The following is a 70,000-nucleotide window of genomic DNA, read 5'->3' on the forward strand; positions in this document are numbered from 1 at the left end:
TATGTACCCTCTCGCTGGCTGAGCAAACAGAGGACTCGCTTGAGCTTGAGCCTTTAAAATTGGCTGCACCGTGTTGCTAAGCTCAACGCAGAGGTTTGGCCTTACTGCTGTTTGCATGCCTGTTTTTATGGTTACCCTCTTCCTCAAGCTGCTACTGTAAATAAGAATGTGTTTTTAATGGCCTGGTTAGATTAAATGTAAAATGAACAAATAAAAGAACATAATGTGCTGCATTTGCAAGCTTCAAGAGGTCAACAACGCCTCCGGTCTGTGCATTTCACACCAAAACAACCTATTTATTTGGCTCAGTGCTACTATTACCACCTCCTCCTCTGTCCCCCCTACTCGGGTCTCCAAACGATAATTTATCGTAATTCTCACAGAATGGTCCCTGAGCTTGAATGGTCCCCGCATCCTGAAATTAAGTCACATTTAGAGGAATAAATGTTTGGCTAGGTTTTTCAGGCCTGTTGCCATTAGGCCATACAATGAGGCTCGCTGATGTGCACTATTTATATTTTCTAAAGGGGAAAAAAATAAAATAATTGCAGTCATTTCTTGGTTTCTCACCTACAATCTTCTTCAGGCCTCTCCCCTGAAATAGAAGGGTGCTGAACGAGCGCCAACGGTGCCACTGCTGTTGATCAACGGCACACCTGAACACCCTGAGACCTCTGCGGCAGGAGGAAAGGGGGCCAAGAGGAAGGAAGGAGGGAGCGAAACAGAGGAATATGCAATCACGGATATTTGAAACGGATATATGCGCAATGTAAAAGTAGCAGTTCAATGGCTGCGGAGGGTTTCATCAGGCTGTCGAGACCGGTCTGCGCTGAAAAGTTAAAGGCTTCTTTGTAAATGTCAAATCCGGCCTCTTTGCTGCAGAAAACGTTAATACGGAATATTTCCGGGTTTTTTTTTCCGGTTCCAACAGCACGGCTAACAGCAGGTTGTTAATGGAATACATTGTTTTTCTGTTGTCTTTTATGGTCTGAAAAGTATCGAACATGATTGCGTCTAATCCCACGACTTTGTTTTCCCCTTTCATTTATTACAATCTTATTCCCCTTTCATAAGATTTATTTATCTTGTAGGCTCCTGAAGATCAAGCTCGTCGTCGGGCCCTGATGCTACTGTAAACAACAGCCTCAAGGACACTTCACCCTCTTCCTCCAGTCCGCTTCCTCAGGAAAAATGGGCTTCCATTGTTGGGTGGGGTTAAGGGGTGGGGGGGGGGGTCTTTTGGGAGCAAGTTGGGTGAGACTTAGCAAATGGAGCTCAAGTAGGCTCCCGCTTCTCTGCAATGAATGGCTCCAGCGGTTCAGCGAGCGGAGCTCTTAATGCTTTGCCAGCAGCCGCTAAAAGCTCGAGCGGGCTGACGAGGGCTTGAGCGGTGCTGTGAAGAAACGGGCGAAAATCAGAAAAAAAAAGGGAAAAAAGAGAAGCAACCCACCCCACCCCCCCAAAAAAGCTGAAAGGGAAAAGGAGAACGAAGACGAAGCATGTAAAACAAAAAAGAGAGCAATGAAAGCCTGTCATTTGGGAAACTGTAGGAAGAAGCTTACACTGTAATCTTATAGATATTTGCGGCCCCTGAATGAGCCACCTTGGCTCCGTGCGTGGAGAGTGCACTCAGAATTCAGCCGTACTACATTAACTGGGCACTGATGTGTTTTTTTTTTTCCCCTTTTTCTTTTTTTCCCTCCCTCTCTCTGTTTTTTCCTCTGTAATACTGTTCATGCTCACAGCCTGCCATTACTGAAAATTACAACTTATATAATCTACCAACCTGGTCTCTACATACTTGGGTCAGGATAATTGGGTACAGAGCCATTATCATACTCCGAAGGACAAGTAGCCTATACAGGCTTCCTTCTGTGCTCCGTTCTCTCTCTCTCTTTTTTTCTTTTTTCATTCTTCTTTTTCCAATTTTCGAGCACTCAAAGTCCATATTGGAGAAAAAAAGAACACTAAATGAATTTTGGCAAATGAGACTTTACCTGATGCCGCGCTTTTGATGATGTTCATCAGAATTACTGTGGATGGAATGAGCCCAGACTATTCTAGCTTTACTCAAAAAGCTTTTCCTTTTATTCACTTCTTCGTGTTCGCCGCGGTCTCCGGAGCTCATCCAGGCCAGAGGAAACGGCCCTGCAGGCCGCGGTGCGACCGAAGTGGCGTCAGACTGTTTTTCATCATAGAAGCGTAAAGAAAGGCGATGGTCACTGGAAATATCGGCTTATTTAAATGGGATTTTTGCTACTGACGTTCCACCAAAGTACATTTGAGAGCGCATTATTTTTCCTCACCTTTCCTGAATTTATCATTGCAGAAACATGGAGCTCATTTTCCTGACAAGCATTTTCATTGCACAATTAATAGCAGTAAAAATGATAATGATCGATCTTTATTTACATAGGACTTTTGACTGTATGTACTTAGAAAGGTGGTTGTTCAGGGTTTTTAGTAGAAGTAATGGTTTTATTTAGAACCAAGAGTTTTATATAGAACCATATACAACACATTCTCCATCATTCTGAAGAGCCTTTTCACTATATGCAAAGAAAATGGTTCTATAGAGAACTTATAGAGCCATTATCTTCACTTATAGAGCCATCTTCTTAAGTATGTACAGTGAAAAGTGCTTAATTTGCATGCAAGTATTATTGCACAATTAATATATGATAATAATGATAGATCTTTATTTATACAGCACTTTTTACTGTATGTACTTAAAAGGTGGTTCTTCAAGGGTTTTTTAGTAGAGGTAATGGTTCTATTTAGAGCCATGGATTCTATATAGAACCATTTTCTTTGCATGGTGAAATTGTTCTTCAGATTGATGGGGAATGTGTTGTACATGGTTCTATAGAGAACCTTTTCGAGAATGTTACTAGGTAGCACCAAAAACATAGTACCAATGGCAGAACCCTTTCTAGTGCAATATAGAACCATATCCTGTTAGAAATGAAGGTTCTGTTCAAGTACATTTTTCATTCATCAAGGTAAAAACAGTGTAGATGTTCCCTCAGAGGTTCTACGCTGGTTTTAAGGTCTGGTTGTGAGCCTTAAATAAGTTTTTCCAGGTGAAAAGTTTGTATTTGCACCTTTTCATAACCAGATGTTTTAAAACAGAACAACCCTTGAAGGACAATCTTTTTTAAGTACGTAGTTACAAGAAGTTGCCAAGTGCTTTGCACAGAAATATAAAGGCTGGAAAAATAAAACTCTTGCCTAAATGAAAATTACAGAGCAACTACAATTACAAACAGAAGAAAATGAGCCTCAATATTTCTACGCATTTGTTAGTCTAAACAAATATGTTTTTAAAATACACACTTAAAAATATGGTTCCTCAAGGGTTCTTTGGTACAGAAAATGATTCTGTATAAAGCCATGAACACTCAAAGAACCCTTTTTAAAAGGATTCTGCTATTATTACGATGTCAAGCCTGTAACAATAGAAGAACACTTTTTGGTGCTATACAGAACCCTTTTCAAAAATGTTCTGCATAGAACCATCTACGACACATTGTCCATCATTTTGAAGAACAGTTTCATGCAAAGAGTTCTTTGAGTGTTAATGGTTCTAAACAGAACCATTTTCTGTACTGAAGAACAAGTGAAGAACCATCTTTTTTAAAGGAGTGTAGATTTTCAACATCTGTCAAGATTGTATTCCTAACTTTCTCTGGAATGCTGTTCTAGAGTTGAGGCACTGGATATAAAGGTTTCCACCAAATGAGTTTTAAGGGGTCCTATGGGAGTTTGCAGTGAGGCTGCCTCAGCTGAGTGAAGTGGTGTGGATGGACTATAATGCTTCAACAGATCAGTTAGATATGCTTGAGCTTGGAAATTAAAGCAATGTTATGTAACAATTTTACCTTAAAATAATAGTTTAAATCATTTTGATGGTGCACGGTGTCTCTGTCACTGCCTCTGTGAGTTGGAACGCCTGCTATAGTCCTATGTAACTTTGGAGGAGCGGCACAAGAACCTCTCTCAAGAACTGTGTGACGCCTTACAGCACCACGTCCCACACCAACAATCCAGCTAGCTGTGAGAAGAAGCAGCTTGGTATTCCCAGCATGGACATCATGGCAGTTACTGTGACAAAACTGGATAACATGCTGTCGGAAGAAGCGAGGAAGAGAAAAAGACCAAGCAAGAGACTGGACAAGAGTAAATCTCGGACAGCCTGTTACTTGTTGGTGACAGCTAAAAGAGATAAAAGGATGGAGGATGATCTCATGGCTAATGGGAAAACAACAACAAAAGTCAGACAGCAGAGTGTTCATCCCTGCCAGTGTTGTTTATGAAAGACTGTGCCGTAGGCTGTAACCTTATCTGTTTCATTCCTGACTCTTGGACATTTGTAGGTTTTTCAGCTTCCAAAAGTCACCCAACGTTTGACAAATCTGGAAAGCTATTTATAAGAGCATCTGTAGTGGAGCTAGTGATAGTTCACTTGTGGTGATAGTGGGATGGTATGCAAACATTATAGTCCAAAATGACTTCATGCATAATTAAGTACTGATTAGAAATCATCATCATCATGGAGGCAGTCATAGGCTGGAGGTTAGGGAACCAGCCCTGTGACCGGAAGGTTGCTGGTCTGAACCCTTTGGCTGACAGTCCATGACTGAAGTGCCCTTGAGCAAGACACCTAACCCCCAGTTGCTCCCTAGGTGCCATGGATAGGGCTACCCACTGCTCCGGGCAAGTGTGCTCACTGCCCCCTTGTGTGTGTTTGTTAGTATGCATGCATGTGGGTGTTTCACTGCACGGATGGGTTAAATGCAGAGGTCTAATTTCACAGTGTGCAAACACAGTGACAACTGGTTGTAAATTCAATTATTTTATCATAATCACTTTTATTTATATAACATATTTCCCATGCTCAAGGACGCTTTAAAATCAATACATAATCAACAATACATAACACAGAACACACACACACTCCATGGTTTCCACAGCCAGCAGAGGGGATTTCACTGACCACAGTACAGAGCCTCTTAGCTAGTCCGGAAGAGTCCTTAGCAGCGGTGACCTCGAAGGTCGAAGATGTCCTTCGCCACAAAAGAGTAGCATTTTCCTGCAACTGAACACCAGTGGTCCAGGCAGCCCCACAGCTACAGTGCAGCATCAACCAAGCAGCCAGCCCAGGCTGTGATGTCACATCGATCAGGTCCCCAGTCCAGAAAGCCCTGTAGCCGCGATGCAGCGTCACTCAAGTGACCTGTCCAGGTTGCATAATAGCTGAGATGTAGATTCACCAAACAGCCAGTCCAATAAGCCTCTGAGCCACAGCTGGAAAGTCACTCTTGGCCACTGTCTTAGTGGATATGATGGCAGACGTCTCAGGCAAAAATCTAAACAAGCACACAAACAATACAAAACTAACGGAAAACCTATGTAAAGTGGCAGCCATATTGCGCCAGCGTACTTACAGCGGAACGCATGCACGCACACTCACGTATTAACTTAATGTGCTCTATCCTGATTCCCAGAGATAGTCCTAAATCTAAAGTATGGTTGCAGCGGTGTGTGGGCCCTATCACATTTTAAACACAGCCCATGGCATCAAGAAGTGCTTCAAAAGCTATTTTTAAAGGCTCTTGACTTTTCTCAAAATGAATGTTTAAATCTCGTACTATGAGAGGTTTACCTGCAGAGATAGCTACACTCGTAAGAAACTCTGCAAAGTCTTTAGGAAACTCTGAGTAAGGGCCTGGGGGACGGTAGAGTGTAGATAATATAAAGTTATTCGTTTTAGAGGCAGGACAGGGGCTGGCAACTCTAAGACTCAGGATCCAAGGGGAGGAATCTGACTATATATAGAATACAAACACCTGGAAAACAAGAGACAGTGGCATTGCCGTTTATACCATTTACTTTAACGTCACAGACAATAGAACTACCAATGACATAAACTGAGTCCTTTGTAGAGGTCCAAGGTGCTGGTGACGAGGTGTAGGTGTATGCATAGGCAGTGAGCTGAGGGAGGCAAAACGGTTGCAGGCGGTGAAGATCGGCTGGGGTGGCGATGTGGGTCTGGCGGCGATGGCGTTCCCAGGCTCCATGCAGGTCTGGCATGAGAATGACGTCTCCCGATGTACATAGAGACGAGGCTGGCGCAACCGCTGAGGGGGCTTCAAGCTGCTACTTCTGATGAAGGAGCATGTCCTGTTTTTTCTGGAGGGTCCAGTGGTGCCAGTCTGTCAATCCTGCACCAAATAAGCCTTGAAAGTTTGTAGCTTCCTTTAATAAAATCCTGTAATGTTACTCTTATCCTTGTAAGTCGACAAAGGTTCTTTCTCGTCTTTTGTTGTCTTCGCAGGTGTAGTGCCAAATTCCATTTCACTAGCAGAATCCGAATCCCCTTTACACGCGCGCATATCACAAGTGTGTATGGACACTACAGATTACACATAGAAACAACCAAACTTGTGAGTGTAATCTGTAGCATCCATATGCCTGTATGATGCATGTGAAAGGTGTGAGAGTCGGATTCTGTATCTTTCAGTTCATCAACAAAGGCACATGTACAGCTGTCGATGAGGGGGCGCTCACAGCATGATTTGTATTTATGAAAGTGGTGTAACAGTGAAATACAGTCCGCAACAACAGGGGGAGCCCAACAGCAACCATAGCAAGTAAGATCTAAATGTCATAAGTGGAAAGTGTTGGAGTTGGAGGCACTTCAATATAAAACATTGGAACTTTTTCTTTCGTTTCTCAAGTTGATTCTCCCTTGTTTTCATCAGGAGCTAAAGGTTCGGTGCACCCATCCCCAGGACTCGATGGTGACCGCGAGAGCCGGCAGGAAGGCAAGGCCCAAACCCAGAGCAAAGAAGAAACCCCGCAAAGACAGCAGGGAGAAGAAAAGTGAGGGACGGCTTGCGAGACCTGAGCCCCACCTTCTGGGCACCGCCTCTGGTTCCAAGATGCTTCATGTTCGATCCCGCTGGAAGAACTGGAGAACAAGGGCGGTGACGTAGGTGGAGCAATGAGATTGGGGGGGGGGTTTAGGGTGAGCAGCAGCAGAGGAGGAAAAGACTGAAGAGCTGAAAAGTAGTGGTTGGGATAGTGTAGCGGGTAACACCTCTGCCTTTGCCACTGTAGACTGGGGTTCAATCCCCACCTGGTCAAACACCCTACACTACCAATAAGAGTCCTTGGGCAAGACTCCTAACACCACCTTGGCCTCCCTGTGTAAAAAAAAAAAAAAGATCAAATTGTAAGTCACTCTGGATAAGAGCGTCAGCCAAATGTTGTAAAGGTAGCTGAAAATCTAACTTTGAAGCCGCTGAAAAGTTGCCAGCTTTGTTTTTGGTTGCTTCGTTTGTGTTTGGTGTGAAAATTAAAGTCATATGACTGCTGTGCCCTTCAGTCCTGCCTCCAGCGTTCTTCCTGGGCCCGGACGTGCTACACTAACTTACTAACCAATCAGGCTTATAATCATCACATTTTTTTTAACCCGCCTCCTCAAACAAACAGAGTGTAAATATTGCCACAAATAGTGAGAAACACTGCATCAGGCATTTTAGCCTGAAACAGTCACAAAAAACTGGTATGAGATCTGTTTTTTTATAGGAGCACAAACACTGACTAAACACAGATGCCAGGGCCGATATCCCATATTTTTCATTTAATATACAGTACTGTGCCAAAGTCACAGAGCAACCTTCATTTCTTTAATCTTCAGTCAAAACAGCCATTAAGTACAATTTATTTATTTTTCAATGCCAGTAAAAAACACCTTTTTACACAGAAAATCACACAGAATCCTCAAAAACTCAATTTAATAGCTTTTTTCAGTATTTATTCCAGCTTCCACTCTTTTCAGGAGCCTCGCTTTCAGCTCCTCAAAACATCTACAGACAAGCCTCCAAAGCTCAGTCTTAGAAGCTGCTTGATGATCTTCTGAGGTAATCAAACCCATTCAGTGGTGCTGAGGTCTGGACTCTGGGGTGGTCAGTCCATCGTTCAGCTTCTTTGTTTGATGTGTCCGTCTTCAAGGTTCTTCTTGATCAGCTACACGTCCTTTCAGACCCACAGCGCTGAGTGGTCTTCTCACAGTGGAAGGATGGACAGAAACACCTGTGGATGTTTTCAGATCTGAAGCAGCTTGATGTTCTCTTCTCTCTCAGAGACGAAAGCTTTAAGTGCTGTTTATCTGATGGGGGCAGTTTTGGGGTCGACCAGCTCTTCCAGGTGGTTGTTAGGAGGAACATATTCTCTGTAGCTTTCAGTCAGTTTGTTTCCAGTGTGATCCTTAAATAAGGGGATTATTCTTTGTTTAACATCCACAGAAATATATCCTACAAAATGAATGAACTTGTGTCTGTTTCGATTGCAGGTTTCTGAGTTTTGTCCAGTAATGTATGACCCTCCGAAATGACTTTATATCCTTTTTGCTGAACAGTCCTAAACATCTTGTTTCAATGTTCAATAAAAAAAGCTTCTGTTTTGAGTTTGCCACATGAGAGCAGCTCCACTGCTAATGTTGAGTTAAAAAATACAGCAAAAAAAAAAGAAATACATTTAAAAAATGACCTTTTTCGTAATTATTATGGAAATCTGCTTGTCGGAAGATGTCAATTGACATTTTGAAACGGAGTGTTAATTTCATAATTTTTGTGGAAGATTAGCATGCTTCCCGTTGAGCAGGGCCATAAAAAGGTCTATTTACAAAGTCCAAATGTCCGCCGGCCTGATTGGAGGGAGCGGCCGGGGGGTTTTAAACATCCATCAATTTGTTCTATCAATGGCAGAAAAGCAGAAAAGGAGGAAGCGAACCTCGTCTTCCTCTCGCTCACCTTTTCAGTGTAATCTGTTAATGGGTGAAGCTATTTAAATGGGCATTAGTCTACTTTTGACTCTAATTTTCTGTCCTAATGCCCCTCTGTTTTCACTACTAAGACCCACTCCAACTAAACCGGCCAATGTCGGTCAGATTAATCCGCAAATTAAAAGGGTAGATGTACTGAATAACCTATAATCTGTTTTTCTGCAAGTAAAAGTTCATCTCAGAAAGCCTCCCTAACCAACCAGCTGCTTACAGGCCAAATGACAGTCCAGTTTCCAAATGATGAGTATAGCCGTATATTACTTTAGTTCCCAGGTCTCATTTTTGGGTTTATTGTCATTGTGTTATGTTGGTTCAGCTCCTGTTTTACTTTGCCGTTGATCACTCATCTCAGGTCGGACCTTTAGAAGCTTATTTTAGACCAAAAAGAGAAGAACAAAGTTTAACTCCTAAACTGAAAGATATGCTTGGGTCAGATTTTAATCTGTAATCCTGGACGACACTCTCCTTTCAATAGAGAAGCTCATTGAAAAGGTTTTGTATCTAAGACTAAGATTAATCCCTGTAGAGGAAATTAAACCTGACTGAGTTTACTCTTACTGCGCCTTAATCTTAGTCTTCCTATGTTTATGCCGGTCATGATCAGAAATATTTTGCTGAAGACTGAGTGCAAAATGAAAAATTACAGTTAACAGTAACGACCATCAAATAAACAAACGTCTCTCAGCTCCGCCCTCTAAAGGCATCATTAACAACCATCAAATAAACAAACGTTGCTCAGCTCCGCCCTCTAAAGACGTCATTAACAACCATCAAATAAACAAACTTCGCTCAGCGCCGCCCTCTAAAGACGTCATTAACAACCATCAAATAAACAAACGCTGCTCAGCTCCGCCCTCTAAAGACGTCATTAACAACCATCAAATAAACAAACGCTGCTCAGCTCCGCCCTCTAAAGACGTCATCAACAACCATCAAATAAACAAACGCCGCTCAGCTCCGCCCTCTAAAGGCGTCATCAACAACCATCAAATAAACAAACGCCGCTCAGCTCCGCCCTCTAAAAACGTCATTAACAATCATCAAATAAACAAACGTCGCTCAGCGTCGCCCTCTAAAGACGTCATTAACAACCATCAAATAAACAAACGACGCTCAGCTCCGTCCTCTAAAGACGTCATTAACAACCATCAAATAAACAAACGCCGCTCAGCTCCGCCCTCTAAAGACGTCATTAAGAAACATCAAATAAACAAACGCAGCTCAGCTCCGCCCTCTAAAGGCGTCATTAACAACCATCAAATAAACCAACGCCGCTCAGCTCCGCCCTCTAAAGGCGTCATTAACAACCATCAAATAAACAAACGACGCTCAGCTCCGCCCTCTAAAGACGTCATCAACAACCATCAAATAAACAAACGCAGCTCAGCTCCGCCCTCTAAAGGTGTCATTAACAACCATCAAATAAACCAACGCCGCTCAGCTCCGCCCTCTAAAGGCGTCATTAACAACCATCAAATAAACAAACGCCGCTCAGCTCCGCCCTCTAAAGGCGTCATTAACAACCATCAAATAAACAAACGCCGCTCAGCTCCGCCCTCTAAAGGCGTCATTAACAACCATCAAATAAACAAACATCACTCAGCTCCACCCTCTAAAAACGTCATTAACAACCATCAAATAAACAAACGTCTCTCAGCGCCGCCCTCTAAAGGCGTCATTAACAACCATCAAATAAACAAACGCCGCTCAGCTCCGCCCTCTAAAGACGTCATTAACAACCATCAAATAAACAAACGCCGCTCAGCTCCGCCCTCTAAAGGCGTCATTAACAACCATCAAATAAACAAACGCCGCTCAGCTCCGCCCTCTAAAGACGTCATTAACAACCATCAAATAAACAAATGCCGCTCAGCTCCGCCCTCTAAAGACGTCATTAACAACCATCAAATAAACAAACGCCGCTCAGCTCCACCCTCTAAAGGCGTCATTAACAATCATCAAATAAACAAACGTCGCTCAGCTCCGCCCTCTAAAGGCGTCATTAACAACCATCAAATAAACAAACGTCGCTCAGCTCCGCCCTCTAAAGGCGTCATTAACAATCATCAAATAAACAAACGTCGCACAGCTCCGCCCTCTAAAGACGTCATTAACAACCATCAAATAAACAAACGCCGCTCAGCTCCGCCCTCTAAAGACGTCATTAACAACCATCAAATAAACAAACGCCGCTCAGCGCCGCCCTCTAAAGACGTCATTAACAACCATCAAATAAACAAACGCTGCTCAGCGCCGCCCTCTAAAGGCGTCATTAACAACCATCAAATAAACAAACGTCGCTCAGCTCCGCCCTCTAAAGGCGTCATTAACAATCATCAAATAAACAAACATCGCACAGCTCCGCCCTCTAAAGACGTCATTAACAACCATCAAATAAACAAACGTCGCTCAGCGCCGCCCTCTAAAGGCGTCATTAACAACCATCAAATAAACAAACGTCGCTCAGCGCCGCCCTCTAAAGGCGTCATTAACAATCATCAAATAAACAAACGCTGCTCAGCGCCGCCCTCTAAAGGCGTCATTAACAGCCATCAAATAAACAAACGTCGCTCAGCGCCGCCCTCTAAAGACGTCATTAAGAACCATCAAATAAACAAATGTCGCTCAGCGCCGCCCTCTAAAGACGTCAGTAACAACCATCAAATAAACAAACGACACTCAGCTCCGCCCTCTAAAGACGTCATTAAGAAACATCAAATAAACAAACGCAGCTCAGCTCCGCCCTCTAAAGGCGTCATTAAGAACCATCAAATAAACAAATGTCGCTCAGCGCCGCCCTCTAAAGACGTCATTAACAACCATCAAATAAACAAACGTTGCTCAGCGCCGCCCTCTAAAGACGTCATTAACAACCATCAAATAAACAAACGCCGCTCAGCTCCGCCCTCTAAAGACGTCATTAACAACCATCAAATAAACAAACGCCGCTCAGCTCCGCCCTCTAAAGACGTCATTAACAACCATCAAATAAACAAATGCCGCTCAGCTCCGCCCTCTAAAGGCGTCATTAACAACCATCAAATAAACAAACGCCGCTCAGCTCCGCCCTCTAAAGGCGTCATTAACAATCATCAAATAAACAAACGTCGCACAGCTCCGCCCTCTAAAGACGTCATTAACAACCATCAAATAAACAAACGTCGCTCAGCGCCGCCCTCTAAAGGCGTCATTAACAACCATCAAATAAACAAACGTCGCTCAGCGCCGCCCTCTAAAGGCGTCATTAACAATCATCAAATAAACAAACGCTGCTCAGCGCCGCCCTCTAAAGGCGTCATTAACAGCCATCAAATAAACAAACGTCGCTCAGCGCCGCCCTCTAAAGACGTCATTAAGAACCATCAAATAAACAAATGTCGCTCAGCGCCGCCCTCAAAAGACGTCATTAACAGCCATCAAATAAACAAACGTCGCTCAGCGCCGCCCTCTAAAGACGTCATTAACAACCATCAAATAAACAAACGTCGCTCAGCGCCGCCCTCTAAAGGCGTCATTAACAGCCATCAAATAAACAAACGTCGCTCAGCGCCGCCCTCTAAAGACGTCATTAACAACTGTAGGAGCAATTCCAATAAAACCAAGTATAAAAAAGGAGTCTATGGCTGACGCGTGTTCTGATGTCCAAAAAAGAAAAAAGAAATGTCTTCCCCTTGAATTGCGTTTAAAAATGTTATTTTACTTGTTGCAAAACATTCCAAAACTCAATAATCCACTACAGACTCGTGTACACGGTCAGAAAACCGTGCGACTCCACCTCCTTCAGCCCGTGCTCCTTCTCTCATCCCGATCACACGTGTTCCCATGCTGCAACCTGCACTTACATGTTTTAAAGTGACAGGCACCCATTTTAGCTTTGTTTTACAACATTAGAAACTGTTACCTTAAATTATAACCTTAACAAACATAACACAAATGTTTAAATTATTAATCTGGAAATGATCAATTATGCAAATTATAAACATCCAAAATTATTATTCAAACATAAACATTAATATTAACTCCAAAAATATAAAGTAGGAATCTGGCGCCTACAACAACCATCAAATAAACAAATGCCGCTCAGCTCCGCCCTCTAAAGGCGTCATTAACAACCATCAAATAAACAAACGTCGCTCAGCTCCGCCCTCTAAAGGCGTCATTAACAATCATCAAATAAACAAACGTCGCACAGCTCCGCCCTCTAAAGACGTCATTAACAACCATCAAATAAACAAACGTCGCTCAGCGCCGCCCTCTAAAGGCGTCATTAACAACCATCAAATAAACAAACGTCGCTCAGCGCCGCCCTCTAAAGGCGTCATTAACAATCATCAAATAAACAAACGCTGCTCAGCGCCGCCCTCTAAAAGCGTCATTAACAGCCATCAAATAAACAAACGTCGCTCAGCGCCGCCCTCTAAAGACGTCATTAAGAACCATCAAATAAACAAATGTCGCTCAGCGCCGCCCTCTAAAGACGTCATTAACAACCATCAAATAAACAAACGACGCTCAGCTCCGCCCTCTAAAGACGTCATTAAGAAACATCAAATAAACAAACGCAGCTCAGCTCCGCCCTCTAAAGGCGTCATTAAGAACCATCAAATAAACAAATGTCGCTCAGCGCCGCCCTCTAAAGACGTCATTAACAACCATCAAATAAACAAACGTCGCTCAGCGCCGCCCTCTAAAGACGTCATTAACAACCATCAAATAAACAAACGACGCTCAGCTCCGCCCTCTAAAGACGTCATTAAGAAACATCAAATAAACAAACGCAGCTCAGCTCCGCCCTCTAAAGGCGTCATTAAGAACCATCAAATAAACAAATGTCGCTCAGCGCCGCCCTCTAAAGACGTCATTAACAACCATCAAATAAACAAACGCCGCTCAGCGTCGCCCTCTAAAGACGTCATTAACAACCATCAAATAAACAAACGCCGCTCAGCTCCGCCCTCTAAAGACGTCATTAACAACCATCAAATAAACAAACGCCGCTCAGCTCCGCCCTCTAAAGACGTCATTAACAACCATCAAATAAACAAATGCCGCTCAGCTCCGCCCTCTAAAGACGTCATTAACAACCATCAAATAAACAAACGCCGCTCAGCTCCGCCCTCTAAAGACGTCATTAACAACCATCAAATAAACAAATGCCGCTCAGCTCCGCCCTCTAAAGGCGTCATTAACAACCATCAAATAAACAAACGTCGCTCAGCTCCGCCCTCTAAAGACGTCATTAACAATCATCAAATAAACAAACGTCGCTCAGCGCCGCCCTCTAAAGGCGTCATTAACAACCATCAAATAAACAAACGTCGCTCAGCGCCGCCCTCTAAAGGCGTCATTAACAGCCATCAAATAAACAAACGTCGCTCAGCGCCGCCCTCTAAAGACGTCATTAACAACCATCAAATAAACAAACGACGCTCATCTCCGCCCTCTTAAGACGTCATTAAGAAACATCAAATAAACAAACGTTGCTCAGCGCCGCCCTCTAAAGACGTCATTAACAACCATCAAATAAACAAACGTTGCTCAGCGCCGCCCTCTAAAGACGTCATTAACAACCATCAAATAAACAAACGCTGCTCAGCGCCGCCCTCTAAAGGCGTCATTAACAGCCATCAAATAAACAAACGTCGCTCAGCGCCGCCCTCTAAAGACGTCATTAAGAACCATCAAATAAACAAACGTCGCTCAGCGCCGCCCTCTAAAGACGTCATTAAGAACCATCAAATAAACAAACGCAGCTCAGCTCCGCCCTCTAAAGGCGTCATTAAGAACCATCAAATAAACAAATGTCGCTCAGCGCCGCCCTCTAAAGACGTCATTAACAACCATCAAATAAACAAACGCCGCTCAGCGTCGCCCTCTAAAGACGTCATTAACAACCATCAAATAAACAAACGCCGCTCAGCTCCGCCCTCTAAAGACGTCATTAACAACCATCAAATAAACAAACGCCGCTCAGCTCCGCCCTCTAAAGGCGTCATTAAGAACCATCAAATAAACAAATGTCGCTCAGCGCCGCCCTCTAAAGACGTCATTAACAACCATCAAATAAACAAACGCCGCTCAGCGTCGCCCTCTAAAGACGTCATTAACAACCATCAAATAAACAAACGCCGCTCAGCTCCGCCCTCTAAAGACGTCATTAACAACCATCAAATAAACAAACGCCGCTCAGCTCCGCCCTCTAAAGACGTCATTAACAACCATCAAATAAACAAATGCCGCTCAGCTCCGCCCTCTAAAGACGTCATTAACAACCATCAAATAAACAAACGCCGCTCAGCTCCGCCCTCTAAAGACGTCATTAACAACCATCAAATAAACAAATGCCGCTCAGCTCCGCCCTCTAAAGGCGTCATTAACAACCATCAAATAAACAAACGTCGCTCAGCTCCGCCCTCTAAAGGCGTCATTAAGAACCATCAAATAAACAAATGTCGCTCAGCGCCGCCCTCTAAAGACGTCATTAACAACCATCAAATAAACAAACGCCGCTCAGCGTCGCCCTCTAAAGACGTCATTAACAACCATCAAATAAACAAACGCCGCTCAGCTCCGCCCTCTAAAGACGTCATTAACAACCATCAAATAAACAAACGCCGCTCAGCTCCGCCCTCTAAAGGCGTCATTAAGAACCATCAAATAAACAAATGTCGCTCAGCGCCGCCCTCTAAAGACGTCATTAACAACCATCAAATAAACAAACGCCGCTCAGCGTCGCCCTCTAAAGACGTCATTAACAACCATCAAATAAACAAACGCCGCTCAGCTCCGCCCTCTAAAGACGTCATTAACAACCATCAAATAAACAAACGCCGCTCAGCTCCGCCCTCTAAAGACGTCATTAACAACCATCAAATAAACAAATGCCGCTCAGCTCCGCCCTCTAAAGACGTCATTAACAACCATCAAATAAACAAACGCCGCTCAGCTCCGCCCTCTAAAGACGTCATTAACAACCATCAAATAAACAAACGCCGCTCAGCTCCGCCCTCTAAAGACGTCATTAACAATCATCAAATAAACAAACGTCGCTCAGCGCCGCCCTCTAAAGGCGTCATTAACAACCATCAAATAAACAAACGTCGCTCAGCGCCGCCCTCTAAAGGCGTCATTAACAGCCATCAAATAAACAAACGTCGCTCAGCGCCGCCCTCTAAAGACGTCATTAAGAACCATCAAATAAACAAATGTCGCTCAGCGCCGCCCTCTAAAGACGTCATTAACAACCATCAAATAAACAAACGACGCTCAGCTCCGCCCTCTTAAGACGTCATTAAGAAACATCAAATAAACAAACGTTGCTCAGCGCCGCCCTCTAAAGACGTCATTAACAACCATCAAATAAACAAACGTTGCTCAGCGCCGCCCTCTAAAGACGTCATTAACAACCATCAAATAAACAAACGCTGCTCAGCGCCGCCCTCTAAAGGCGTCATTAACAGCCATCAAATAAACAAACGTCGCTCAGCGCCGCCCTCTAAAGACGTCATTAAGAACCATCAAATAAACAAACGTCGCTCAGCGCCGCCCTCTAAAGACGTCATTAAGAACCATCAAATAAACAAACGACACTCAGCTCCGCCCTCTAAAGACGTCATTAACAACCATCAAATAAACAAACGTCGCTCAGCGCCGCCCTCTAAAGAAGTCATTAACAACCATCAAATAAACAAACGCTGCTCAGCGCCACCCTCTAAAGAAGTCATTAACAACCATCAAATAAACAAACGTCGCTCAGCTCCGCCCTCTAAAGACGTCATTAACAACCATCAAATAAACAAACGTCGCTCAGCGCCGCCCTCTAAAGGCGTCATTAACAACCATCAAATAAACAAACGCCGCTCAGCTCCGCCCTCTAAAGTCGCCATTAACAATCATCAAATAAACAAACGCTGCTCAGCGCCGCCCTCTAAAGGCGTCATTAACAGCCATCAAATAAACAAACGTCGCTCAGCGCCGCCCTCTAAAGACGTCATTAAGAACCATCAAATAAACAAATGTCGCTCAGCGCCGCCCTCTAAAGACGTCATCAACAACCATCAAATAAACAAACGCCGCTCAGCTCCGCCCTCTAAAGACGTCATTAACAACCATCAAATAAACAAACGACGCTCAGCTCCGCCCTCTAAATACGTCATTAAGAAACATCAAATAAACAAACGCAGCTCAGCTCCGCCCTCTAAAGGCGTCATTAACAATCATCAAATAAACAAACGCTGCTCAGCGCCGCCCTCTAAAGGCGTCATTAACAGCCATCAAATAAACAAACGTCGCTCAGCGCCGCCCTCTAAAGACGTCATTAAGAACCATCAAATAAACAAATGTCGCTCAGCGCCGCCCTCTAAAGACGTCATTAACAACCATCAAATAAACAAACGACGCTCAGCTCCGCCCTCTAAAGGCGTCATTAACAACCATCAAATAAACCAACGCCGCTCAGCTCCGCCCTCTAAAGACGTCATTAACAACCATCAAATAAACAAACGTTGCTCAGCGCCGCCCTCTAAAGACGTCATTAACAACCATCAAATAAACAAACGTTGCTCAGCGCCGCCCTCTAAAGACGTCATTAACAACCATCAAATAAACAAACGCCGCTCAGGTCCGCCCTCTAAAGACGTCATTAACAACCATCAAATAAACAAACGCTGCTCAGCTCCGCCCTCTAAAGGCGTCATTAACATTTATCAATCGTCATAATTATGAGATAGTCATAAACATGACGTGCTATTTCATAATTATGAGAAACCAATTCACAATTATGTCAGAATAAGTCATAAATATGAGGAATTAAATTATTATTATGAAATGTTAATTCATAATTATATTATGTCATGTAATTATAATATTACATAATAATAATTCTCACATTTATGGAAAACCTTCTCATTACTATGACTGAAGAAACGGCTGCATATGTGTGTTTTGCTGTGGCGGAGACGGGCTTGCCTGCGGAGACGCGTTTCAGGGGTCGAGATAAACGACGGCACGGTTTGAGCTCCGCTCCGCCGCTCCTGCAGGTGGCGCGCTAAAAACCTAGCCGGGGTGTTTCTTCGCTCTTGGTCGTTCGTAGTTCGCCGGTGAGCTAGTTGAGCTAACTAAGCTACGAGCTAACACGCAAAAGAGCGCAGTTTTAGTGACAGCTTTTAATTTATATCGTTCATGCTACACGTTAAATATGTATCTTTGGCCTCTGTAGTAGAAATAAGTGGTGGGTTTGGCTGTAAAGGACCTGTTAGCGCGGACTGCAGGACACAAACAATCACGTAAGCTAAGTTTCGTTTAAGTTAGTTCACTAAAAGACAACAGTTAGACTGAAATGCTTAATAAATGAGCTCATCGTGGCGGCATATCGCATCTACTCATAATACGGAGTCTAAAAAGGTCTGAAACGTGCGCACCACAACGTTACATGAACCTGAATGTTGTGCTGAGGTTAGTAGAGGTGCTGCTGTTACTACTAAATGACCCATTTAACGTGTAAAAAGGGGACCACCACCAATTTCCCAAAGCTTCTACACATCTTAAGATGTAAACGGAGTCGTTCAGAGCGGTTTGGTGTGAAATACTTCATTCTAGAGAAACCTGCAGAGTCAGAAATGTTTACAATGGTGGTGATAGGAACCAGACGTCCACCTCTAAAAGCTCCCTCACAGAAAGTTTCTAGCTACAGGACACTTGTTATGAATTCACTGCCTGATGACTGAGACACTGTTATACGATATAAGTTTGTGATATAGTTTTGGACTAATACGTCTTTTCAATCTACTTACAGTGGAGGGGTGCATGCAGTGTGTTGGGATGCAGAAATGGGCAAGGAGAAAAACGTGTCAGATTTTCCCAGTGGTGGACAGTAACTAAGTAAATGTAATTCCTTACTGTACTCAAGTAATTTTTTTGTGTATCTGTACTTTACTTAAGTATTTCCATTTTGGACTTTTGCCTTTCACTCCACTACATTTCAGAGTCTAATATCCGACTTTTTCCTCCTACATTTTGAGAAATCTGTCGTTCCTTTTGGTTTCTGTGTGTATAAAAACGTAACATGTCAAAACAAAAGAAGCGCAAAGCCAGAGCACCAATCAGGGCCCAGCGGTCACTTTGTTTAGAGCTGGTTTTGACCTGTTGGTCATACCGACCCAGTGCAACACACGGTTCAACATCAGCGCAGCAGCGTAAAATTTTGGGAGAGTCTGTTCAACATAAATGATGAACTAACCTAACTTTGTGTAAATAGAGCTCAATATAGAAATATGTCCACATATGCAGTCGAGACTGACGCGGCTTTTTTCTGAATTTCTACAAACACCATTTCATTTTATAGTAAATGAGTTTGGGCTGGTTTATGTTTATGAACAGACGCCTACAGATCAACATAGTAAAGGAGCTCATCTGTGATCCTGAGTTTAAAGCCAGTTTTTATTCAACTTAAACTTGGAACTAAGATGTAAATAAATCTGAAACTGAAACTTTGCTTGTGTGTAAAAAGTGATTTCAGAGCCACTCGGTTCTCCCTGATGGAAACTGTTTACCTTCAGTGTTTTGTGCTTCTGATCATTTTAATAGACGTCAGCGTCACTAATTAATGACGTTCTATTAAAAGACTGGTTTACCAAGAGAGACGCTGGAGGACTTTCACCTGAAATGAGTTCATGAAGCCAGTCTGGTTATAAAAATGATAACAGGACATCAGAGCCAGAATTACTCTTTTAGTACTTTTACTTTATACTTAAGTACATTTGAAGGGAAATACTTTAGTACTTTTACTCAAGTGGAGGTCTAAAGGGAGGAACTTCTGCTTTTACTGGAGGAATATTTTACCTTGGGTATCTCTACTTTAACTCAAGTACATGATTTGTGTACTTGGATTTTCCACTATTTTCACATCATCAGCATCCCATATAACAGCTCAGAAGACACATGTAAGTTCAATGGCTATATTTGTGTTGTAGACATGCCGGACTCGGTTTCCTATCACCACCGCTGTGAAGACACAGAGTCGCACCGAACCGTTCTGAATGCAGAAATTCTGAAAAGTTGGTGGAATTCTCCTTTAAGTTCATGAAGAGATTCCTTTTCTGTAAAATGTAGTCTATGGACATTAGTGAAGCCTCTGTTGCCGTAGCTGTGGTGCCGTCGTAGAGAGATTTTTGGGTTCCTTTTAATTCTTGCCTATTATCAGTTTCACTAGTTTTACTTAGTTCAGTTTATTTAGGAACATGTACTCTGTCCAAAAGAATCCAGACCCCCTTAAATTAGAGGGGGGTCCCTTTAAGGTGCATCCATTGCTCAGAGTGGCATTAAAATGTGCAGACAGTCATGCAGCCGCCATAGAAAAGCATTCTGGGAGTAGAATGGGACGCTCTGAAGTGGCACGAATGAGTCCCGATGTCGCCTTAAATTTGCGAAGGTCTTGAATTTATTGTTGTTCAGCTCGTGTCTCTCTTCTTTTGCTTTTGCAGTCCTGACTGTGATGTAGGCGTCCATGGCGTCTTGCAGCGTGCCCACAACGGAAGACGGCTTCCCGACGTTGCGACCACGGCGCATCCAGAACCAGAACGTGGTCCATCGTCTGGAGCGCCGGCGCATCTGCTCAGGCCGCCCCGGGGCACACTGGTACAGGGTGCGCTGCTTCCACCAGAATCTCTTCCCCAACTTCACTGTAGTAAATGTGGAGAAGCCCCCATGCTTTTTGCGCAAGTTCTCCCCAGATGGACGCTGCTTCATCGCGTTCTCCTCGGACCAGACCTCCCTGGAGATATACGAGTACCAGGGCTGCCAGGTAGGGCCCGGAGGTTTATTGGCATAACATTGAATACTGGTAAACATATCGTGGGTGTAATAAAATAATACACGAAGCATGAATAGCCCAGACAATACATACAATAAAAGGATAACGCTTGATTTGAACATCTGCAGAACTGTTTAGTGCTCTAGTAAAATGTTTCTTTGTTTTGGTAAATGGTAAATTTGTTGGACAAAAAAAGTGATAAAAACCTTTCCATTATGCTCTTAATAATAGGCAATAATAACAAACATTAACCATAAAAAAATGACTAATAATTTGGCATAATAATAATAAGACAGCGATGACAGCGGCCAGCTCCCTGAGGTCAAAAGGAAGAGAGCTTGAGAGGAACCAAGACTCAGAGAGGGAACCCGTCCTCTACTCAACACCAGATAGCAGTCCAATAAATTAGATTGAATTGGTTAATAAATTAACCCAAAGCAATGTCTGTTTTTATTGCTTATTAACATTAAGAGCGCAGGGTAAAGCTATAGTGCCTTTTTTCTTCAATAAAGAGCAATAACATAGTGAAAAGTCATTTACCATCACCAGCAAAACAATAACATAAGAAAAGGGAAATGAAAAAATGATGAATATAAAGTATCATTGGACAGGCGTATTTAGATGAAACAATGATAAGCAGTGGCTGTTGTTAGAAGCCTATCAGACTGACGATGAGAAACAGATCTCTGAAAACAGAGGCTGTCATCACAACACGTTGGTAAGAATACGTTCTGTAAGAACCAGGCCGAGACTTGGCGGTCTCAAGTTCAAGAGCCCAGATGTTCACCACCTCGTTGGCTTGAAAGTCCATTCTTTGCTCCCATTGCTGAACTCTGTTTAGTGTCCATTTGACAACTTGTTCTGTGAAGTCTGCCCAAACTGTGGGGGGAAAGAAAGGTGTGTGCATGGTTGTAAATGGTGAAAAAAAATTCCTGCAAAAATCATTAAAGTTCATAAAATTCATAGACAAAAAAGCCCAAATTACCCTATTTATTAATAGGTAATTAACTTTCAACGCCCTTATCTGTATATACATTTTAAATAGCAATCAATGTGCATTTGCCACAATGTAAAGAACTCAGTATAGTGTGAGGAAGGTCCGCACTAGGACTGATCACTGCTGGAGTCTGTGCAGGCACCGGTGTCGTACTGTTTTGGTTGTTTGTATGCTGTGATGTCATGTTATTCAATGCAAAATATCACGAGTTAGGTTTGACTGTCATCCCACCTCCACTGACAGGCTGCCGAGGACCTGCTCCAGGGCCAGGAAGGAGAGACTTTGGCCAACGGGAACGACCAGCGCTCTCTGAACATCCGCGGGCGGCTCTTCGAGCGCTTCTTCTCTCTCCTCCACGTCACTAACGTGGCCTCTAACGGGGAGCACCTGAACCGTGAGTGCAGCCTGTTCACAGACGACTGCCGTTACGTTATAGTGGGATCTGCGGCCTACCTGCCCGAGGAGCCGCACCCGCACTTCTTCGAGGTTTACCGCAACAACGAGTCCGTGACTCCAAACCCGCGTTCTCCTCTGGAGGATTACTCGCTCCACATCATAGACCTACACACGGGCCGTCTCTGCGACACGCGCACCTTCAAATGTGATAAGATCATCCTGTCTCACAACCAGGGCCTCTATCTGTACAGGAACATACTAGCCGTGCTGTCTGTCCAGCAACAGACCATCCATGTGTTTCAGGTGAGTAGGGTTGTAACAGCTTCCACAGCGCTTTGATGGCAGTGCAGCTCATTAATATGACCCTAGGATCTTTTTTTTTTTTTACCTTTAATCAGACAGTGAGCTTAAGATTAAAAGCACACACAATGGGACATTTTCTGGACATGAATTCAGCCTAGTTTTAAATTGCAGTGGCAGTGTTGAAGCACTGTTGGAAATTCTTTTTAGACTAGGCTTATGCTTAATCTAATTCCAGGGAACTGGCCCAGACACAGATTAAAATAATTGACGGTGAGATTAAAAGCAAATGCTCTAAGATTAAAATCAGACAAAGTGATCAAATCAAATCACGTTTGTCACATCACGTTTACACAGGTGGAAAGTGAGTGAAAATCTTATAGAATTTAAATACAGAAAAGAAATATAAATATCTAAGAAGTAAAAGAAATGTGTGTGTGTGTAAAAAAAAAAAAAAAAAAAATATATATATATATATATATATATACACACATACACATATAAATATATACATGCACACACTCACCAGCCACTTTATTAGTTACACCTTGCTAGTAAAAGGTTGGACCCCCTTTTGCCTTCAGAACTGCCTTAATTCTCCATGGCACACTTTCAACAAGGTGTTGGAAACGTTCCTCAGAGATTTTGGTTGGTTATTTGAGTTCCTGTTGCCTTTCTATCATCTGGAACCAGTCTGCCCTTTCTCTGACCTCTCACATCAACAAGGCATTTCCGTCCACACAACTGACCGCTCACTGGATATTTCCTCTTTTTCTGACCGTTCTCTGTAAACCCTAGAGATGGTTGTGTGTGAAAATCCCAGTAGATCAGCAGTTTCTGAAATACTCAGACCAGCCCGTCTGGCACCAACAACCACGCCACGTTCAAAGACCCTTAAATCCCCTTTCTTCCCCGTTCTGATGCTCAGTCTGCACTTCAGCAAGTTGTCTTGACCACCTCTACATGCCTAAATGCACTGAGTTGCAGCCGTGTGATTGGCTGATTAGCTATTTGTGGTAACAAGCAAATGAACATATATGTGTGTGTGTGTGTGTGTGTGTGTGTGTGTGTGTGTGTCAACACACTGACTCTGAATATACACATATGCACAATATACACTAGTATTGCACTATTCCAATGTACAGTTGTACAGTAACAAGTTATGAAATAAAACTATGAAATAGGTGAGATTAAAAACAGGATCAGATTAAGATTAAAACGGGACATGTTAAGATTAAAATCAGATTCAGGAAAGATTCAAAGTAGAAACAAGTAATTTTGAAGTATATACATTGATTAAAACCAGAACCAGTTAGATTAAGATTAAAACTGGACATGGTAAGATTTAAAATCAGACACTGAGATTAAAAATCCTGAGTGCAAAATTATTTAAATACAGTTGTTCAGTAGTAGAAAAGCATTTAATCTCTGTTGGCCTAAAAAAGGTAACATTGCATGAGAAAATAAAGCCTTCTTAACTTTTAATATAAATTAATGTAATGAGATTTTAGTTATTTCATCTTTAAGTAATTATGGCTCATTTCTATTGGTCCATGCATCATGATGGAGAGCTAGTGTGTTAAATTATGTAAAGATTAAAATCAGACACTGAGATTAAAATTTACATAGTAAATTTTAAATCATGTACAATAATATTCAAAGCAGAAACAAGTAGTGTTAAGAAAATATACGGTGAGATAATAATCAGAGACAGTGAGATTAAAATGAGACACTGAGATTAAAATCACAGATTAAATTTAAAATCACATTTTAAATTGAATCCAATAATATTGAAATTATATACAGTGAAATTAAAATCCAAATCAGTTAGATTAAGATTAAAATTGGACATGTTTAGATTAAAATCAGATACAATGAGATTAAAATCAGACACAGATTAAAACCACAGAGTATTTTTAAAGTAATGTATAATGAGATTCAGAGTAGATTATTTAAATGATATACAGTGAGATTGAAATCAGAATCGGCAGGTTAAGATTAAAATCAGGTGCAGTAAGATTAAAATAAGACCCGGAGATTAAAATCACATATAGTAAGATTGAAATCATATGCAGTGACATTCAACACGGAAACAAGTAATATTGAATTTATATACAGTGAGATTAAAATCCCCTAATTTCTTCTCGCCTCCAGGTGACTCCAGAAGGAACTTTCCTGGACGTCCGAACTATTGGGCGTTTTTGTTATGAGGATGACCTTTTGACCCTTTCGGCGGTATACTCCGAGGCTCAGGCGGAGGGTCAGCCGGGTTTCTCTCGACTCTACAAGGAGAAAAGCATCAACTCTCTGAAACACAGACTCCTGGTGTACCTGTGGAGGCGAGCGGAGCAGGACGGCAGCGCCACGGCCAAACGCAGGTTTTTCCAGTTCTTCGACCAGCTGAGGCAGCTGAGAATGTGGAAAATGCAGCTTCTGGACGAGCATCACCTCTTCATCAAATACACCAGCGAAGACGTGGTCACCCTCCGGGTGACTGACCCCTCTCAGGTAAAGCTGCGTGATGTACAGTATCTCAAAAAAGTGAGTGCACCCCTCACATTTCTGCAAATATTTTATTATATCTTTTCATGGGACGACGCTATAGAAATTAAACTTGGATATAACTTAAAGTAGTCAGTGTGCAGCTTGTATAGCAGTGCAGATTTACTGTCCTCTGAAAAGAACCCCACACACAGCCATTAATGTCTAAATAGCTGGGAACACAAATGAGTCCACCTCACAGTGAACACGTCCAAATTGTGCTCAAAAGTGTCAATATTCTGTGTGACCACCATTATTATCTATCACTGCCTGAACCCTCTTGGGCATGGAATTCACCAGAGCTGCACAGGATGCTACTGGAATCCTCTTCCACTCCTCCATGATGACATCACAGAGCTGGTGGATGTTAGACACCTTGCGCTCCTCCACCTTCTGCTTGAGGATGCCCCACAGGTGCTCAATTGGGTTTAGGTCTTCAGCAAGGCAGTGGTCATCTTGAAGGTGTGTTTGAGGTCGTTATCAAGTTGGAAAACTGCCATGTGGCGCAGTTTCTGAAGGGAGGGGATCGTGCTCTGCTTCAGAATGTCACAGTACATGTTGGAATTTCACTCAGTGAGCTTCAGCTCCCCAGTGCTGGCAGCACTCATGCAGCCCCAGACCATGATGCTACCACCACCATGCTTGACTGTAGGCTTGACTCCTCACCAGGGCGTCGCCACACATGCTAGACACCATCTGAGCCAAATAAGTTTATCTTGGTCTCGTCAGACCACAGGACATGGTTCCAGAAATCCTTGTTCTTGGACTGCTTGTCTTCAGCAAACTGCTTCCAGGCTTTTTTGTGCATCAGCTACAGATGAGACTTCCTTCTGGGATGACAGCCATGCAGACCGAGTTGATGCGGTGTGCATGGTCTGTGTATGGTCTGACGTCCCACTTCTTCAACCTCTGCAGCAATGCTGGCAGCACTCATGCGTCTATTTTTTAAGCCATTCTCTGGATATGACACTGAACACGTGGACTCAACTTCTTTAGTTGACCCTGGAGAGGCCTGTTCTGAGTGGAACCTGTCCTGGAAAACCACTGTATGACCTTGGCTACCGTGCTATAGCTCAGTTTCAGGGTGTTGGCAGTCGTCTTATAGCCTAGGCTTTGTGGAGAGCAACAATTCTCTCACATCCTCAGAGAGTTCTTTGCCATGAGGTGCCATGTTGAATATCCAGTGGCCAGTATGAGCGAATTGTACCCCAAACACCAAATTTAACTGCCCTGCTCCACATTCACACCTGGAACCTTGTAACTGTAATGAGTCACACGACACCAGGAAGGGAAGATGACAAAATTGGGCACAATTTGGACAAGTTCACTGTGAGGTGGACTCACTTGTGTTCCCAACTATTTAGACATTAATGGCTGTGTGTTGGGTTCTTCTCAGAGGACAGTAAATCTGCACTGCTATACGAGCTGCACACCGACCAAGTTATATCCAAGTTTCATTTCTGTGGTGTCGTCCCATGAAAAGATATAATAACATATTTGCAGAAATGTGAGGGGTGTTCTCACTTTTGTGAGATACTGTATGTATGACGATGTCATTGCAGTGTTGGTGTCTATAAGGGCTGGAAATATGGCAAAAATATATCACAATATTTAGTGCTCAAGATCCTTGGTACTGATACAAAATGAAATGTAACAGCAATGGTGATGAAAACCATGAAAAAACAACTAACTTAGAAAGATCTTGACGCAAATCTATAAAACTAAATAATAATAATAAAATAACTTTAATGCCTAATGGGCCTCCAGTTAGCTATTTTTTTTACTGTGCAGCTTCTCTGCACTAGTTGTTGTTTACAGGCTGTCTGTAGTTTGCTGTAATTGGACTAAATCTAAGTCTATAATATGAATGCAGTGGTTCAGTGGTAGAAAAGCAGATCATCTCTGTTGGTCAGATAAAACTTTTTTTTTAATTTTTTTAAGTAACTTTGCATGAGAAAGTAAACGTGTCTTAAGTTATTGTAATGAGACTTTAGTTGGTATTTCATCTTAAACTAATTATGTATCATTTCTGCTGGTCCATGCATTGTGATAAAGAGAGTGAGTGTTTAAAATATGGACAGAAAACATAAAATGAGTGAAAAAAGATAAGATAATCCTTTTAGTCCCACATCAAGGAAATTCACAGTGCTACAACAGCAAAGGGGGAGCAGGGCACTCAAGAAACAAAGTAAGAAGAAGAAAATGAACAAATATTAAACTTGTTAATTACTTTAATTAAGGTTACAGTTTGTTTTATTACTGTTTAGAAAATGTATGTAATACTAAAAGTTAAAAACTATAAACTTCACAAAATTAGCAATGTAAACATAAATAAGCTTATACGCCGTAAGTATATTTTTACATCTATAGCACATGGATTATATTGCAGATATTTTTTGCAATATTGATTATATTGCAGACAAATATGGTGATTTATTAATAATGAAAATATAAATGGAAAAGCAAAAAAATCTTTATCATGTAAAGATATTTTACACATATTCCACATGGAGCATAGATTATATTGCACACGATGATGGTGATGACAACAAAACAGCTAAAATGAAGATCCTAAAAGCGACTTGCCTTTAATTTATTCTAATAATGATAACGTATCGTTAAGCTTCTGCAGTGTTATTATGCAAGACTAACCTTTACAGATGAGCTCTCAGTGAACTGTGCCTTTCTGTGCTGTTCAGTCTCTCATAATCCTCACAAGTGTCCAGTAACTTGCTTCTCTTCGTGAGGCTGAGCTGAACGAGAAACGGCTTATATTGTGTCTGAAGAATATAATTAGGAGGATGAACTCCAAACATTAAACTCCAGTCTGGAACAGCTGGAAGATGACTGTGAAGGGTGGTCCCTCGGGGCGAGACGTGATCTCGTCGCAAACGTCTGGGGACAAGCGTGAGAAGTTTTGTGCTGAATGTCAGGGGAACGTATTCGGGTCGGAACAAACTGAGTGGGAAACCTTTAAACCGAGCCGATGGCTCGTGAAAGCAGAGCTCAAAGTGGGAGCCGCTGACTCTGTAAGAACAACAGCCCTGTCATTAGCCCTTGGAGGTAGCATGGCTGAGAAGTCCCTCCAAAAACACCATTTAAGCTGTAGATGTCTGTCACGTGTGGAGAACATCTCACGTGCAGTAAAAATAATCATTCCGTCTTGCAGTGTAAGAACAGTTCTGTTAATTAGGGCTTAAAAAGAAATAGTTTTTATTTCAAAATCATAATTTAAAAGAGTGCAAAGAGTGTTGTCTTAGGTGTAAGATGAGTAAATGTAGCCTAATTAAGCCTAAGAACAGAGCTTGTTAACTGCCTGTAGATGACCAGGGGTCTCAACCCAAATGTCTGTCCTTTCAACAAAAATCAAACCAACATTTTATGTCCGTTTTACTGCCTTGGCTGTAAATATGTCTCAGGATGTGCTGATGTACAAGTATAGGCTAAACATATAATATAAACAACAATCCACACTTTGCTCTGCTTTAAACTGAGACCTATTTAATATTGGGGTGATGTTTCTGTACCAAAAAATGAGAAGAGTCTCATCCAAACCCCCGTGTTTGAAGGGATTTTGAAAGACATGGCTGAACGCAGCCACAGAATGAGGTTGCAGTGTCAAAGAACAGTTAAAAGTCTGAAAGCAAAGTTTCATGTTCTGGGTGAAGAGCCCAGCTGTCAGTCAGTGGAGCTTCATGATGGCTCCTGTGATGCTGGTGAAGATGAAGCTGATCCTCCGGGAGCGACTGGCGTCCGTTGGCAGTCGTTATTGTTTACCTCTGGATGAGCTGCGTGAAGCTCTGTTCTTTTGCGCATGCGGGTCGGTTTAGGAGCTGACCTGTTCAGACTGATGTCACATACGGATCACATTTAATGGACATTGTGAACAGCCAAACAAAAAAAACAATCAGATTTGGTGAGAATCAGATTTGGGCCACTTTTCCCTGCTGTGTGAACAGAGCAGGTACTATTTGGGTGGTGGGTCATTCTCAGCATTGCAGTAACACTGACGTGGTGGTGGTGTGTTAGTGTGTGTTGTGCTGGTATGAGCGGATCAGACACAGCAGTGCTGCTGGAGTTTTTAAACATTGTGTCCACTCACTGTCCACTCTATTAGACACTCCTACCTTGTCGGTCCACCTTGTAGATGTAAAGTCAGAGATGACAGCTCATCTGCTGCTGCACAGCTTGTGTTGGTCATCCTCTAGTCCTTCATCAATGGTCACAGGAAGCTGCCCAAAGGACGCTCTTGGCTGGATATTTTTGGTTGGTGGACTATTCTCAGTCCAGCAGCGACACTGAGTGCCAGCAGCACTGCTGTGTCTGATCCACTCAGACCAGCACAACACACACTGCAGTGCTGAGAATGATCCACCACCCAAATAGCACCTGCTCTGTGAGGGTCCATGGGGGTCCTGACCACTGAAGAACAGGGTAAAAGGGGGTAACAAAGTATCAGGGCAACAGATGGACTATAGTCTGTAACTGTAGAGCTACAAAGTGCACCTATACTGACAAAATGGACAGTGAGCAGGTGGTCAGAATATTATGACTGATCGGTCTATAATTTGACCAGGGTGAACAAACTTTCATGTACAACCGAATGCTTCATGTAGCTGTCATAAGTAGGTAAACGGTATCTGTGATCCATTCTTATAATTTTAGCTCGTCTTACCCTCCACTGCAGTTCCGATATGGATTATAACGTGTTAGTTGATTTTATTAAAATGCAAAGAAAGTAAAATCAGTTATTGCTAAGGAGATGTTTATCGGTTATCTTAATGAGCCTTAGTATGTCTTTATTCATGTTTATGCTGTGCTTTCATACTCAGCCATGTCATCATCAACTTTGGCTGTGAAAAACGATTTAAAAAAATATAAAAATTAACATTTATCTTGTTTTGTTCCTGCTCAAGGTGGTAGAAGTAGAAGAAACGGCTTCAATGCTTCTTGCTGGTGGCATTGATGTTGGTTTTGCTTTCCAGGTCTTCATACTATCTGTATATTCTCCTCGCTGCAGTCCTTCTGTAATTCTGTAATGGCTATCGACGATTGACAGTCAGGTTAAAAAAACAAGCAAGTAAGTCGTGCTGAGGTTTTGACCAGAAAAAAGATAATTGTGATTATTTATTGCGATATTACAGTGCTTGGCACATTTTAATGGGTGGTTAGAAAGTGCTATGTGGAAAGGCCTATGATTAGTGAGGCTGGATGAACACCTGTGATTTATCAGGACGCGTACAGAACACTCAGCTGAAACATCTGAGTTTGCTCAGAGGTCTCAACGTACTCAAGCCAGTATTACACTCTCTTGCATTTGATTTCGTTTGGATGTACCTTAACTCTCTTCCTTATCTTTTTCAGAAAATCTGAGACGGTGTTTATTCATGCGCTCAATAATCTGATCATAATAGGATTTCTGCAGTCATCCGATTATTCAAATGGTCATGTAAACACCATACTCCGATCTAGAAATCTGATTAAGAAATCGAATAAAGAGGCTGGATTTTAGCTCAGCTATCAGATTTCTCAGTGCATGTAAACATTTATTCCGATATTTATCAGATTTCTCAGTCTGCGCGTGTGCGAGAGCAGACGGTGGCTGTCGCGAGACGCAGCAAAACACTTTTGAAGCAGTGCTGAAAGCAAACATGAAACAAAGCATTTCAATATTCATCTTCTAAATGATGTATGTTAGCATTTTCAGGTAAAGTGGTGCAATGTTTGATGAAAAACGGGAAAAAAAAAAAAACCTGCAGCATGAAGTTCGAGTTTTACGTTACTTTTAAATGAGTTACGTTCCGGGTTTATTGGCTGCTTGCAAAGCAGATATCCAATTACTGCCTGACTCATGTAGACCCGCCGTTTCCCCATCATCTGATTACTCAAGTCCATGTAAACTTGTTGAACCTCATATTCTGCAGATAGCAGATTATTAAGTGCATGTAAACACACTCGTTCTCCTAAGTCAGGCTTTTATCTGTTTCTTCATCGTTCTCTCACACATTCTTTGTCTTTCTCTCTTTCTCTCTCAGCCCTCTTTCTTTGTCGTGTACAACATGGTCACCACTGAGGTGATTGCGGTGTTTGAGAACACTTCGGACAAGCTGTTGGAACTGTTTGAGAATTTCTGCGATCTTTTCCGGAACGCTACGCTCCACAGCGAGGCCGTGCAGTTCCCCTGCTCTGCGTCCAGCAATAACTTCGCCCGGCAGGTCCAGCGCAGGTAAGTCCATCTGTTTAAAAAAACAAAAAAAAAAAAATGCACATATACCATCACTGTCTGAACAAAAGCTTTTTTTGGCAAAGATAATGAACTCAGATCAGCTCTCTGCTTCATTATTATAGCGAGACGAAGCTGCTTTTCCACCGTTTACAGGCTTTAATGTCTGTTAAAGCTGCCATGGTAACACTGAATGATGGTGCACACGCTGTGGAGAATAAAGCACATGTTCCATATTCCGATCTCAGCTTCACATTAAGGTCACATGGCCATGAGTCGGATATGTATCCTGTATTGCCTATTTGCTTAAACTGGACACCAGACATCTCTTCTTTTTTGTGTAACAGCTGGCCCATATTGTTGTTGGGTTAAGGTGGCCAGAATGCACACTATGTTGCAGTGCATCAAATCAAATCAAATTTATTTATATAGCGCTTTTTACAACTGATGTTGTCACAAAGCAGCTTTACAAAAATGGGAATCACAGCACAGAGAATCAGACAAAACACTGAACATAATATACAGAATATACAGAATATACAGAACCCCCGTGAGCGCTGAGGCAAGGAAAAACTCCCTCAGAGCTGGAGGAGGAAGAAACCTCGGGAGGACCAAGACTCACATCTAAAGGGGGGACCATCCTACCACTGGTCAGACAACTTATAAGTTAAACATTGAAAAGTCAATTTTACATCCACGCAGTTCTAATATATTCAGGTGTGTATAATCAACAGTGGAAACAATTAGAGTTCATATAGATTTGGATGTGATCTGTAGTGGAGAAGCTGCGTTCCAGAAACTTCCATCAGTCTGGTCAATCAGGGGGACAGGGGGACTTGAGGGTGGGACATCCATCAGTATTGGGCCGGACCGGTGGACAGTCAGTAACTCGCATGCTGGGAACTGAAGTGCAGCTCATGGTAAAACGGGCTAATAAGAATAGAACATTTAAATAATTTTCCCGGACTAATAGGACTGTGTCCCATGCCTGAATTGGCCTGCTGGCCTTGTGTTTGACACAACGGGCTTAAAGGAATTTAACTTGTACACTTCACGTCTTACACATCATGACCTTGGCAGCGTAGGGTATAAAGTGTGCAGATGGTTAATAAAATATTATATAATCTGTATGAAGTGCTCCAGTGAATTTCAGTAAGCATTGTGCATGGAAATTGTTGGAGGGTTATTATGTCATGCCCTAATTTAGCGTGATGAGGCAAAGGCCCAATCCCATTTTACCCCTTGGCCCTACCACTTAGACCTTAGCCCTCTGTTTTGCATGTTCACATCTAGGGGTAGGGTGTCCCAATTTTTATTGAGTTAGCGGGGTAGGGTGAAGTGTTGGGGCTACATGAACCTCCGTACGGAGGTTTTTAGAGACTCTGAACAGAGTGACATGAGAAATAAGAAATAAGAAAAACCAGCAAGACGGAGCACAAGAGACCAAAGAAACCCACAAATGTGAGAATTTTCTCTGTTCAAAAATTACGATAACCATCATATTATCTTAGTTTAATGTCGTTTCAGTGTATTTTGGTCATTTTCTTCATAACAAGCATAAGAAATCTCTAATAGTATGCTAATGTCACGTTAGCTAGATAGCTAACGTTCTTGTTCCACCTTAAATAGTCAAACAGTTCTGATGCCTGAAGTGCCAGAATGTAACTGCTGCACCATTTAGGAAAATTCGAACAAGAATCTGGAGAATATCTGACTTCAGCTTCATATCACTGAAGAATTAGAGGTGGGTGGTGATAAATAATTGCCCCCCTCTTTGAAGGCTTATGATGCCTAAATGTAACTAAAGCCCAGCAGTGAGGAGCTGGACTTTACCCTCCTCTGCTGTCCCTGCAGACGGGCAGGGTCGCCTACAGAGCGGCGCTAGTAGCCTGATAATAAAGTAATGTGTTTTTTTTTTTTTGTGGTTCCATTTTTCATAGGGTAAGATTTCAACCAACTCAGTTCCAAGGGGTTAGGGTGACACTCTAAAACAAGGGGTAGGGGTAAAAAGAAGACATAGGATTGGGCCAAAGAATTCTAGAAATTTTTATGTATGATTTTCATGCTTTCATTTAGTCAAATATTAGTTCTTCTGTCGTTCAAACTCCTATGTGATCAATTGTCTGTTTTAATGATTTCTCTCTCTCTCTCTCTCTCTCTCTCTCTCTCTCTCTCTCTCTCTCTCTCTCTCTCTCCCCACATCTCTGCAGATTTAAGGACACTATAGTGAACGCTAAGTATGGTGGTCACACAGAGGCGGTCCGCAGGCTGCTGGGTCAGCTCCCCATTAGTGCGCAGTCATACAGCAGTAGCCCCTACTTGGATCTCTCACTCTTCAGCTATGATGATAAGTGGGTCTCTGTCATGGAAAGACCCAAAACATGTGGAGATCATCCCATACGGTAAGACTGGACAGGGTCAGAGGCCGTCATGGGGAGATTTTTGATGAAAGCCCAGTAATGTGTGGCATTTGATTGGTCAATTTATTCAAAATATAGTATCTGTGTAATTCCCTTAGATTTACGTACATAGCCTGGGTTAAACAGTCATAGTGCATGTTAACGTCAGTGTTATACCACCGCACTCACTCAATAATAGTAACAGCACATTGCACGCCTGTGGCTATTAGCAGGTTTTGTAATTCCATTAGCGTGAAAAGTGAAACAGGGCAGCTATTACTGAGAGAGCGTTCAGAGCGTTCACTCCACAATTATTACAGTCAGACTGTAAAACTACACGCTGCAGATTCACACTGGATTAAAATCTCTCCACAATTATTACAGTCAGACTGTAAAACTACACACTGCAGATTCATACTGGATTAAAATCACTCCACAATTATTACAGTCAGACTGTAAAACTACACACTGCAGATTCATACTGGATTAAAATCACTCCACAATTATTACAGTCAGACTGTAAAACTACACACTGCAGATTCATACTGGATTAAAATCACTCCACAATTATTACAGCCAGACTGTAAAACTACACACACTGCAGATTCATACTGGATTAAAAGCACTCCACAATTATTACCGTCAGACTGTAAAACTACACACACTGCAGATTCATACTGGATTAAAATCACTCCACAATTATTACAGTCAGACTGTAAAACTACACACTGCAGATTCATACTGGATTAAAATCACTCCACAATTATTACCGTCAGACTGTAAAACTACACACTGCAGATTCATACTGGATTAATCCACAGTCCTGTCTATAATCTAGTTTTGTTAACATGATGTTTGATGATAAAATCAAGCTGGATTATTGGCAGTAATTGATATACAAGTCTGTTGTACCAGTATATGCCTTTTCCCACAAGTTGTTAGTAGTCTTGATTGTGTGGTTTCTGACACTGTTGTCTGAAACATTTGGAGGAAAATGATTTGAAACTTTATATTTAATGCGTAATGATTCACACTAAGGCCCGTTCTGAAGAAACGGTCCATAAAACATTAAACTAAAATAAAACAATAACTATCATACGTTTTTAACGGAGAAATTTCTCACATTTGTGAGTTTCTTTGGTCTCTTGTTGAGCCAACTTGATGTTTTTTCTTTTTTTCTGTTTCAATTGTGTCTCTGAAAAACCTCCATTTGGAGGGTCATATAGCTCTAACACTTCGCTCTACCCCTCTATCTCAACAAGAATTGGGACATGCTACCCCTAGACGTGAATATGCAGAATGGAGGGCTAAGGGCTCAGTGGTAGGGGCGAGGGGTGAAATGAGACTAGTCCTAATTCTCATGTGTAGATTTACAATGATATTCATGCCTTTGTGTATGACATTGCCAACCCCCTCTCACTCCCACACTTTCTCTCTGTGCAGGTTTTACGCGAGGGATTCTGGTTTGCTGAAGTTTAAAATTCAGGCTGGCCTGCTGGGCAGACCGATTAACCACGCCGTCCGGAGACTGGTCGCCTTTACCTTTCACCCCTTCGAACCTTTTGCCATTTCTGTGCAGCGCACAAACGCTGAGTATGTTGTCAACTTCCATATGCGCCACGGGTGTGTGTGATCAGACTACGGACCGTTTCTGAATGAACTGAGTTTCTGTATTTTTTTTTTTTTTTTTTTGCTTCAGTCCTCAAGCTTTTTGTTTTCACAGTGGAAAAGAACAGACTGTTCTGAACTGTGATAATTTCTTCATAGCCGGGAGAGACTGGAGCAGTGCTTGCTGGATTTTAAAATGACAGCAGTGATGTCTGTGAGGGACGCATGGGTGCTGTTTTTTTTATGATTAATATCCCTTTTTTATATTAAAGCTTTATTTATTGTAGATACGATGTATCACTTTTTTCCAAAATCGCTTTATAGGAAGTAAAAGCTGCTTTGGAGCGTTTAGGCCTTCTGATCTCACCACTTTCACACGCTTGTTTTATTTCAGCATTATGAGTGTTCATTTTCAGTGTTTGTGTTCACTCACTTTGTGGCCTGGATGCTAAATTAATGCGGAACTTTCTCCAAAATCCCACTCGCCACTTTTCTTTTGAAATGTTGCCTGGCAGGACAAGAATTTCGTACTTCGCAGTCACGAAATGCAATGCAATTTTTGAAATTGCTGCACCAGTACAGGCTCCACGAATGCCCCCTTTTAGCTGAACCAATCCCCCCCGCACCCCCATTCAAAAAGCCTAATGAAATAAACTCCGATACAATCCATTACCAGCCCGGCACCCACATAGTGGACCAGCATTAACCAAAAATGGAGGAGGTATCATAGCACTTACCATACGTGTCACCATCGCTAATGTCACAATAATAACAGAGACTAATTGTGAAACGGATTCATTACACCTGGCTTCACTAAATGATGCCGAATCCTCTTGAGAATAGGCAGTGTTGATGATGCCGGTGCAGAGGTTGAAGAAAATGCATCTATTTTAGCTCCCACTGTTCAGTGGAGCACCGTTCAGGCTTCGCCCACCCCCCCCCACTTATTTTTGTCAAGGTGGAAAAAAAGGAATAAAATAAATTGAACACCCAGAGCTAAACACACATTTTGGGGCTGTTATGCTCCCTGAGAAAAAGAAAAAGGTAAACAGATGAAAAAAGTCAAATCTCCCCTCAGTCTAAAAGCTTCTTTTGCTTGAACTTCTGCGTATTTTTCCCTTTTCTTTCTTTCTTTTTTTTTTTTTTGAGTAGACCCGTAAGTGCAACTACTGTAAACGTAATCATTTTTTTTTCTCAAGGCTTTATGAATACGAATCTCTGATATCCCGCTAGTTACTGACAAAAATTTCCTCTGTCCTGCGAGATGGCCGCATTCTTGTGAGCGCTCCAGGCGCAGGCTGTGAATGCTTTTAGCCGGCGCTTCGCGTTGGGAAAGGGAAAAAAAAAAAAAAACTCTGATCCTAGGGTTCAGTGTGGGCGGCTGTGGGTGGGAGGCGCCTGGGTTTCGTGGGGCTTCTCTCTCATTTAATTCAGCCGTAATGGTTCCGTTGCGGGCATGGAACAAAAAAAAAAAAAAAAAATTCTACCGGGGTTATAATTTTACAGCACAATCAGTTCGGTTTTGCACTACAGGGCAAAGAGAGGGAGAGTGAGAGCGAGCGAGAGAGCGGCGGGGGGGAGGAGGAAAAAAAAAAAAGCTCTGAAATATGTGAAGCACTTGATTGAAAAGCAAATAGAATAAAGGACGGTGAACTGTAATTGCATTATTCACCTTTTTCCCCTGTTCTCGTTCTTCCTTTCATTGTATAAAAGGTGTATTTACATGACCTGTCTTTATCACAGAAAGCACAGGTAATGGTTAATTAATAGGGCTTGGATAAAGAAGAGGGAGAAAAAAAACATTTAGAACCAAGGACTTCACTTTTTTGTGTCAGATTTGTTACACAATGCTCTTTTTCTCCTCCCTTTCTTTCTCTCTCAAGGTTAAATGAGTCTCATTGTTGTGGCGGGCTGTGTAATCAGTGTCACTGCTGTCTTTATTAGTCTCACAACACTGTGCCTTTGAGGGTGTTATGCAATACAAGCCGTCCATTATATGGGCGCTGTTTGTAGAACACAGGATATTACCTTATTTCTGCGCGTCAGTGGCCTCGAATCAATAAGCCCCGGACGAGGATGAGGAGGATGCCCTGAAGGGGGGAAAGAGAGTGCGCTTTTGTGCCGAATTGAACGTGTTGTGTTTTTTTTTTTTTTCTCCTCCCCTGTAGTCACCCAGGCACAGAGTGGCAGGTCTGGAGGCTCTAAAGGTCATCTTGATCTGCCTACTGAGGTGCAAATCCCTTTCCAGTGATGGAGCATGGAGCCTAATTATGACCTGCCGCACGAGCACTTCAGAAAAGAGAGAGAGAGAGTGAGTGAGGTGAGAGAGGGAGAGAGTCGCTGGAGGTACTTGGGGTCAATATTGTTTTCAAAACTAGAAACGACTCAAGAAGCCCCTCAAGATATCTTTATGTACCAGCACGTGGTCTTAGGTCTGCAGATGCTGGCCTTATGTAAAATGCAGAAAGCCTAGAGAACCCCAATTCCACCTTTTATTAGACAGGCTCAGAAACATTCGAAAAACATTTATTTTAGCTTTTAATTACAAACCCATTTGCATAAACGTTGGCTTGCTGTGCAAAATGTACATGAAAGCAAAATGCAATGATGTGCAAGTCATTTATTTATAGCCTAAATTCCATTGAAAATTGTACAAAGACAACACATCAAATGTTGAAGCAGAAATTTTGTTGTTTTTTGAAAAATGTATGCCCATTTTGAATTTGATGCCAGCAACATGTTCCAGAAAAAGTTGGGATGGGGGCCTGTTTACTGCTGCGTTTCATCACCTCTTCTTTTAACAGCACTCTAAGCGTTTGGGAACTGAGGAGACACTGTTGTAGTTCTGAAAGTGAAATGATTTCCCATTCTTTCTTGATCTATATTGCTCCCCGGGCGCTGTGGATAAGGCTGCCCACTGCTCCAAGCAAGTGTGCTCACTGCCCCCTGGTGTGTGTGTGTTCACTTGCGTGCATGTATGTGGGTGTTTCACTGCATGGATGGGTTAAATGCAGAGGTCTAATTTCACAGTGACAAATGGTTGTATATTCTATTCTGTTCTATTCTATATAGGATTTCAGCTTCTAACAGTTTGGGGTCTCCTTTGTCATATTTTTCATTTCACAATGTGCCAAATGTTATCAGTGGTGGCAGGTCTGGACTGCAGGAAGGTCAGTTTAGCACCCAGACGCGTTTAATATGGAGCAATGCTGTTGTAATACATGCAGAATGTGGTTTGGCATCGTCTTGCCAAGGACTTCCCTGAAGAAGACGTCATCTGGATGGCAGCATATTTTTCCAAAACATGTATACAGCATTCAGCCTTCACAGATGTGAAAATCACCCATAGCATGTGCACTAATGCCCCCTAAACCGTCATGAATACTGGCCTTTGACCTTTGCACTGATAACAAGCTGAGTGGTCTTTAGCCCAGAGGACACAGTGTCCATGATTTCCAAAAAAAAATTTCAAGTGTTGGTTCATAGGAACGCAGGACACTTTTCCACTCAGGCCCAGAGAAGGTGGCAGCATTTCTGCGTCCTGTTTATATTTCATTTTGTCTTTGTATTTTAGAGGTTTAACTTTTATTTTATTTTATTTTATTTTAACTTTGTATTTTAGAGGTTTGTGGAGGCAGTGATGAACTGTGTTCACAGACAATGGTCTTCAGAAGTGTTTCTGAGCCCATGCAGTGATTTCCACTACAGGACCATGTCTGTTTTTAATGCAATGCTGTCTGAGGGCCCAAAGATCACGGCCAGCAAATACTGGTTTTTGGCCTTGTCCCTTACATACAGAGATTTCTCTGGATTCTTTTAATGATATTATGAACCATAATGATGAAAAGCAAAAGTTCTTTCCTATTTTATGTTGAGAAACATTATTCTTGAATTGTTGCACTATTTGATCGTGCAGGCTTTCACAGAGTGGCTCATCTTTACTTCTGAAAGACTGGGATGATTTTTTGTACACAATCATGTTACTGACCTGTTGCCCATTAACCGCCATATGTTTTTTTGGCATTACACAACTTTGCCAGCCTTTTGTTGCCCCTTTCCCAACTTTTTTTGAGACGTTTTATTGGCATCAAATTCAAAATAAGCATATATTAAAAAAAACAAAAAAAACAATAAAATTTCTCTGCTTCAACATTTGGTACATTGTCTTTGTACTATTTCCAATGAAACACAGGGTTTAAATGATCCGCACATCATTGCATCTTGTTATTGTGGTTCCCACTTCCTTACAAAACTACAGCACTGTGCAAAAGTCACCTTTTATTTTTTTTACATTTCTACTCAAAACAGCCATTAAGTACTCAGGTTAGTCATTTTCAGGGACATGAATAAAAGCACAAAACAAAGGAAACAGAAATTTATACAAAAGCCTCAACAACTAAATTTTTTTTTTTCAGTAAATGTGTTGCAGGGATATTTTTCCACACCTACAAAGTTCAGTTTTAGAAGTTGGTTTCATTTTCTGCTTCTCACGATCAAAGTGCTCCCAAACACCTTTACATGGATATTGATTAGAAATGAAATCAATGATGATGATCTTTCGTTTTTGCACAGGACTGCATAAAACTTTATTAGCTGCATAGTAGTTATTAAACGCCAGTTTCACTAGATAATAAATACTATTGTGATGATAATAATCCTGTAGTTTAACAGTCAGTTGTTTGTTTTATTGTGTGACTGGGCTAATGTTAATGTATGGTCATAAATTTGTCATTTTCACCTGGATGGATAGGACGCTCCTCCACTTAGTGTGGTACTAGCCAGTGTAGACATCGGTTAGCTGAGGTAAGAGAGTTAGCAGTTAGTGCTCTCCTCCAAGCATGTTCATCTGTCCACTGAAGTTGTGTTAGGTGCAGTTTGAAAAGATGTGGTGGCACCAGAGAATTTCATGTGATAAGAATTGCCACTAAGGGCGGTATGGTAGCACCCACAGCACGGAGGGCCTGGGTTCGATTCCCCGGCCGGGCGGCCAGGGTCCTGTGTTGAGTTTGCATGTTCTCCCTGTGTCGGCGTGGGTTTCCTCCCGCAGTCCAAAGACAAGGAGTCAGGCCAATTGGACATGCTACATTGCCCCTAGGTGTGAGTGTGTGTGTGATTGTGTATGTCTGTCTGTCTGCCTTGCAATGGACTGGTGACCTGTCCAGGGTATATAGTTTGCTTGAAATGACCCCAGAGATAAAAGACGATAATATATATAAATAAATAAATAAACCTGAACTGTGAATTTTGACTCATCCTATAGTAAAAAAAGTACAGTTTTATGTGCAAAGTTCCATCCATCCATCCCTCCATCCATTTTCTAAGCCGCTTCTCCGTCAGGGTCGCGGGGGGTGCTGGAGCCTATCCCAGCAGTCTTCGGGCGGAAGGCAGGATACATCCTGGACAGGTCGCCAGTCCATCGCAGGGCAGACAGACAGACACAGACGCACACACTCACACCTAGGGGCAATTTAGCATGTCCAGTTGGCCTGACTGCATGTCTTTGGACTGCGGGTGGAAACCGGAGAACCCGGAGGAAACCCACGCAGACACGGGGAGAACATGCAAACTCCACACAGGACCCTGGCTGTCTGGCCGGGGAATCGAACCCAGGCCCTCCGTGCTGTGGGTGCTACCATGCCGCCCTTAGTGGCAATTCTTATCACATGAAATTCTCTGGTGCCACCACATCTTTTCAAACTGCTGCTAACACAACTGTGAAAAGTTACATGTGCATATGTGCAAGAATGTAGAGCAGCTGTTCATAAAGTACATGTTGCAAGTAACAGGATGGGATTTTAACCAGTCAGAACTCTGTAGCAGTAATGCTAACATCCACTCAGCCAAAACCTTTTTCCTGTAGAAAAACAGAAAGACACAATTTTAAAATTTTTTATTTATTTCAAAATGAAACACATCGTTCTACTTTATATATAAAACTTTCCAGCATAAATGGCTAGAAATATGTTTAGGAAGCAAGCATGTCAGAAGCATGTAGTTCTGGTGCTATAAAAGTAGCAGGTGCTGCAGCACAAACATTTCAGCACTCAGATTACAACATAAAATGCTTCTCAAAATATAAATCACAATAAGTCTAACAAATTATTTTAACTGGAAAAACGGAAGCAGAGTGTAAAACGCGTTCATTTTCTCCTGAATAATTGTGATTTCCCACCAGAGGGCGCTATTCGCATCCCTGTAGTGCTTTTCTGCATATTTAAGTGCGAGGAGACCCACACCAGCAGAGGTAAGACTCACTGTGATTTACTGTGTTATTTTTAATGTAATCAGCTTAATCATTACTAAAAACAAGCTGAAGATATCAAAAGCAGTAGGAACAGCAGGGGGTGCTTCTGACTCCAGAGAAGTTTTTTGGAAGGACTTATTTTTTCAGCTGGCAGACTGAGAAATCCCAAATCATTGTTAGCTTTATTAATAACGTTTCAGCCCCAAAATAAACAACTTATGTGTACTTTATACATTGTGAGGCCCTTTGTTTACATACCCCTGGATTTGTTCTGTAGTGCAAGTATTACCTTAATGTTGCACGCCTATGATGCGTAGATGACCTGGGCTGCTGGGAAATGTTGTTCGATATTGCTCACACCACATAGCTAGAAAAGCTGACGAATCTTTGCGTGAGCATTTAAACTCAATAAAATATTATAGGCCCTTTTCCACAATAAACAGAAGTGTGTAAACGGTGGTTAAACGCTGCCTTATGGACAGTCGTTAATTTTAGAAATACAGGTGCTTGTATCAATTCAGCCACCACAGATAGGTGTCGCACATTATCTTTGTTGTAGTTGCCAAGATTGAATTTCAGGGATGTGTCCAGAAATGCTGGAAGAACCAAACACACAACAATGTGGAAGTCCAGGCTAAATAAGGGATATAAATGCTTTGTGGAAAATCCTTCACAGCTCAGAGTAGAATAACGTCAGCTAAGGTCTACAGAGTGATAAATTGATGGAGGCGATTAGCCATTTTAGCTGGAGATGTTCAAACAATAAACTAGGTGGCAAAAAGCTAAACGCGCACACATGCCAGCAGGGGGCGCACCGGGTCGATATAGTACGTAGCGCTACTTTAGACAGAAACGCCGGCTCCAGTGAGCGAACATTTACTCTCCACCGACCACTCGCTCTCTCAGATACAGACAGCTTTAGAGGGAGGAAGTGAAAACTGTTCCTCTGAAAGCGGCTGCAGCAGCGACTTTAAAGCGCAAGCTGTACGTTGACGTTAGTCACTAGTGCTGAAATGCAGACACAGAGGGTCTTTTACTTGGTATGACAAAGTTTATTCCTTTACTAACTGCACAAACTTATTAATAGCTTGTTTTGCTTCAAGCTCGAACACTCGAGTGAGCTGTACACGCTCTACTCATCGTCACTGTTATTGTTATTGCAGTCTCCCCTGCAATGAGAACTTTCAGCAAAAAAGATGCAGAAATGTGAAAAGGGCCTGTTGAAAGGTGCCAACCTTCCTCATCCCAGCTTGGAAGCACTGTGTGATAACGGGAGGTAGCTGGGAATGGATCATGAAATTGCATAACAATTCCAAAATAAACACCAAAACAAAAACAACAAGGAAAGAGATGTGGGATCTGGATTAAACAGCATAGAAGGCTCATGTGCTCCAAGGTAGGTGGCTAAGTACAGGTAGATTCACTCGAAAGAGGCCAATCTGAACAAAACAATGCAATCCTCTCGTCAGGATGGTGGTCTGAGCAGCATGGCTACATGGTGCAAACCTGCTGGGTGACCAGTTTGTTTAAGTAATGTCAGAGTGAATTTAGGAAGAAATATGGTGTTCGTGACGTACCCTCAAAGAGTGTTATTCAGAAGATGGTACGGAAACTGGAAACGACTGGATCATTGATCCCTTCGCATGGCAGTGCCCGTCAAAAAATGTTGCAGGACACAATCGATGATGTGCAGCATCGTCTTCAGCAGTCGCCTACGAAACCTCTGAGACGCCTCACACAGGAGACTAGGAGGTCTTACTCAGCATGTCAGAGAGCTGCATAAAGGTGTCTGGCAGAAAACACTGGCAGAGATCACTTTCAGCAATCGATTGCACACACGTGAAGTTCTTGCTTCATCCTAACGGGAGTTACACCAGAATATTCAAGGCTTCTTTCGAGTGGATCTCCATGTAGCTAACTTTAACGTGAATATGAATGTGTGGCCTACTTCTGAATATCCAAGATCGCAGATGCATACAATGATATTTACCTTCCCTACAGTACAGCTACTCTTTATTTACTCTTTACTCTTTAGCTCTACTCTTTACTTTATTTCCACCTTGTTTACAGGAATTGCTAGACTTAGGAGTTTTGACCAGAAGACAATTGCATGAGATTTTAAATGAACGAAGTAATAAAAACAACTATTTAGCCACATTCATTTGAAAACTTTCTTCAAATTTGTGCTCAGGGAAGTTTGCGCCCTGCTTAAAACGTTCATGGACATTAATGGGTTAGTTTCAGCAGGTTTTCCAAAAAGTCCAAAAAGACTGTTCTCCAGTCTGAAGGAGCTCTGGGTGCATCAGAAATATGTTCTCCGAGGCCTGTTCTCAGTCACTCTGTCCTCGGCTCACAAAGCGGCCGCTTTCATAGGTACGTAAAGTTTGAATATACATTGTAATAATTATAATAGTAATTATAATTGGGCACTTTTTTCCTTCTTCCTGTTAATTAGGTCTCTAAGCTTCGCACCTTAACGGCGCCTCACCGCTCGATCCGGTGCCACACTGGAAAGCAGAACGGTGACACGTTTCAGGAGAAAGAGACCTGATCTAGTTTTTATCCGAGGGGCTAATTAGGTGTCCAGCTGCTTGTCAGTGGGTCAGTGCTGCTCTCACATCCAATCAGGCCGGGTGAGTAAAGCTGAGGGCCGCGTGTGATATCCTCTCTCGGGTTAACCTGTGAGGTTGGCTGCAGGTGTTGGAGGATTAACTGTCCAGCCTGCCTCTGGTTACACAAGCTAATTGAACACATTCAAACAGGCTGCGGACACCTGGGGGACTCCACTGCCCATCAGAGTGGGAGGGCTCAGGAGGTAGCCGTGTCTCTGCGTGTGTGTGCGCTGGAGAGAACAGAGGGATTGACTGATAAGGTCACCGGAAAAGACGTGTAATTTAATTATTCTAATGTGAATTTTTACTTCTCAGGCTTCAGAAACTGGACGTCTCAAAACCCTTCAATTAAATAGAATATAAAGTGATTTATTTGGCAAAGTAATACTGAATATTGTGAATTTCCCCACTGTGGGACTAATAAAGGATTATCTTATCTTATCTTATCTTATCTTATCTTATCTTATCTTATCTTAATACATTTACATTTACATTTACAGCATTGAGCAGACGCTCTTATCCAGAGCGACTTACAAGAAGTGCTTTGTCAATCTAGAGAAAGTATCTTTGCTAGTTACCAGTAGCTTAGAGAAAAGAGTCCTGAGCTCAGATACTGCTAGAAACAAGATGTCACTGCAGACACCAAGAGAAAAAGAAACAGAAGAGTTGAACGCAGAACTCTGTGCCATTCAATGCTATACAATAACAATAAGATACAATACAATAAACTACAATACAGAGTGAAGTACAATAAAATAAGTGCAGCTTATAATTCAGTAATACACTGATTAAATATCGTGGCTGTCCAAAAATAGTATATACATTATGTTTGTTTGAACAGACCAGCTGTCCTTTACATTGTGTCAGAATTTCGTAATGGATGCAACAACAGAAAGGCTCCAAAAATCCCTTTACATCAACAACAGTACAGAACGTTTCTCACCTTCTCCTGCAAAGTTACCATTTCGGAGATTTACCTTTTTGTTTGAACAGCGAGGGTATATTCATTTATATTATCTATTAGATTTTGTTCTGACACAGCAAAGTTTAGTTGTGTTTACAAATAGAGTGAAAAGTTTAAAATACTAGTTAACAATTAATAAATTAATAAATTAATATATCTGGAAGGGTGTCCAAACTTTTGCACATGTTAGAAATACAATTTTTTTTATGGATTAAATATAAAGTAGCTCAAAAAAATGCATTAACATTTGCAGTGTTTGCTTCATTATTTCATTTGTTTCTACGCTCATATCAGCTGCACTTACTGTATAGCTGCACTTTGTAGTTCTACAGTTACAGACTGTAGTCCATCTGTTTCTCTGATACTTTGTTACCCCCTTTTACCCTGTTCTTCAGTGGTCAGGACCCCCATGGACCCTCACAGAGCAGGTACTATTTTTATGTATAGTGCATCAGAACGGGGCAGAAAGGGGATTTAAGGGGCTTTGAACGTGGCGTGGTTGTTGGTGCCAGACGGGCTGGTCTGAGTATTTCAGAAACTGCTGATCTGCTGGGATTTTCACGCACAGCCATCTCTAGGGTTTACAGAGAACGGTCCGAAAAAGAGGAAACATCCAGTGAGCGGTCAGTTGTGTGGACGAAAATGCCTTGTTGATGTGAGAGGTCAGAGAAAGGGCAGACTGGTTCCAGATGATAGAAAGGCAACAGGAACTCAAATAACCAACCAGAATCTCTGAGGAACGTTTCCAACACCTTGTTGAAAGCCTGACATGAAGAATTAAAGCAGTTCTGAAGGCAAAAGGGGGTCCAGCCTTTTACTAGCTTATTAAGGTTACCTAATAAAGTGGCTGGTGAATGTATATACATTCATAAATGCATATTTTTGGGGAGGTTTGTGCAGAGATACATCAAAAATGTGCTATAGATGTCATATAAATAAAATGGATTATATTGATATTTGCTTTTCTGCTTCATGGTTACATAATAAATTTGCCATAATCGACACATCGACTTCTTTTGCCAATCATATTTATTATGAATGCTGATATTCAGAATGAATATCATTGTAAATATTTTCAAGATTTAAGGCTGGAAAGTTGAATGAAGTATGTTTTGCATTGATTTATCAGATTTTTCGTTACTGTCACAACTTGCTCAGTGTGTTACGTTTAACCGTGACCTTTCCACTCGTGACGCTTTCGTCTGATTGCCTCGTGAACGTTAGGAGCTCAAAACAAATTTCACATTTTCATTTGTAGCCGAGATGTGTCGGTTGTTCGGATAACAAAATTACGAATCTGTCTCAAATGCTTTCAAACGAATTAGCTGAAAGCTAAATATGTTGAGGGCCCAGCTCTAACCTGTATGTTCTGTTGACCCGGCATTTTCTTCGGTGTGGTGATTTTCATTTAAATGAATGATTTCATATGTGCTTTTTATCCTTCGTCAGTCCCTCAAGATCATCTCCCTCACAAGGCGGCAGATGAAGGATGTTGATTTCGTTGTTCACAATAATATCAGTCAGAATGGTTAGAGGTGAAGTTATTTCAGCATGTAGTGTAACAGTTTTATCACCATGTAATGAGAAAGCAGTCACAAACACCATAAAGCCTCATTGCTACTGAATACAGTTTGCTGCAAAAGTTTTGGCACCCTTGGTCAAGTCCCATATGTTGTTGAAAATGAATGGACACACATTAAAATGTGGCGCATCTGTGCTGATTCTAGTGCATAATATATGTTTGTTCACTGAAGGCCGCATAAAATGTAACGTATCTTTTGCACAGGCCTCATTTTACGGTTTATTTATTTATTCCAGTGTGTTAAATTCAGCAAATAAACAGTGTGTTCTCTGTAGAGGGCGTGCTCACTTATTCACACTTTGACGAGGGGTGCCCAGACTTTTGCATAAGGTTGTTGTAATTAATTTTGAGATGTTCTTTCCAGTATCAGGCATAAGAAGAAGGTTTGCCGTTCAGTTGGCGCTCCATGGAAATATTACCCCGTAACAGCCGCCGGGAGGAGAGTCGGGAGGAGAGTCTTCATAATGACCCTCGCTCGACCGTCTAATGAAGGTTAGCTGTGCTGCAGCGGTTCAGAGGGAGCAGCGTCCGGATGAAAGACGTTCCTGTTGTTTGTGTGTTTGTTTCCTCCCTTCATACGAGATGACATAAGTAATATGGATTTTTCTTGCTGTTGTGGATGGTGTTTAAATGCTCTACCGCTTTTGTGCTGCTTCATCTGTTTTGGTCCTTATGAAGAGCATCTTCTGACAAACGGGAAGACGAGCTCCACTGACCTCATCATTCCATCTTTAAAGATCTTATGAAGCTCGTCGGAGAACCTGGAATGAAACTCAAACAGAACCACTCTGTGGTGACCGTGTTGGATTTTGGGACCCGTCGGTCTTTGGAATCAGAACAAAATAGCATTCACAAACTTACAGACGAACAAACAAACAAACAAATAAGTAACAATAAACATTGAACTGTCTTTTGTATAAGAATGAAATATCATGAATATCAATTAATATATGAATAGACAGATAAACAACCAAACAAACCAATCAGCCAATCAAAAGTTACAGTCTACTTAGCCAATCAGCCAATTAAAACTTTTGTATCAGAATGAAATATCATTAATAAATTAATAGATAGATAGATAGATAGATAGATAGATAGATAGATAGATAGATAGATAGATAGATAGATAGATTTCTATCAACGTCAAATATTTGATTGTCTTTTATATTAGGACTAAATAGCATCCACAAACAAACAAACAAACAAATAAAAAGGTAAAATGATCTCAACAACAAATATTTTGTCTTTTAGAATAAAGTCTAATTCATAAACAGACAACCAAATAAAGAAAATTATATCAGCAATAAATATTGAACTGTCTTTTGTATCAGAATGAATTACCTTTATTAAATCAATAAGTAAATGGATAAATAGAGAGATCAACAATCAAACAAACAAAAAGCAGCCAATCAAAATGAAAACTGTTTCGTCTCAGATGGAAATTTCATGAACAAACAAATAAATAAAGGGAAAAATTCTACCAACTTCAAACATTTGATTGTTTTTGTATCAGAACGAGACATCATTAAAAATAATAACAAACAAACAAAGCAAGCAAATAAATAAATAAATAAATAGGTAAAGTGATAACAGATACTTTGTCTTTAATATCAGACTAAAGTCTAATTCATAAACAGACAACCAAATAAAGAATAAAGGAAAAAATATTTCAGCAATAAATATTGAACCGTCTTTCGCATCCTAATGAAATATCATTCATAAATGAATAGATAGAAAGATAAACAACCAAACAAAAGTCAGCCAATCAAAAGTCAAACTGTTTTGTTTCAGAATGAAATGTCATAAACAGACAAATAAATTAATGGGTAAATAAATTCGATCAACAATAAATATCGAACTGTCTGTTGGATCAGAATTCATTCATAAACAAATATATAAATAGATTAATAGACAGATAAATGACCAAACAAAAATCAGCCAATCGAACGTAAAACTTTTGTCTCAGAATGAAATTTCATAAACAAATACATTAAGTCAATAAAGTGGATCAACAATAAATATTGACCTGTCTTTTGTATCGTAGTGAAATATCATTCATAAATTAATAGACTGAGAGATAAACAACCAAACAAAAATCAGCCAATCAGAAGTCTGTTTTGTCTCAGAATGAAATTTCATGTACAGACAGACAAACAGAGGGAAAATATCTGTTAACTTCAAATGTCTGATTGTGGTTTGTCTCAGAATGAAGTCATAAATTCATTGAATAGTGAAGTACAGTGTAGAAATGATGTCTTCCACAAAATAACTGAACTAAAATTGAATGAAAAATCGTACCAACAAAACCCAAAACAGGAGAAATTATTCTTGCACTCATGTAACGTTACTGCATGTAAAAGTACAGCAAGTCTTAGACTTAGACTTAGTCACGTTCAGCTGTAATGGAGACGGACACAAACAGCGCCATGCCAATCAAATCAAACCCCTCAGTGCTGATAACCATTACTGTGATTTAATGACTTGTGTGTTAATGCAGCCCAGCAGATCTCAGATCAATGAGAGTGGTTGATCAATGTTTATGATCATACAGAAGGCCTGAATGCAGCCTGTGTATGTGAAGTGTGTGGGGGGGGGGTGGAGGCGGTGGGCTCGTGTTGCTGGCCTGACCCTGGTTTCCATGGTTACCATGTGTACTTTGTTATAGCCGCTGTCTGCCTGGTAACCCAGTTCTTGCTAATTGCTGTTGTCTTGGCAACGTGGAGCCCGATGTAATCCTGGGAAACGGGTAACAATCTACAACAAAATCTGCGTATTCATGGGCTCTGAATCCTGCGCCTTGCCTCCGGCGTCTGGGCCGGCAGACGGCAGCTGCATTTTCAGCATTGTTTTCGCGGGTTAAAAGGAGGTGAGGCGGCGTGTTTGACCCCGCAGGTCCACTCTAATTTTAGCAGGGCACCTGAACTGCAGGCTGCCTGACACCTGTTAGATGTTTAATATGAAGCGGAAAGGGCCCGGCCCGCCGCTGGGCTGTTTGCTCTGCTGTAATGGGCACTGATTTCCACTGCAGCGAGGAGCTGCTGCTGTTATTAGGGCTGATCAGTCCGGTCCGGTCTAAGTTTAGGCCGCCGAAGACACCTAATTCGATTCTGGAGCTGTTCAGCCTTTAGCCTCTCTGAATGAAATATCAACAAATTATGTTTTGGTCTCTCCGGGTTCTGAGCTACGATCATTTCTCTTTGTCAGAAGACATCGCTGTGCAAGTCGGAGACCTTCGTTTATTTATTTCCCAGTCAAGAAGGCCGTTAAGTTCACACTAATCATTTTTCAGGGGATGTTTCTGAGGACATTAGATGCAAAATAATGCATAAGGAAACCTGGAGTTCAGAATAGAGAAGCTACAGAGAAAACGTTCCTCCTAATGACCACCTGGAAGGGCTGGTAGACCCCAAAACTGCCCCCATCAGATAAACAGCACTGAAAGCTGCTTCAGATCTGAAAACGTCCACAGGTGTTTCTGTCCATCCTTCCACTGTGAGAAGACCACTCAGCGCCGTGGGTCTGAAAGGATGTGTAGCTGATCAAGAAGAACCTCACTGAGAAAAGGAGACGGACACATCGAACAAAGAAGCTGAACGATGGACTGACCACCCCAGAGTCCAGACCTCAACACCACTGAATGGGTTTGATTACTTCAGAAAATGTTCAACCAGTTTCTAAGACTGAGCTTTGGAGGCGTATCTGCAGATTCTTTGAGGAGCTGAAAGAGTGGAAGCTGGAATGAAGGTAAAGAGGCTGACTGACCCTCACACAGCTGAGAGTAGACTTGGTTTTATATGCACACATAGATTCAAGAGCAATATTTTTAAAATAAATGACATTTTTGTATATATTTTAAATAAAAGATCAAAAGGATAAGCAATAAAGAATTTACAGCCTGTTTTACCAATATTTGGTGGAGGGCATGGAGTATGGATGAAGTGGACTCTGCACTCTTACTCTGAGGTGCTCTGTGCTTGCAGCACACATCATGGACAAGCATTGTCTGATTATAAAAACATCTGTGGCCATTTGTTCTTGTTTTGCAAAAATATTTTGCTTATTTGTTTTCCAATTTAGTCACAGCTGCATTCCAGCATTTTCACGAGGGCTTCACAAGGAGCTTCCAGCCAAAACTAATGACCAATGTTACATTTAATGACTAACCTTGTCAAGTGTCTCATCATTCTCGGAGGAGAGGGCTGAGTGTCCAGATTCACTGGCTGACCTTATGGGCCACGCAGCCTTCTCTGAGGCCAAAACCCTGCTCTGTGTTAAAGAGGAACATTAAGAGAAGCCTCCTAATTGGAAACTCTACATGTCGATGTTTGCTACACTACGAATATCCTAGTATTACATGTTCTGCACTTCATTCAGAAATAGTCAGGCTTGATTGGTGTTTTTGCTGGTGCTGTGTCAGTGTGATTTTACTAAAGCCTCATATTTTAAGCTTATAAATGATTTTCTGTATTGGAGCCCTCATGTCAGGGCTTTTAGTTCACTGAATGAAAAAAATAAATGAGTTGAATTATTTATTTTTAAACTGTAGCTTTTACGTCCACTCAGTGGCCGCTTTATTAGAAACACCTACTTTGTACTTCCACAAACTGGCCACTTTATTAGAAACACCTACCTTGTGTTTCCACTCACTGTCCTCTTTATTAGAAACACCTGCCTTGTATGTCCACTCACTGGCCACTTAATTGGAACCACCTACCTTGTACTTCCACTCACTGGCCATTTTATTGGAAACGCCTACCTTGTACTTCAGCTCACTGGCCATTTTATTGGAAACACCTACCTTGTACTTCAGCTCCCTGGCCACTTTATTATAAACACACATCTAGTTACGCTGACTGGCCACTTTATTAGAAACACCTACCTTGTACTTCCACTCACTGTCCTCTTTATTAGAAACACCTGCCTTGTATGTCCACTCACTGGCCACTTTATTAGAAACGCCTACTTTGTACTTCCACTCACTGGCCACTTTATTGGAAACGCCTACTTTGTACTTCCACTCACTGGCCATTTTATTAGAAACGCCTACCTTGTACTTCAGCTCACTGGCCACTTTATTGGAAACATCTGCCTTGTGCTACCAGTCACTGGCCACTTTATTGGAACCATCTATCTTGTGCTTCCAATCACTGTTTTAGGACTGCTATATGTAAACGACCTCTGTTCTGATTGGCTGTCCTGTATTTGAAAAGCAGGCCACAGTGAACTGCGAGTGAGTGGGGCTACTGCTGTAGATTGAATAGATAGATGTGTGTAAGTCAGAAACACTGACTTCAAAACGAGCTGTTGTAGAATCTTAGCTTCAACACATGGACTAGAGGTGGTGCATATTAAAATGATAGTGTTTACGTATAACTTCAAAGTGCTTTATTTAAAACAATGAGCAAGAAAAATGTACAGTGAAAACACATGTTGAAGTAATAAAAGTGTTCGAAGATGGATTTTGTGTTACTAGAGAAGAAAGATTAAGGAGAATTTCTTTAGTCCACATCACTACTGGCAGCTTAGCATTATTGAATCTTCTACTATGAACTGAAGATTGTTTACTTGTTTGCTTATTGGATCAGATGGTTATTATATTCTCAGGAAAATCAGTATCTACTCTTTTCAGTCTCGGTTAAGATAAGCGACTGGTGGAGATGTTTGGTTAAAGTCAGTGTGGATTGGAAATTATAACTGGTTCTTCTTCCATGAGTGAAATGTAATCTCAGGGAGGGTCTCCATGATAGGTTGGGGTGGTAGGACGGGGAGATGAACCTTATTATTACTAGTTAATACTCCGTCCACTGGTGCACAGAGACATCATTAAAAATTGACATTAAAGATATTTTAGACATCAGGCAAAGGAATTCAATTTTGATGGAAGATTACAGGAAAAAAAAAAACAAGTTTATTCATTTAAATGGCATAATTAATTGTGCTTAATATGAGGGAAATGGTAAAAAATGTCAAATTTAATTTCAGGCAGGGTTGGTCCCACAGTGGTGGGGTGAAAACAAAACAAAACAACAAAACCGTGCTAGTGGAACTGCGGCCGACTCCCTGACAAATGGCAAATTTCCCCTGTCAAAAAAACTCACTGACCAAATCTAACTTTGAGCACTTTGAGTCCAGTAAAAAGAACCAATCGGCTTGTTGGTTAAGTTGCAAACAGGAACGCCCGCGCTTACAACTTCAGTGTGAGTTGGTGTGTTTGGTTTTATGACATCACAAAAAACAATGAATTAAAAAAAAGGCTGTTTTTGCTGCTTTGGTTTTCCATTCGAAGAAACACCTGCCTTGTGCTTCCACTCACTGACCATATTGGAAACACCTAACCTTTGCTTTCACTCCCCGGCCACTTTATTGGAAACACCTGCCGTGTTTCCACTCACTGGCCACTTTCTTTAAAAGACCTGCCTTATATATTCCCTAACTGACCAGTTTATTAGAAACTCTTACCTTCTACTTCTAATAACTGGCCACTTTATTAGAAATACCTTGTGCTTCCACTCACTGGCCATTTTATTAGAAACACCTACCTTATGCTTCAACTCACTGGCTACTTTAATGGAAACACCTGCCTTGTGCGTCCATTCACTGGCCAGTTTATTGGAAACACCTGCCTTGTGCTTCCATTAACTGGCCACTTTACTGGAAACACCTGCCTTGTGCTTGCATTTACTGGCCACTCTTAGCCTCAAGACTGTAGACACCATCTGTAAAGATGTGTGTTTCATTTTCATAGCAAAAGTTTGAGTTCCATAATGTGTTTTTGTTTAAAATATTAGCCATGTATTAATTTGGTTTCACACAAAAATGTGTTTTAAGGACATAAATTACAACTCCCAAATGCCTGAATGCACAAACTCTCACAAAGCAAAGTGCACCCTCACGTCCTGACATAAAAAGGAGACAGAAAACGTGAGATGAAGATGCAGGTCTGGTGTATCTCAACAACATCTCAATCCTTCTCCAGTGAAGCCTCTTCACTCAGACCCACAGTTACTGTTTAGTTCCAGCTGGACCTCCTCACATCTCCTCTATGTGTATTAATGCTATCAGTTGCTACTGAAGACCACACTGCATGGTGTAAAATCATCATTCCCCATTACTGAGGCTCAACACTATTTTTAACGTCAGGGTAAATGATCCCAACTCCATCCTGCCCACCTTCCAATGCATGCTGGAAGGATAAGTGCCCCAATAAGACAGCAGTACATGCATCATGTGGAAGGAACAGGGGCAAGCACTCGCTCAAATTGCAGTCATTTGAGAGCTCAATGTTGGGGTATGCGGTTTGACGCTGTTAGTCAGCACGCTTTGATTGGTCCCCTCTTACATATACAGACACATAATTACCAAGAGTGCATGCAAATTACTCATAGTATTAGTTTCTAAAACAGGCAACCAATGTTTCAGGAAACTGTTTATTTTGAAGCGAGAGTGGGATTCGCTAGACGGAAGCGGGAGGAATATAAGAGTGTAAATCATCTGACAGATCAAACCCAAAGCACTGCAAGGCAGAACAAATAAAATGAGCTTTTATGTTCACTCACTGGCCACTTTATAGGAAACCCCTACCTTGTACTTGTGCTCACTGGCCACTATAATAGAAACACCTACCTTGTACTTGTGCTCACTGGCCACTTTAATAGAAACACCTACCTTGTGCTTCCACTCGCTGGCCACTTTATTGGAAACACCTACCTTGCACTTCCGTTCACTGGCCCTTTTATTAGAAACACCTACTTTGTACTTCCACTCACTGGCCACTTTATTGGAAACATCTGCCTTGTGCTTCCACTCACTGGCCACTTTATTGGAAACATCTGCCTCGTGCTTCCACTCACTGGCCACTTAATTATAAACACCTCTCGTGTGGAGTGTTGCTGCTGTACAGGTAATGACTGTCCATCTCTTGCTATAGATATATTGATAATTATGGACCTGCTGTATATGCAGTCTGTACGTCTCTGCAGCAACACAGTAAAGCACTGTAATGTGTTAGTAACAGAAAGGCCTGATCTCACGTCTGACTTCTCACTGAGACTTCTCAGGTCTGAAGACTACAGTCTCTAGTTGCACCATGGAGAAGCCGTAAACCCGTTTTCTCCCTGCAGTAGCTGTGCTGAAGCCTTTTGGATGTTCTCCATCTGTTCTCTACTGTCTAACAGCTGTGTGTATGCTGCTGTTTCTGCTCCTCTGGCTGGCTCGGTTATGTTTTCTCAGCATGCAGATCTCAGCACTGTCTCCAGCAGCACTGTAATGGCCTTGTGTGCATGTTCAGTTGGTCCTTAACAACTGAATTCATATTCGGTGTAGTAGAAATGCTAAAAAATAAAAACTAATAGTTTTGATGATTAAAACACTTATAATAGTAAAACATTTTATATTGTTAAAAATAATAACGAGTCCCCTGCCAGTGGCTCCTCCTTAATTTTCACTGGTGAACAACTGCTTGTCTTTAAAAGCAGTGCTGAAGTATTTTGTCTGCTGTGTTCAGAAGCAGAATGTCTGAGTCAGGGGCCCAGAGGGGGCCCTAAAGTACTGGAAACACCTGCTTTGTGCTTCCACTCACTGGCCACTTTAATAGAAACACCTACCTTGTGCTTCTACTAACTGGCCACTTTATTACACACACCACTGTACTTCCACTAACTGGCCACTTTATTGGAAACAGTTAGTGAACAATTGGTCCAATGCCCAAAAATTGCATCGCAACCAGTGCATATAGCTTCGATGTGGAAAAATTGTTTCTGAATATTTGGCATTGTATACTGGCCTTTATTCTCAAAGATATATCATTAGTGAAATCCAACAAAAACCTCATCATTTATTAAATAAAAAGGAATCCTATCTGTCCTAAAACTTTTCAGGAGCAGTAAATCCACTTCATTCATTTTTTCATCCATACATGAGGATTAAACACTTTCTGAATCATGAAAACTGCTTTCCAGACTTTTTCTAGAGCCTCTTTAAGACAAAACAGCTTCACTGTAGCTTCTTTTTTCAAAGCTGTGCATTTTGATGGAACGTATTTTAGTTAACATCTTGTAGAAACAATGCATAGATCACAGATTCTGCTGGCGGCGACGATCAGACTCTGATTCAGCCCTCGGTATGTTCTCAGCTCCCTCACCGAGCATTCCTATCACATTTACTCACTCGTACGGGACAATTTCACAAGGCCGCGCGGATTGTTTGCGGAGAGATGAAATCCTCCTTTGTGTCTTGCCGTTGTCCAGCGGATTCTATCCCAATACTCCGGCACAATTTCTGTAGCTCATGCCTTGAACGCTCTGTCAACATTTAATATTATCCAGCGTAGACTGTCCACTCACACGGCCAATATTGATCGAAAGTGGCAGTTCATTTTTCCACAAGCACAGACGAGGGTCGATTGTTCGGAAATCCTGAGAGGAAACGGTAAAACTGGAAAACACACTCAATAAAAATGCTTTATTTTTTTGTTGTTTTTCTTTATGTATTTTTTTTGCAGGGGAAGAGGGCGAGGCCAAATATTGACGAAGCGTATTTGATTACAGCAATGTGAACCCCTGGGGTCGCCGTGTCTTATCTCTGGGTGCAGCTGCTTGCAGATAGGAGATGGAGGGAGCGCTGAGGCCTGGTGGAGGAAGAGAGGAGGAGGAGTGGAGGAGGAGTGAAAGAGTGCATCTCTCTCACTTCATTTCCTTTTCAGGCACCACACCTGATTTGATGTCAGCAGGGAGCTTCTCCTCAGGGGGGGCAGAGAGAGAGAGAGAAAATAGAGAGATAGAAAAGAAGAAGACAGAAAAAAGAAGGAGGGTGAGACACACAGAGAGAGACAGAAGGAGAAAAATAAACAGGCAGAAGCAACTATATACACATTTAAACCACCTCCTTGTTTCTATGCTTACCGTCTATTTTACCAACTCTATTGACCACATAGTTTCACTCTGTAGTTCTACAGTTACAGACTGTAGTCCATCTGTTTCTCTGATACTTTGTTAGCCTGTTCTTCAGTGGTCAGGACCCCCATGGACCCTCACAGAGCAGGTACTATTTGGGTGGTGGATCATTCTCTGCACTGCAGTAACACTGACGTGGTGGTGGAGTGTTAAGTGTGTGTTGTGCTGGTATAAGTGGATCAGACACAGCAGTGCTGCTGGAGTTTTTAAACACCTCATTGTCGCTGCTGGACTGAGAACAGTCCACCAACCAAAACTATCCAGCCAACAGTGTCCTGTGACCACTGATGAAGGACTAGAGGATGACCAGCACAAACTGTGCAGCAGCAGATGAGCTGTCGTCTCTGACTTTACATCTACAAGGTTGACTGACAAGGTAGGAGTGTCTAATAGAGTGGACAGTGAGTGGACACAGTGTTTAAAACTCCAGCAGTCTGATCCCACATACCAGCACAACACACACTAACACACCACATCAGTGCTACTGCAGTGCTGAGAATGATTCACCACTCAAATACCTGCTCTGTGAAGACTATGAGAGTAGAAACAAGGAGGTGGTCAGAATGTTATGCCTGATCGGTGTCTGTTACATATTGTGATTATAATATAAGCTAAACATAAAAATGGAGAGTAAGAGAGAGAGAGAGAGTTTGTAGATAATGCTTGCTCAGGAAGAGAGTTTCTTTAAGAAAAGAGAGAAAGAAGAAAAAAAATCTTATTTTTATATTTTTCAGACTCTAAAATTTTAAATTTCTTGTTCAAAATATTCTCAACTTTATAGCCTGATGTTTTGCAATACAAATACATCGACATTTGTCATGACAGTAAAACAACCTGAAATGAATTGAGAGAGAGAGAGTGAGAGAAAGTGAGAGAGAGAAGAGACAGAGAGAGAGAGAAAGAGAGAGTGTGAGAGTGAGAGAGAGACAGAGAGAGTGTGAGAGAGAGAGAGAGACAGAGAGAGTGTGTGTGAGAGAGAGAGAGAGAGAGAGAGAGAAAGTGAGAGAGAGAAGAGACAGAGAGAGAAAGAGAGAGTGTGAGAGTGAGAGAGAGACAGAGAGAGTGTGAGAGTGAGAGAGTGTGTGTGAGAGAGAGAGAGAGAGAGAGAGAGAGACAGAGAGAGTGTGTGTGAGAGAGAGAGAGACAGAGAGAGTGTGTGTGAGAGAGAGAGTGTGAGAGAGAGAGACAGAGAGAGAGAGAGAGAGTGTGAGAGAGAGACAGAGAGTGTGTGTGTGTATGAGAGAGAGAGAGAGAGACAGAGAGTGTGTGTGTGAGAGAGAGAGAGAGAGAGAGAGTGTGAGAGAGAGCGAGACAGAGAGAGAGAGAGACAGAGTGTGTGTGTGTGTGAGAGAGAGAGAGACAGAGAGAGTGTGTGTGAGAGAGAGAGAGAGACAGAGAGAGTTTGTGTGTGTGAGAGAGAGTGTGTGTGATAGAGAGAGACAGAGAGTGTGTGTGTGTGTGTGTGTGTGTGTGTGTGTGTGTGTGTGTGTGAGAGAGAGAGCGAGACAGAGATAGAGAGAGAGAGTGTGTGAGAGACAGAGACAGAGAGAGTGTGTGTGAGAGAGAGAGAGTGACAGACAGTTTATCCCTCATTTTCAGGCCCCGTGTGACTGTATTTGCTGAACGAATATAAAATCACTTTAGTACACAAAGAGCGGTGTTATTAAAGTTGACATTGGCACTCCATCATTATCTCAGTCCACCATTACAGTCTGCTCAAGGAAAAGCCGCCATTGCTCTCCTGACTGAGAAACCCAAGGTGACAAGCCTGCAGAGCTGCAGCCCGGCGTATGAAAAAGACAGATCTTTCTTGCTGCCGTCGGTAGGTGATGCCGTCTCGCTGGGATTCCACGCGGCTCCAGAACACCTTGACAGTGAAAACACCCACTTCAAACTGGCTGCGTCCATTACTGCTCCACATGCAGGGCTATAACGCCAGGAGAACTTTTCAGAAAACTCTTGAAACTGCCATTGCGTAACGTTGCCTGCAACAGGCTGTGGATCTCCGGTAGAACAGAACCACTTTGTACCTCTCTAGACTGAGCCTGAGACTGGAGTCTGGTGAAGAATGGCATCAAAGCAGCGCATGGAGAATGAAAGATGAGGAGTTATCAGAGCAGGAGCTGAACTTTGTAGAGCAGGAAGAAAACAGCACACTTACTGAGAAGTGGTTCATTTCTTGCAGTTCTTACTGTGCCTTTAAGACTGTTATATGTAAATGACCTCTGTTCTAATTGGCTGCCTTGCATTGTGCCTTGTTTAAAAAGCAGTCCAGGTTGAAATGTGGAACAAACAGTTCGCTGGGACTCAAATCCTCAGGGCTGAGGGGAAAATAAAACTCTGTCGCTCCTTTTGAATGTGTAGATCCTTTGGAAGGCCGAAGTTATTCCAGGAACTCTGATATAGACTGTCTGCAGGAACAACATTCCACATTACTTCAATGGGAATGGGCGGGGCTAAACTGCTGAATGCTAAATGGGCAGGACTAACCTACTGTAGGCTGAATGGGCAGGACTAACCTGCTTTAGGCTGAATGGGCAGGACTAACCTGCTGTAGGCTGAATGGGCAGGACTAACCTGCTATAGGCTGAATGGGCAGGACTAACCTAATGTAAGCCAAATGGGTGTGGCTAACCTGCTCTAGGCTATGTAAGTGGGGCTAACTTGCTGTAGGCTGAATGGGTGGGACTAATCTGCTGTAGGCAGACTGGGCAGGGCTAAAATAGTGTAGGCTTAATGGGCGTGGCTAACTGCTTTAGACTGTATAGCAGACTGTCTAACTGCTTTAGACTGTAAATGTGTTCATGGTTGTGAACGTTTGCCTGTACGGACCGGGGAGTGGATGATATGTTTTGTGTTCATTTTTAAACAGTAAGGAAATTCGGTTTTCTGTGAATGGCGATGTGTTTTTCAGATCAGACAGTACTGAACTCTTCTCTCTGGGTGGTCGAGAGAGACTGGGTAGCGCAGGTGTCTGTTAAAGTAACACTTCTACCCGAGAAATATCTTATTGAGAGCTGTGAACTTGGCGCTGGAGATCATTGTATGTGGGCTGCTACTACATGTTGTGCACATCTCTGAGGAATGTCGCCAAAAAACAAGCCCACACTGTTGTAAATGACGTCACGGACCCAGACCTCAAGCTGCTGACGCTTTTGCCGTTGGGTAGGATGCACAAAATCATCATGCTTCTCCATTCCAGTGATTTTAGTAATAACAGTAGCAGGAGTGATTATACTGTATGCATGCTGTACATCCATATCTATTATAAGTAGCCCATAAACATGATCAAATATTGCCCAGCATATACAGTAAAATCCCCAGGGTGGGATGAACTCATCCAGTAGGGACTTTACAGAGTCTTGGATTACTAGTCTGTTAATTTTATACTGAACACATGCGTATAACCAAATGTATATATGAACGTAGGTGCAGCAAAAATGTGCTATGATGAGATCACAGTATTTAGCCAATATATGTCTGAAATAAACATTCAGTTTACTAATTACCGCAGCTTTTCTTTCCAACTGTACGCAGGGTTTAAAAGGCACAGCGGAATAATGAAGTCGACAATAAGTTTGAGACGAAGCTGAGTTTGAAACTTCAGCGATGAAGAGACAGCAGATCATAAACTGCATGTTTAGTCTCGCACCAGTGTTATACATAATGCACAGGCAGAATGTCCACTCGCTGGCCACTTTAATAGAAACATCTACCTTGTATGTCCGCTCACTGGCCACTTTATTGGAAACCCCTATTTTGTATGTCCTCTCACTAACCACTTTATTAGATAATGTCTATCTTTTACTTCCGCTCACTGGCCACTTTTTAGAAACATCTCCCTTCTGCTTCCACTCGTTGGCCACTTTATTAGAAACACCTACGTTGTACTTCTTCTCACTGGCCACTTCATTAGATACCCCTACATTGTATGTCGACTCATTGGCCACTTTATTAGAAACATCTACCTTGTATGTCCTCTCGCTGGCCACTTTATTAGAAACCCCTGCCCTTATACCACACTTGTGGCTTATTGCTGGTGAACAGACCATGCAGCACAGTGAAGCTAGAAGGGAATTGTTTCTAATAAAGTGGCCGGGCAGTGCATATAGTCTCTGAGGTTGTTGATTATGGGTCTCTAGAGGTAACCTTACCCTTGTACCCTTATCTTTGTCCCTGTAATTGTAGCGCTTACACACGGCTTTTAAACCTTCGAACCCAAGAACCTCCTTCATTAGGCCAATGTTAAAGCACCAGAGCGAGAGCGTGAGTGAGAAGGAGCTTGATGCATGCTCGAAGCTGCGTCCGCCCACCCATCTCCCTGCGCCACATGTCACCATTAGTTCATAATCTGAAATTAGGCTGGGAATCAGCGCTAACTCGTTAGCATGTGTGTGCGACGGCAGTCGACGGCCTGATTAGGCCTCGCCTCCTTCTGATGGCGCTGATGCATGCGTGAGGGCGGAGAGAGGGAGGACGAAAGGCCTGTAATAATCACCCCTCCACACATTAAATGGAGCCCATTAAACAGGTATTAGGGGAACAATTGGCGTATTGGGGCCGGGCCCGTGGAGCCGGTGACTCACTCCTCAGGGATAATGGTCTATCAGGCTGGCGGATGCAGGCCCGGTGGACGCCGCCGGCCCGCTCTCCGGGTGTTCTGGCCTGGCCGCAGACATTTCACCGGCTTCGCGAGCCTCCGCTTTTCCACCGCATCGCTTTCTCCGCATTACTGGGAAAAAGTCATTACAGTGGTAATTATTTTCAAGAAGATGTACCTGCTCTCCACTCGGGAACTCACAAACATCAACAAATTGCTTGCTTTGGTAAAGCAATTTTTGTGTGCTTGCCAGTGTGTGAGTACATGGTATGTGTGCGAGCAAGAGATTGGAGGGGGTCTAATTTTGCTGTGCGGAGGACTTAGTGGGTACGCCGCGTTATTTTTTCAGGGGAAGGTCCATTTAGGAGAAGCTTTGCTTTGGTCCACATCCATTCGTTAATTGGTAGTAATTAAGTAGCGCTCTGTGTGTGTGTGGAGGTGAAGTGGAGAGGGCAGGAGTTCAGATTTTCAGAGCAAAGTCCTGCTGGATGTTACTGTGTGTGAGAGCGACACGCGGTGAAATCATGATTAACATCTGATTGGGCTTGATTACCGAACACAAGGCCGATGAGTAGGATTCATCAATATATGCAGAAAAATTCAGTAAGTGAGAGAGAGAGAGAGAGAGAGAGATACAGTACTGTGCATAAGTCAGAGACCATCTGTCATTTGTTTAATTTCTATTCAAAACAGTCAATAAGTACAAGATATTCATATCTTAGGAGATATTGTTGATTTCCGATGGTGGTTGTTTGGGATGGGACTCCTAACAACCACCTGGAAGACCTGTAGACACTAAAGCCTCCCCCCCATCAGATAAACAACACTTAAAGCTTTCATCTTTGAGAGAGAGGAGAAAAATCAAGCTCCAGCAACAACTAAGATGTTGTTCTGGTGTTCTCAGAAAAAGGGACTGACCACCCCAGAGTCCAGGCCTCAACATCACTGAATGTGTTTGACTACTTCAGAAAATGATCAACCAGATTAAAAGACATACATTAAATACATTAATAACACCAGAACATCAGCTCCTGCAGGAGTGTGTTAGGGGGGTACATATCGCCATGAAGAAAGGAAGATGTATATTAAACTTCTATCCAAAACAGCCATTAAGTAAAAGGTCTTCATTTTTCTGGAAGTGTTTCTGTGGAGATTGGATATAAGATAATCCACTTGCATAAAGAAGGAGAAAGTCAACGTGAAAACAAGTGAATTTCCATAAACTTCAAAAACAGTTTAAAAGAAAACGAGAAAATGTGTCTCCTAACAACCACCTGGAAGACCTGGCAGACACCAAAACTTCCCTCATCAGATAAGCAGCACTGAAAGCTTTCATCTCTGAGAGAGAGGAGAAAATCAAGCTGCTTCAGATCTGAAAACATCCACAGGGGTTTCTGTCCATCCTTCCACTGTGAGAAGACCACTCAGCGCCGTGGGTCTGAAAGGATGTGTAGCTGATCAAGAAGAACTTCACTGAGAAAAGAAAGAACCCCATCAAACAAAGAACCCCAGAGCCCAGACCTTAACACATTCAGGGTGGTCTCTGACTATTGACTGTATATCCTCTCAGCTCCCAGTTTATTAGAACCCCATGCCTTGGACCTGCACTTACTGTCCATTTTATTAGAAACACCTCCCTTATAGCTCCATTGTGTAGGTGTCCAGTGTGTGTGTGTGTGTTTGTGTGTTTGTTTGTTTGTATATATCCATCCATCCATTTTCTAAGCCGCTTCTCCGTCAGGGTCGTGGGGGGTGCTGGAGCCTATCCCAGCAGTCATCGGGCGGAAGGCAGGATACACTTTGGACAGGTCGCCAGTCCATCGCAGGGCAGACAGACAGACAGAGACAGTCACTCACACACTCACACCTAGGGGCAATTTAGCATATATATATATATATATATATATATATTTAAACCTATTCAGGGTGTATCCTGCTTTCTGCCCGATGACAACTGGGATAGGCTCCAGCACCCCTCTGCGACCCTGAGGGAGAAGTGGCTTAGAAAATGTGTGTGTGTGTGTGTATATATATATATATATATATATATATATATATATATATATATTTATGAATACATACATATTTCTCTTCTTTTCCCTTCATCACACTGACACACCTGCTGTGAGACGCAATACACACACACTCCCGATACAGCAGAACAATCACACACACAGATTCATATTGACAGCTCACAGTTGGCGGCATCATTCTGCTCCCCAGGTCTCCATAATCACATTATGGATGAAAGTACAGCAGCGTCTATATTAATACACATTTGGGTCGTGTGGGTTTTACCCCTTAACCCCCCACCTCTCCACCACCTCCATTCCTCCCCCCATCCATCCAACAGCACAGCAACAGCACGTAGATGGATGGATTCCGAGGAAAGACTTTGTCTGGTGAAGTGCTGCCACTGTGTGGTGCTGAGCGGATACTGCGGCTTTAAATAGGGACCAGAACTAATACAAACACACACACAGGCACACATACATACACTTTCTAATCCGCTTATCCTCTTGGGTTGCTGGGTGTTCTAAATAGAGCCTATTGCTTTTTCATTTCGGCACGGAAATGGAGGTGTTCTTATGTACAAAAAAGTACATATACAGCACTGTGTGAAGGTTTACCTCAGCAGTGAGTTTATCACAATATACATTAAAGTCATATTCATAATTCAAATCAACATAAAAACAATAAAAAGTAACAAGAATTTCTTGGGTCCATATTTTTCCTTGACACCTTCACATCATCAATGACATCATGAGCTCAATTTACTGAGCACTGATTGGTCAAACCAGGAGCTGCTTTTTAACTACATATAATACTGGACTTCCTCGAGGAGAGGCTTGGAGATGGGTAAACAAACAAAAAGACATCCAGAAAATCACTATTTATTATTTATATGATTATATTGTTATCTACACTCACCGGCCACTTTATTAGTTACACCTTGCTAGTAAAAGGTTGGACCCCCTTTTGCCTTCAGAACTGCCTTAATTCTTCATGGCAGACTTTCAACAAGGTGCTGGAAACGTTCCTCAGAGATTTTGGTTGGTTATTTGAGTTCCTGTTGCCTTTTATCATCAGGAACCAGTCTGCCCATTCTCCTCTGACCTCTCACATCAACAAGGCGTTTTCGTCCACACAACTGACCGCTCACTGGATATTTCCTCTTTTTCTGACCGCTCTCTGTAAACCCTAGAGATGGTTGTGTGTGAAAATCCCAGTAGATCAGCAGTTTCTGAAATACTCAGACCAGCCCGTCTGGCACCAACAACCACGCCACGTTCAAAGCCCCTTAAATCCCCTTTCTTCCCCCTTCTGATGCTCGTCTGCACTTCAGCAAGTTGTCTTGACCAGCTCTACATGCCCAAATGCATTGAGTTGCGGCCGTGTGATTGGCTGATTAGCTATTTGTGTTAACAAGCAATTTAACAGGTGTACCTAATAAAGTGGCCAGTGAGTGTACATACATAATCATTATTAATTAATGTTCTATAAATTTTGATTATTCAAATATTAACGCTTGTGTCAGCAAATAAACACAAACTACAAAAATAAACAGATTTGTGTTCGGCAGTTTTTGTGGTTCTGTTTTTCTCCATCACGTCGTTCGTGCGCAGAGAACTGTGGGGAACTGGAAGAATCAATCTGATGTGCCCTTGAAATCACTTTGATTTGATTTCATAACAACTCAACACAGCATATATGACATCAGCCATGCCATGTGTACGGCATAGTTGTATCCATGTTATGTACACTCGTAATGATGGTTCTTCAAGAGTTCTTTAGTAAAGAAAATGGTTCTACATAAAACCATGAACTCTCAAAGAACCATTAGCATGATTAAAGAGTCCTTCACATCATGAAAGGTTCTTCATACTGATGAAGAATGTGCATGAATATGCTATAGACTTTCCTATGTAGAACCTTTTTGAAAAGGATTCTATACAGAACCCAAAAGGGTTCTTCTACTGTTACAAACTTGGCATTGTAATAATAGAAGAACATTTTTTGGTGCCACATAGAACTATATACAGCATATTCTCCATCAATTGTATTGAATTGTATTGTATGGTATTGGTGGTTCTTCACTCTCGAAAGGATGGTTCTTCAAGGGTTATTTAGTAAAGAAAATGGTTCTATATAGAACCATGAACACTCGATCACAATCGCATGATTAAAGGGTTCTTTGCATGACGAAAGGGTTCTTCAGTCTGATGAAGAATGTGCTGTAGATGGTTTTCTATATAGAACCTTTTTGAAAAGGGTTCTTGTATTGCTCAGATTTCAAGCTTGTAATAGAAGATTCTAGATTTAACTATTTCCTTACTAAGAACTCTTGAAGAACCATTTTTTTAAGATGGTCAGGCATAACATTGTGACCACCTGCTTAGGGGTCATTCTACAGAAACTCTCCATAGGAGTCACTGGTGTTACTGATCATCATCGGTGTTGCACATAATAAAGGAAACACCAGAGACACTTTAAATAAAATATGCATTTTACAAAACGGCTGCTGCAGAACATCAAACCGCACGCTGGCAATCATAGAAAATCCACTAAAATATGGAATTTAATCCATTTGGATTCTATTTTTTCACAGTTACCTCAGAATAAAGTCGGTGACTTCACACCGGTGACGTCAGCTGAAAGCTTCATATGAAATCAGGAGCTAAATGAGAACATCTCTGAGAACTGAAAGACACAGTGGACTCTTCATAGATCCTCAGAAAACAGGTGAAAGGAAGTCGAGTGACGTCATCAGTGTGACTTTTATTTAAAAATAAGAGATTTCTTCTTGTTGCACGGTAACACCAGTGACACGACTCCTGGGGACCCAAACTTTCATTATATATTTTACAATATTTACTTGGCGTTTGTTTTCTTTATGTCATTAAAATCATATTTTCATAGTTATGTATAGATTATTGCAGTTTTAATGACAAAAACTTCAAAATATGGCCTCAGCCTTCACACATGACTATGGGGACGAGCTCTTCTGTGATGCTTGGAATTCTATATGGTTGATTTATAAACCCTTCAGTGTTAGTGTTGGACTTCGGCAGGGTTGTGCTCTGTCTCCACTCTTGTTTGTGATATTCATGGACAGAGTGTCCGGGCGTAGCCGGGGTCAGGAGGGCATTATGTGTTGAGGCCGGAGGGTGCTGTTTGCAGATGATGTTGTTCTTTTGGCTGGGTCACATGGATGCCTCCAACGCTCGCTGGAGCGGTTGCAGCTGAGTGTGAAGCGGTTGGTATGTGGATCAGCACCTCCAAGTCTGAGTCCATGGTCTTGGCCCGGAAAAGGATGGCATGCCCACTCCAGGTAAGGGGAAAGGACCTGCCCCAGGTGGAGGAGTTTAAGTATCTTGGGGTCTTGTTCACGAGTGACGGGAAAAGGGATCGTGAGATCGGCTGCAGGCTGGGACAGGCGGCAGCAGTAATGCGGTCACCGTACCAGACTGTAGTGGTGAAGAGGGAGCTGAGCCAAAAGGCGAAGCTCTCTGTTTACTGGTCGATCTACATCCCAACCCTCACCTATGGTCATGAGCTGTGGGTAATGACCGAAAGAACGAGATCGCGAATACAAGCGGTGGAAATGAGCTTTCTTCGTCGGGTGGCGGGCTACACGCTCTGCGATAGAGTGAGGAGCTCGGTCATCCGGAAGGAGCTCAGAGTAGAGCCGCTACTCCTCCGCATTGAGAGGAGCCAGCTGAGGTGGTTCGGGCATCTGATCCGGATGCCCCCTGGACGCCTCCCGGGGTCGCCCTAGGACCCGCTGGAGGGATTATGTCTCCAAGTTGGCCAAGGAGCGGCTTGGGGTCCCCGGGAATGAGCTGGAGGAAGTTGCGGGGGACAGGGTCATCTGGGATTCTCTGCTCTCCCAACTGCTACCGCAACCCTGTTTGGACTAGCGGGAAACGATGATGGATGGATGGATGGATGATTTATAAACCAATATTGCTAAATTGAGGCTCAAGAAGGTGTAACTGTTAAAATAACTTATTGTTTTATTTAAAAATATAAATAAATTGTAACCCTAACATTTGTGATGTATCTGTAAATGCTAGGGACACAAAAATGGATGTTTCTGTATAATGACCCTCATACTAAACATCAACATCATTTAAAACACACAGCTCTTGTTTTCTGGAATCATCCATCAAAATGGAAAGACTTTAGGCCTGCCTCTAAAACATCTTCTGATTTTTGATAATGTCACCTTGAACCAGGGGGTGAGTCAAAAGCATTAACCAGTAATATTGTGTTTCTCTTTCACCTCCTACCTCCCCCCAGCTCAGAGACCCTCCATGATGCCATGTTTCACTCACAAATACACCGATCAGCCATAACATTATTTCTATGCTCATTGTCCATTTTATCAGCTCCACTTACTGTATAGCTGCACTCTGTAGTTCTACAGTTACAGACTGCAGTCCATCTGTTTCTCTGATACTTTGTTACCCTGTTCTTCAGTAGTCAGGACCCCCATGGACCCTCACAGAGCAGGTACTGTTTGGGTGGTGGGTCATTCTCAGCACTGCAGTAACACTGACATGGTGGTGGTGTGTTATGGTATGTTGTGCTGATACGAGTGGATCAGACACAGCAGTGCTGCTGGAGTTTTTAAACACTGTGTCCACTCACTGTCCACTCTATTAGACACTCCTACCTTGTTGGTCCACCTTGTAGATGTAAAGTCAGAGACGACAGCTCATCTGCTGCTGCACAGTTTGTGTTGGTCATCCTCTAGTCCTTCATCAGTGGTCACAGGACGCTGTTGGCTGGATATGTTTGGTTGGTGGACTGTTCTCAGTCCAGCAGTGACACTGAGGTGTTTAAAAACTCCAGCAGCACTGCTGTGTCTGATCCACTCATACCAGCACAACACATACTAACACTCCACCACCACTTCAGTCTTACTGCAGTGCTGAGAATGACCCACCACCCAAATAGTACCTGCTCTATGAGGGTCCATGGGGGTCCTGACCACTGAAGAACAGGGTAACAAAGTATCAGAGAAACAGATGGACTACAGTCTGTAACTGTAGAACTACAAAGTGCAGCTATACAGTAAGTGGAGCTGATAAAATGGACAGTGAGTGTAGAAACAAGGAGGTGGTCAGGATGTTCTGCCTGATCGGTGTCACAGTGCAGAAGGAGAATGAGTTGTGATTTCTGGGTTTAAGTTCTTCTACCTGCGAAGATGTCATTCTGCATTTCACTTCCAGCCTCAGTGTAAAACTCTGCTCTACGGCTCTAAAACTGAGCTTTTTGTTGTGTTAAATTGCATTCAGAGTGAAAGCTCAGGAGACAGCCATCGTCCTTCCCGCTGCTGACGGGGAAGAGCTGAAAAGACCAATAAGTTGCTGTCAGATTTAATTAAAATGTGCATAATTTGTTATCAAGAGCCAGTGCTAATGACTCATATTATAGACTTCTGCTGCCGTTTTGGGGGAAAGTCTCCTCAGGAGGAGCAACTCGCTCCGTTTACACACAACAAACATAAAAACTCCATCGCAATTATTCCTGCCTGATGCAAATGAATGTGTTCAGATCAGACTGAGGCTATTTTTTTCTCTCTAGTCTTTAAAAGACCCAGTTTGGTCGTAGAGGGAAAACTGCTACACATTAAAGCTACACTGTGAGCTGTATGTAGCATCTTTTTAAACAAGGTCTTTTTTGGCTTTTCAAAGATTATAATAAAAAGGATTTACAGGCAATAGAAGGGTTTACACTAGTTATAAAGACAGCTAATCATTAACACAAACATTTTTCGCCATTTTTTTGGGTCAATTACAATTACAATTACTATTATAAAGTATTGTCATGTGACAGTCACACATGCCATATGTTCTTACTTTCAAGAGACCCTAGGCTGCTCAGATATGCCATTGTTTGACATGTAAATGCTAACAGAAGTTTTATATCTTTATGAATTTGGGTCATTTATGATCAAAAATTTAGCCAATACCTGCAAATATAGCATTTTTTAAATGAAAGAAATCTTGAAGACAAGTGCAGCTCTAGTTATATGTATATAGTTTTATATATATGTATATATAATAAGCAGCACGGTGGTGTGGTGGGTAGCGCTGTTGCCTCACAGCGAGGAGGGCCTGGGTTCGATTCCCCGGCCGGGCGACTGGGGTCCTCTCTGTGTGGAGTTTGCATGTTCTCCACGTGTCTGCGTGGGTTTCCTCCGGGTTCTCCGGTTTCCTCCCACAGTCCAAAGACATGCAGTCCTGCCAATTGGACGTGCTGAATTGCCCCTAGGTGTGAGTGACTGTCTGTCTGCCCTGTGATGGACTGGTGACCTCTCCAGGGTGTATCCTGCCTTCTGCCCGAAGACTGCTTGGATTATTTAGAAATAAATAATATAATAATTAAGTAAGTTTGATGGTGATTCATTCTCATCGTCTGAGTAAAAATAAACAATTAGCCTAAGACAGCCATGTTTTTATTGATTTTATGTCCTCTTGGATTCAGGCTGGGGGCTAAAACTCTGATACGCAGCAAGACAGGCTTTATTTTTAATTACAAATTAAGTTTCATGTTTAATATCAGATATTTTAATATTCAAAATCATTGCAAACTGAAAGCCTTTTGTTTATAATATGAATGCTAAAAGCAGAGATGTACTATAACAGTAGCGAGTGGGATTTGGGTGATTTTGGAGCTGGATTGCTGGCTGATCGACGGTCAAAGGTGAATGAAATCACTCTGGATGGTGAGGCAGAGTCTGACGAGTGATCTAATGTGTGAATTATTATGGTGCATTAACCTGTTGTTGGAATATGAAGGCCAAACAGTAGAGCAATAATATCAGGATTTTAGGTGATGTTCCAGGCCAAATTACTTATTGATGCTGATGTCACAGCTTGATGATGTCATGTTTCCTAGTTAGGGGTGGGTCT

The 70,000-nt window shown here is 42.1% G+C and overlaps 1 protein-coding gene across 3 annotated transcripts; it reads left to right on the plus strand.

Annotated features, from left to right (window-relative positions):
* Positions 1-17,939: 17,939 nt before the first annotated feature.
* Positions 17,940-36,496, plus strand: det1 (DET1 partner of COP1 E3 ubiquitin ligase). 3 transcript variants are annotated; one of them, XM_037540318.1, is made up of 8 exons: positions 17,940-18,135; positions 18,645-18,736; positions 20,332-20,651; positions 21,901-22,356; positions 24,508-24,861; positions 30,930-31,120; positions 33,328-33,519; positions 34,960-36,496. In XM_037540318.1, the coding sequence occupies exons 3-8, from the start codon at positions 20,355-20,357 to the stop codon at positions 35,147-35,149; spliced, it is 1,680 nt and encodes a 559-aa protein (XP_037396215.1). In that variant the 5' UTR covers positions 17,940-18,135; positions 18,645-18,736; positions 20,332-20,354; the 3' UTR covers positions 35,150-36,496. The 3 variants fall into 3 exon arrangements, with proteins under 3 accessions (XP_037396215.1, XP_017539915.1, XP_017539916.1); XM_017684426.2 differs by lacking the exon at positions 18,645-18,736; XM_017684427.2 differs by lacking the exons at positions 17,940-18,135; positions 18,645-18,736 and adding an exon at positions 18,146-18,304.
* The last annotated feature ends 33,504 nt before the right edge of the window (positions 36,497-70,000 follow it).

Source organism: Pygocentrus nattereri, chromosome 8 (assembly GCF_015220715.1).
Source record: "Pygocentrus nattereri isolate fPygNat1 chromosome 8, fPygNat1.pri, whole genome shotgun sequence".
Classification (NCBI taxonomy): Eukaryota; Metazoa; Chordata; class Actinopteri; order Characiformes; family Serrasalmidae; genus Pygocentrus; species Pygocentrus nattereri.

Coding starts and splice junctions, on each gene's coding strand:
- det1 (XM_037540318.1), top strand. CDS start 20,355: ATGGCGTCTTGCAGCGTGCCCACAACGGAAGACGGCTTCCCGACGTTG. Junction 22,357..24,507: donor AGACCATCCATGTGTTTCAG/GTGAGTAGGGTT, acceptor TCTCGCCTCCAG/GTGACTCCAGAAGGAACTTT. Junction 33,520..34,959: donor TGTGGAGATCATCCCATACG/GTAAGACTGGAC, acceptor CTCTCTGTGCAG/GTTTTACGCGAGGGATTCTG.